The sequence below is a fragment of the Crocodylus siamensis genome, chromosome 1 (genome assembly GCF_052110815.1).
Source record: "Crocodylus siamensis isolate JL-2025a chromosome 1, ASM5211081v1, whole genome shotgun sequence".
Classification (NCBI taxonomy): Eukaryota; Metazoa; Chordata; order Crocodylia; family Crocodylidae; genus Crocodylus; species Crocodylus siamensis.
Genome location: NC_143395.1, coordinates 52,506,616 through 52,578,704, shown reverse-complemented (window position 1 = coordinate 52,578,704; position 72,089 = coordinate 52,506,616).

The window sequence follows — 72,089 nt, the reverse complement described above, 5'->3', positions numbered from 1 at the left end:
AAATAATAATGAATATATGAAATAAATCAATTTAAATTTTAAAAAATCAGGAATTTTTCCACTCTATAAAGTATTTTGAAAATACTTTGATTTTGTTCTAAGTAAGAATGAAAACAAATTTGATCCATTAAAATGGAAACTCTAATATTCAAGCCCTACTGGTATCATAGATTGCAATTGCTCAACTCAAGGGACTGGGAAGTGGCCTGATTTTTACTAAATGCTGATCACGTACTTTGGAAAAATTGTACTGTTACAAAACTCCATGAAATGGGCACCCTCCCTGCCTGCTCCCCTGCCTCAGCCCCCCTCCCCCCAAAATAAAAGAGACAGGATAATCTCTACCACAGATCATTGATGGGTTTTGAAATTACTTGAGAGTCCAATCTTGAGCCACAGATCTGTCCACAGAAGTTGGACAGGTCTGCCCATAGGGAAGAGTTTGCAGGCTGGGATTCCTCTCCTTTTCCTTCCTTGCACTCTCTCTTCCCTGCTTCCAGGCCAGGACACTTTAACTACAAAATGGGTTGCCGGTTGGCTGAGGCTGCAGTGATAGTGATAGACATTTACTGTCATCTCTTGATGTCAGCATCTGTTTTCTTGAGATATGCCTTAAACGTGTCTTTGTAGCATTCCATCTGGTCACCAAAAGATCTCAGGCTATTCCTAAGCTGGGAGTAAAGCACTTTTTTTGTGACTTTAGAGTCAAGTATCTGCACACAATGTTCAGTCCAGTGAAACTGGTGCTTGAGGATCGCTGACTCAATCCTGGTAACATTGGCTTCAGCCAGGATGCTGATGTTTGAGTGTTGATCTTCCCATTTGATGTGGATGATTTTCTGGAATTATGATTGGTGATACCTCTCCAGTCCTTGAGGTTCATAGATTCAGAGAATGTAGGCTGGAAGGGATCTTGGAAGATCATAGGGTCCAGCCCCCTGCACCAAGCAGTAAAGACAAATGGGGTCAAGTGACTCCAGCAAGGTGACCGCCCAGTCTCCTCTTGAAGATTTCTAGGATAAGCAATTGCACGACCTCTGGAGAGAGCTTATTCCACAGTCTGTATACCTTGGCTGTGAAAAAAATGTTACCTAATGTTGAGCCTGAAGCAGTCATCCAGGAGTTTGTGACCAATACTCCTGGTTTTCCCCAAGGTGATCTGGTGAACAGTTGTTCATCAGCCCTTGATGTATGCCCCTGATGTAGCAGTAAGATGCTACCAAGTCCCCTCTCATCCTTCTTTTCTTCAGGCTGAAGAGTCCCAGGTGTCTCAGCTTCACCTCATATGGCTTGCTCTGCAAGTTTCTGATCATATGGATGGCACTTCTCTGGACTCTTGAGCTTTTCCATGCCCTTCTTGAAGTGTAGCACCCAGAACTGGATGCAGTACTCCATCGGTGGTCTCACCAATGTTTAGTAGAGTGGAAGAATCACTTCCTTGGTTTTACTGAAGATGCATTGATTGATGCACACTGGAGTATTATTTGCCCTGATGGCTACAGCATCACACTGCTGACTCATGTTCATACTGTGGTCAGTTATTACGCCCAGGTTTTTTTTTATTCATAGTGCTGGTCAGATTGGTGTTGCCAAGCTTGTAAGCATGCAAATAATTGTTCATCCCTGGTGGAGCACTTTACATTTCTCAATGGTAAACTTCTTCTTGTTCCAATCTGCCCAACTTGCCAGCCTGTGTCTAGGTCCACTTGTATCCAAGCCTATCTTCAAGCATGATCGCACTTCCTCATATCTTGGTGTCATCTGCAAACTTAGCCAGTGAGCTCTTCACCCCCACATCCAAATCATTGATGAAGATGTTAAAAAACACTGGATCAACTACCAGCCCCTGAGGGACACCATTTTTTGCCAAGATGACACAGATCCATTCAGTACAACTCCCTGGGTCCTAACCTGTAGCCAGCTTCCTACCCACCTAACAGTTTTGCAGTTAATCCCACAATCTTCCAATTTTCTTATGAGAACATCATGGGATACTATACCATATTAAAAGCTTTTTGGAAGTCAAGGTATACAATGTCAACATCTTCTCTCTTATCCAGGTGGTGTGTTACCTGATTACAAAAAGAGATGAGGTTGGTAAGACAAGACCTGCCTGTGATGAAGCCATGCTGACTGTCATTGAGAATCCTACGTTCTGCAAGCCTATTGCGTATCAATTCCTTGATGAATTTTTCCAGGATTTTCCCTGGGATAGAAGTTAGATTAAGTGGCCTATAGTTACCCAGGTCCTCCCTCCTCCCCTGCTTGAAAATGGGCACAACATTGGCCCTCTTTCAGTCCTCAGGGACCTCTCTGGAGTGCCACAAGTTTTGGAAGAGCTTTGGCAGGGGTTCCACTATGACTTCGGTCAAATCACAATGGCAGGTCACCACATTTTACATTTATAGAAAATGGTAGGAATGATGACTGCACTAGGTGTCTTGGTGTCATTCCAGAGATTGTGATGAACAAAAACAAGATAACACAATTTTTCAAAGGATACACATGCGCCTCAGATCCTATGCTGAATCTCTTTACCAGTGTTCACTATCTGGTAGAGGTGGCTACCAAAGTAGGGAGAAGTGGTCAACTACCTCTGGGACCTTTCTGCAGGTGGTAATTTTTTGGGGGGGAGTGCGGGGTCACATTCATGGGGCAGGTTGATATAGCATTTTAGTCTTCCTGTTGCTGAGATACAGGGCCAAAGTTCAATAGACTTTTCTGAAAAGAGTCAACACAGTCTGGAGGTTTTACTCAGTGTGTGCAAGGATGGTGCAGTTATCAGCCTATTGAAGAAGGATGGTTGTTTTGAGTACTTTGGTCTTTTACCAGAACCATCCCAGATTTAAAAGCCCTCCATTCATTTAGTATTCAGTGTCAATATGGGAAGGAAGGTGGTCCTTAATAAGAATCAGAATGACTGTCAAAAAATGGAGAACAGAGTTGAGGCAATGATGCATCCTTTCATAGATTTCATAGATTTCATAGACATTAGGGCTGGAAGGGACCTTGGGAGATCATCGAGTCCAGCCCCCTGCCCAAAGGGCAGGAAGTCAGCTGGGGTCATAGGATCCCAGCAAGATAAGCATCCAATTTACTCTTGAAGGTGTTCAATGTAGGTGCTTGAACCACCTCCGCTGGCAGACTGTTCCAGACCTTGGGGGCTCGGACAGTAAAGAAATTCTTCCTTATGTCCAGCCTGAAACGGTCTTGCAGGAGTTTGTGACCGTTCGACCTCGTCATCCCATGGGGCGCTCTGGTGAACAGATGTTCCCCCAGATCCTGGTGGTCACTCCTGATAAACTTGTAGGTGGCCATCAGATCACCCCTGAGCCTACGCTTTTCCAGGCTAAAGAGTCCCATGGCTCTCAGCCTGTCATCGTAAGATCTGTTTTCCTGACCTCTGATCATGCGCGTGGCTCTCCTCTGGACTCTCTCAAGCTTCTCCACATCCTTTTTGAATTGTGGAGCCCAAAACTGGACGCAGTACTCCAGCTGCGGCCTCACCAAGGCCGAGTACAAGGGGAGAATGACATCCCAGGATTTGCTCAAGAAGCATCTATCGATGCACGCCAGCATTTTGGTCACTTTACTAGCCGCAGCATCGCATTGCAGGCTCATGTTCATCTTGTGGTCAATGATGACCCCCAAGTCTTTTTCTTCTGTAGTGCTAACCAACGTAGCACTGCCGAGCCTATAAGGGTGCTGCAGGTTTTTCCTCCCAAGGTGGAGAACCTTGCATTTTTTGGTGTTAAACACCATCAGGTTCTCGTCCGCCCATTTGCTGAGCTTGTCCAGGTCAGCCTGGATCACCCGCCTATCTTCTGGCATGGATGCTTTGCCCCAAAGTTTGGTGTCATCGGCGAACTTGGCTAGTCCACTCCTGACTCCAATGTCCGCATCGTTAATGAATATGTTGAACAGTATGGGTCCCAGGACAGAGCCTTGACGGACCCCACTGGTCACAGGGCACCATGATGAATGACTGCCATCAATCACAACCCTCTGGGTCCGACCACGAAGCCAATTTCCCAGCCAGCGGATCGTGGTGGAGCCAAAGCCACAACTGGGCAGTTTGGCCAAGAGGTGATCATGGGATACCAGATCAAAAGCTTTTTTGAAGTCAAGATATATGACATCAATCTCTTCTCCCTTGTCCAGGTGATAGGTCACCTGGTCATAGAAGGAAATGAGATTGGTCAAACAAGACCTACCCGCAACAAACCCATGCTGGCTATCCCTTAGGATGTTAGCCTGGGCCAGTCCCTCAAGGATGGCCTCCTTAATAAACTTTTCTAAGATCTTCCCCAGGATAGAAGTAAGGCTAATGGGCCTGTACCTAGCCGGATCCACTCTCCTCCCTTTCTTGAAGATCGGCACCACATTGGCCTTCTTCCAGTCTTCGGGCACTACACCAGAGCGCCAGGAGTTTTCAAAGATCCGTGCCAGGGGCTGGGCTATTACGCTTGCCAGCTCCTTGAGTACCCTGGGATGCAGGTTTTCAGGGCCAGCTGACTTGAAGGTATCCAGCTTCATGAGGTCAGCATTGATGGAGGGTAGGGGATCCCCCTCACCCAGATTTCCCTGTCCCATAGCAGGCATGGGCATGCCGTGTGACTGATGAAAGACTGACGCAAAGTACCTATTTAATAGGTTGGCTTTTTCCTGGGCGTCAGTTGTCAGTTGCCCCATCTGGTTTAGCAGGGGTCCAACATTGCCCTTGCTTTTCCTCTGGCTCCCCACATATCTGAAAAAGGACTTTTTGTTGTCCTTGATGCCTGAAGCTAGTTGGAGTTCAGTTGCAGCCTTGGCTTTCCTGGTTTGGTCCCTGCAGGACCGGACCAGCGCAGAGTAATCCTCCTTGGAGGTGAATCCCATCTTCCATCCTTTGTAGGCTTTCCTTTTTAGCCTTTTGCTTGATCCTAGTTCAGATGACAATTGGATCTGTCTCTGATCCACTACATAGAATGGCTACAGTAATCTGGCTGTGTAGAAGCCTCAGGACCTTGATGTCTCCCCTGCCCCCAGGGAGTGCACGTGGCAGTGGGGAACAAGCACTCCTGCTCTGCCCCCCTGGACAAGCCACCCTGTCCTGCTCCCAGCTGGGGCCCTTGGGCCACACATTGTGGCCCCAGGCCCCAAACTGCACCCAGATGGGCAGCAGCCACAGCCTGCCCTTGCCCCAGGTACAGATCTTGGGGGTGTGGGTCGCCCCTTCCCCTTGGGAGTGTGCACAGCAGTGGGGAACCAACCCTCCCCTGGACAAGCCACCTATGGCCCCATCCTGCTCCCCACTAGGGCCCTGCAGCTGTGCATTGCAGCCTCATGGCTCAAGCCACACCTGGCTGGGCAACAGCCCCAGCCCTGCCCAGCTCCCTCCCTACAGGGGCCTCAATTCCCCTCTCCCCCTCCCCTCCCACTTACTTGCTGGAGCTGCTCTGCAGGCTACCTGGGGCCATGTGCATGTCTATGCATTTGGCACCCCCTGTCTTTCTGCCTTCCTTCCACTCCCTCCCAGCTCCCTGCAGGCTGGAACTCTACCAGCATGCAAGGAGCTCATTGCAAAATGGTAAAATCCACCGATTTTTCTGGTAAAATGAAAAATCTGTGTTTGACTCCTGTAAAAGGCAAAATCCACAGTTTACTCCATTTTTCTGTGGAAAACAGAAAACCCAGATCCCTGTCCATCACCAGCCCTGTAGTTTTCAGCAGGAATGCCATCCAGTCCTTGTTCTCATTTTTCTTGATGGTATACCAGACTTTTTTGACAACAGGAGGCTTTTCAGGGTGTTACAGGATGGACTCAATTGTTGTATCCAGCATGGTGGACTTACAGTTCAAGCTTATCTCAAAATGCTCTTTCCATCTAGTTTGGATAGATTCATTGTTTTGGAGGACCACTGAGACATCCTGCAATCACAGGAAAGTAGGACTGTGGGATGTTGGGCCATAGATGGCTTTTGTTATCTGGAAAGTTATGCATGCCATATTTATCAGCAGAAAGTTTGATCCCCTTGGCTTTATCTTGCCATCACTGATTTTTCATTTCCCAGATTCTCCTTTCAGCTTCAGCTCTAAGAAACTGATATGCCTCCTTCATCTGCTGAGATAAGGTGTCATTGTGCCAAGAAGAATGTGTCCTTCTCTTCTTGTTGAGAGGGGCTTGGATCTTGGTGTTACTGTCATTGAACCAGTCTTGGTATTGATGGGTGATGTAGCTAATGGATTCAGCACAGGTCATATGGAATGGGTCTCAAAATTCTGTCCAGAGTTCTTCAATGTTACCTTCATTTGTGGACAGGGTGATGAGGAATGGAAAAGTACTGGGAGAAGTGTACATGTGTTGGGATAGGATGGGGGATGTGGGTGAAGGCCAAGTGGCAACAACAAGACAGCCTTCAGGATAAGCTTATCAGGAGACAGCTTGAGAAAATCATGCTTTGTTCAGCAAACACCAAGATGAGTCGCTGTCAGACTGCCAAGAGTATGTTATGGGGCAGCTTGACCTGTATGTGGCTTACTAGTATATAAAGGGGTCTGTGCCTTGCTCTCGCTGAGAATTAGTTGGTCCTTGCTTTTTTCCTGTGGCCCTGCAAAATAAAGCGCTTCTGATAGCGAAACACTGATCCTGTCTGAATTTCTACATCATCTTGGGGGTGCATCTGAGATGTGTCCTCACACAGACTGCCCCAAATAGGACCCTCATCTTGGCTCTTCGACTTCGTCGATTTGGGAAGACTATCCTCGACTCGGTTCTTCGGCTCACACACGCCGGACCATGATCTACCATCCGTCTGTTTGGGTCTGGAAAAATCCCTGGCCAGGATGAGTATCTTTCTGTTTCAGTGTCAGTAAGTCCTAGGCGTGACAATAGGTAGCGGGACATCTATGGTCCCACCGTGGGATCCCACCCACTTTATGTATCTAAAATATGGGCCCTGGTCAACTCAATAGTTACTTAAATGGAACCGGTGTACCGATGATGACCCCAAATTGTGTTGGCCCTTAGATGAGTCATGGGATCATCATATTCTCAAACATCTCTGAGAAAGCTTGGAAAGTAAGCACCCTGTTCAAATGGAAGCCTGGTACCTATGGGAAGATGAGTCTGAAAATCGCCATAAGTGCCCCCTCATGGCTTCCTATAAGGATAATGAAGAAAAATTTAAGAAACAAATTGATCACCTTCAGAATCAAGTTAGCCAGGGGCCACCCCTGTCTGCCCCTTGTTCACCATATCTGACTACCCTGTTTTGCCTCCGCCACCAAACAATCCAACCCGAGACAAATTGTTGAATCATTGGGTCCCGTTCCCACTTCTGCCGGCTGGTTTCGCAGCCTCAGGTGCTGCTGCACCCGCCACACCGGCCGCCCAACAACTCCATCGGCCCCTACCCCAGGCCCTTCATTTCCCATCACCACCATCACTATTGACTCTCCTACAGGGGACTGGTTTGAAATCATCATCCCCCTGGGCCCCCAAGAGGGGTGGACCATACATTCAGCTTCCCTAGACCAGTAAGACACCCCAGTCAAATTGACCCTCCGGAACCGAAATCATGCCATCACTGAGATAGACTGCCCAAGGTCCTTTATAAGGGAGACTCGCTGGGGCAGAAAGCCTATCGGCACACAGCATCCCCTCTGAGAATATCCTGTGCCAGGGGGGCAACCCGTGGTGGTCTATATCCCCTTCTCACCTTCAGAAATCGTCTCTTGGTTGACGACTTTCCCTAAACTCCATGACAACCCTACTGGGTTTGCTCAAAAACTCCAAACCCTCTTTGAGGTTTATAAGCTAACTCACAATGATATTCAGATGCTCCTCGGTGGTCTTCTTCCCGAAGACCAGAAAGACACCTTCCTTAAAGTGGCCAACTGGCCTCCTCAAGACCCTGGCAAGAACCATCTGCTGAACCTCTATAAACAAGTCCTTGAGGCTGTGCCCAAGGTCTCCCCACAAAAAAACAGACTGGTCCAAAATTTCCACCTGTAGGCAGAAGCCAGAAGAACATCCTGCCGACTCCTATTCTTGCCTAATCCAAGCTTTTAAGCCACATTCTGGCAGTCAGGACCCAGAAACTAGCCTTCCTGTCAAGATTATTCAGACCTTCATTTTAGGACTGTTACTTAGGATCTCCGAGTCCCTGTAAAACACTGTGATCAGGTGGGAAACTAAACCCCTCACTGAAGTTTTAGCTGCTGCCACTCATTTCTATACTAAAGCCCAACAGCAAAAATCCAAGGCTCAGGGCAAACTAATGGCTTTGCAAACCAAAGGCCTCCAGGGTGGTGCCAGACCATGGTGCCCTGCAGGACCGTTTCACTTAACCAGACCACCCGATCCCTCTGAAATTCCCAATGATGTCTGTCGCTACTGTAAGCAGAAAAGCCATTGGAAGAATGAGTGCCCGAATAAACCCTGGGGGTCCCCACTTTCGGCTAGTGCCCCTCCATTTCAGCCAGGCACCTACCGAGCTCCACTGCCCAGACCAGCTCCTCTCCAGTCCTTCGAGGATGAGAATCAATATTAGGACACCTGAGAAGACCCAGAGACTCTAGCCCCTTTACTTTCTACTTTTCCTGATGCTACAATACTTGTTACTGTGGGAAGACAAACTGTTCCCTTTCTTGTCGACACTGGTGCTTTTTGTCTATGCTTAGCTCTGATTTTGTTTCTAAGGTTCCCATTTCTGATAGAGTAATCAATGCTGTAGGTATTGGGGATCAACCCATTGACCACCCCGTTACACAGCCGCTCTCATTTACCTTGAGTCCCCTTACTGAGTGACATGCCTTTTTGCTGAGTACTTGTGCTTCTGTAAATCCCTTGGGGTGAAACCTCCTTTGCAAGTTGTGGGCAACAGTTCACTGCTCTCCAGATGGGATTTTCCTCACATTACCCCAGACTCAAATTCCTGCCTTGATGACACTAATGGAACAGGAACCCGAGTCCTATTCTTCCTCATTGCAACAGGAACTATTGGCTCAACTTCCTGAGTCCTTTTGACCCCACTCCACATCCGATGTGGGACTTCTCAAGGGTGCCATCCCAGTTTCTATCAAGGTTAAATCAGGAGTGTCTCCCTCATTTATCCCACAATACCCACTATCTGTCACTGCCTGCTGTTGCTCCTGTAATACAAGGTCTCCTAGAATACCCCAATCCTTCCAGTTCAAAAGAAGGAAAAATTCACACCTGAGAGGTTGCCTGTCTATAGTTTTGTAGAAGATTTGCATGCCATTAATAATTTTGTGGTTCCCTTGACAGCTGTGGTACCCAAACCCACCACTATATTTTCTCAAATACCTGCTTCTGCTTTTTATTTTGCTGTGATAGATCTCTGTAATGCCTTCTTTTCTATACCAGTTCACCTCGACTCTCAATACTTATTTGCTTTTACTTATCAAGGCCAGCAATATACCTTCACCTGTTTGCCTCAGGGTTTCTGTGACTCACCCACCATATATAGCCAATTTCTCAAGTATGACCTCGATTCAGCCCAGTTGCCTCATGATTCTGTGCTAGCTCAATATGTAGATGATTTGCTTCTTTGCTCTGATACCCTTCCTCATTACCAAGTTGACTTTGTTGCCCTCTTGGAACAACTTGCAGCACGGGGCCACAAAGCCTCCTGCTCTAAGCTCCAGTTCTGTCAGACTACTGTTACCTACCTGGGATACACTATTTCTCACAGTACCCATCACCTGTCTCCTGATCGCTTTTTTGCTGTTCTTTCTCTTCCTCACCCACAGACTAAACGCCAACTCCACGTTTTCTGAGGTGCTGCCAACTACTGCCAGCAGTGGATTTTCAATTATTCTGGACTTTCCAAACCTCTCACCCTTCTCACCTGTGATTCTTCCCGTGACCCGCTACCCTGGGAAAACATCCATGAATCTGCCTCCTGTCAGCTCAAGCAAGCCCTTTCTTCTTCCCCCGCCCTCGGTCTGTCTGACTATTCTAAGCCTTTCACTCTCTTCTGTCATGAACAGCAAGGCACTGCTTCTGGTGTCCTGACTAAGCCTTTTGGACCCTCCCCACACCACCCTGTTGCTTACTATAGTGCCTCCCTTGACCCAGTCAAGGGTTTCCCCCTTGTCTCCATGCCATTGCTACCACTGCTCTGCTGGTTTCTAAAACCGATAACCTTGTCCTTGTGCATCCCCTCACTGTTGCTGTCCCACACTCTGTCCTTACCCTCCTCCAACAAGGCAGAACTCAGCATTTGTCCCCTGGCTGTCTAACCCACTATAAGGTGGTTCTCCTAGCTGCAGACCACGTGACCCTTGTCTGCTGTGATCCCCTCAATCCTGCTTCTCTTCTCCCTTTGCCTTCAGTTGGTCAACCCCATGACTGCACTCAGCTCGTAGATTTTGTTTCTCTTCCCTGCACTGATCTTTATGACACCCCCCTGGCTAACCCTGACCTTGTTTCCTATGTTGATGGCTCCTGTTTTTGAGATAATCATGGTATTCTCCGAGCTGGCTATGCTGTCTGTTCTGATCATAGTGTTATTGAATCTGCTCCTCTTTTGGTTACTAGTGCTCAAGTTGCTGAACTCATTGCTCTCACTCGTGCCTGTCACCTTATCGCTGCACACTGTGATAATATCTACACAGACTCTTACTATACCTTTGGTGTCTGCCATTCCTTTGGACAAATCTGGAAACAGCAAGGTTTTCTAACTTCTGCTGGAACTCCCATCTCTCACCATCACCTTATTACTGCTCTCCTAGGTGTTATTCACCTTCCCTCCACCCTTGCTGTCCTATGTTGCAAAGCGCATACTTCTACTGATGATCCTGTGCCTCTGGGAAATGATAGTGCAGATGCCATGGCCAAGACCCCTGCCCTGTCAGAACTCTCAGCTCCGGTCCTTCAGGCCACTCTCAACCTTTCTTCTCCTGTCCTCCCTGTCCTCCCCTTTCTCCAGGATACTGCCCCAGGTGCTGAAAAGGATGCCTGGATCTTTGCGGGTTGCTCTCTCCACCCCGACTCCTTGTGGCAGTACCCGTCTGGTCACCTTGTTGCCCCCAGGGCCCTGCTGTCCCTTTTGGCTCAGATGCCTGTTCAGTGGCCCATTCTGCCAAAAGGGGGATGATAGCCGAAGTTGAATGCCATTAGTTTGCCACTAGTTTTTCCATTGTGTTTGCCCATTTTTGTTGCCAGTGTCCGCAGTGTCAGCAACACAACCCTGGCCGACCACCCTGCCAGTCACATGCATTCCACAGAGCTTTAGGCCTTTACCTCTTTTCCTACCTCCAGATGGACTTCATTGATTTGCCCAGGTCTGGGCCCTGGAAGTACGTGTTGGTCATTGTCTGCCTTTTCAGAGGCTGGCCTGAGGCATACCCTTGCTGATGGGCTGATACCCTCACTGTGGCCAAAAAACTTCATTTTAACCTGTTGCCCTGCTTCAGTCTACCCCTTTCCCTGGACTCAGACTGTGGCTCCCATTTTGTTGGCCAGGTGGTCCAACATATTTGCAAGGTCCTTTCCATCCAATACCAGCTCCACACCCCAAAACATCCTCAGAGTGAGGGTAAAGTGGAATGGGAAAACTTTGACATTAAGCTTTGCCTAGTGAAAACCTATGAACAAACTGGTCTGAAGTGGCCAGAGGCCCTCCCATTGGTACTTTTCCAAATCCAAAATTCCATTCAGAGGTCCTCAGGCCTGACCCCTTTTGAGATTGTTATGGTTGACCCATGAGGGGACTTGCCGCACCTCCACCCCAACATCTGAGTCATCTAACCTACTGCCAAGGACTCACCAAGGCCCTCAAGGTTATCTCATTGCTGGTTAAAGCCACAGCACAACATCAGTCTTTAGATGATGACTCTGTTGTCAGTCTGGTCCAACCAAGAGATTGGGTCCTGATTAAGGTCCACCAGAGGACGGATTGCCTGCAACCTCAGTGGAAGGGACCTTTCCAGGTCCTGCTAACCACCCCAAATGCTGTGAAAGTTGTCAACATTTCTGCCTGGGTCCATACCTCCCAATGCAAAAAGGTGACCACCCCAATGGAGTGGAAAGCTTCCCTCACCAGTGACACCTCCTTGAAGATCCAGAGGGCTCCTTGTGAGTGAAGATCAGACAATGAAATCTTGAAGAATAGCCTACACAGCTAGCCAAGTTTTACTTGAGGCTGTGAACTTTTGTTCTATGTGTTGAATTACCTTTAGTAATTTGGTATGAATCACACTGACCCTTGGGAAGTCACAGACAATTACATAGATTTAGAAACTCCCTAAGGGATAATGCTGTTTTGCATTCTTGTGGTCAGCATTTTGTTAATAGTAGTGTGCTGGAGGCTGAAATTTTAGTCAAGGGTAACCCCTCGGAGGTCCAAGGGACAGCAGCGTTTGGGACATCACTTGAGTAGGCTCTGAGATGTTGCCTTTTATTTTACTATGCTTCATGCCAGGAGGTTTAGTCAGAGGATAGGAGGAAAACAGTATAATATGCATGGGGCAGAGCATTGCTAGCTCAAGCAAACTCACGAACTGCTGGGTATGCATACATGGGCCCACACACCCAGCCCTAGGGAATCCAATAATTGGGGTGCCTATTTCCCTCAAAAGTTAGGGAAATAACTCAAAATCTAGTTTTCTTAGGTTTTTTTCTCATTCTAACAGAATGAAACAGTTAATCCCTGACTGGTGGAAAAGAACTTGGGACAGCTGGAAATTCTCTTGACTGGAACTCTGCTGGATGATACTTCTTTCCAGTGTACCAGCGGCCCCCTTACAATTTATAATGCCCTTGGCACCCCGCATGGGCTAATAATGAATGGGTCTGAGTTTTATGTGCTGCTTAATTCCGGTTCTTGTAATCAATCCATACCTCAGCACAGGTCAATAAGGAGCCAACGTGCCCCTTTCTACACTTTACAGGTCAATCAAAAGTGTTGAATGAGAAACATAACCTGTAGAAACCTGAGCACTGCAGCAGCCCCAGGATTGTTTTGGCTCTGCGGGAATGAAGCCCACAAGATCAAACCTTGGCATTGTGTTACTACTTGTACCCTGGGGAGAATTATGCCAGGATTTGAAACACCCTCAAACCTCTTCTGGCATGAAGCAACCAATCTCCCACCTGACTTGCTTAGATGCAAGCAGGCCATTGAAATCCCACTTGTTCGCCGTCCCTCCGGGTTCCATCAGTTTCCTAGGGCTTTTCTCCCTTGGTTAGGGGTGGCTGAATTGGAAAGAGCCATTATAAACATTTCTGAAGTTATGGAGGAGTTTTTCAATGCCAGTAATGATGCTTAGGGGCCCTTGAAGATGAAGTTTCTCAAATGGGACGAGTGATTGCAGAAAACTGTATGGCTTTAGATTATCTCTTAGCTGCCCAAGGTAGGTTCTGTGCTGTTATTAACCATACTTGCTGCACCTGGATTGATAATGTCAATGAGTGGAAAACGATCTTTGCACCATGACAAGACAGTTGCAGGTGATCCATGTGGTTGCAGAGGAGAAACCCTTCAATTGGTGGGGATGGCTACCAGATGTGGGGGGATGGCTTAAATCCCTGTTCAAATGGTTTATTCTGAGTTTATTATGGATTTTTTTCCATTTTCATTGTTATCCAAATGAGTTTGTGTTGCTTACATTGTTGTTTATCAAAAACTGCCCAGAGTGTTTCTAGACTCTCTAGGACTGAGTTGCAGATGATGGTGCTCAGGGAGGTGGCCTATGAGAATGAAAAGAAGATGTCAAGGGCCTTATGAATATAGAGATGTAAGCACAAGTGCTTAAAAGGGGGGAATGATGAGGAATGGAAAAGTACTGGGAGAAGTGTATATGTTTCGGGACAGGATGGGGGATGTGTGTGAAGGCCGAGTGGCAACAACAAGGTGGCCTTTAGGATAAGCTTATCAGGAGACAGCTTGAGAAAACCATGTTTGATTCAGCAAACAACAGGATGAGTCACTGTCAGACTGCCAAGAGTATGTTATGGGGCAGCTTGACCTGTAGGTGGCTTACTAGTATATAAAGGGGTCTGTGCCGTGCTCTCGCTGAGAATTAGCTGGCCCTTGCTTTTCTCCCATGGCCTCACAAAATAAAGCACTTCTGATAGCCAAACACTGATCCTGTCTGAATTTCTACATCAAGGGTAGAGAGGTTTTCATGGAGGCACTGCTGAAGAGCCTTACAAATCTTTGGGTCTTGAAGGGATTTGGAGTCGAGAGTCCTTTCCATTGCTTTTGGCTGTTTTTGGTTTTTCAGAGCAAGCTGGATGTTCATAATGGATCTGAGAAGATAGTGATCTCTCCAGCTGTCACTGTGTCCTCGCATGGCTCATTTGATAAAGACATCCATTCAATCATTGGCTCTAAAAGTAATGAAGTAAATGAAGCCAGTGCTTAGAGTGGAGGTGTATTCAGGTGGTCTTGTATTTTTGACTCTGTCTGAAGATGGTGCTCAAAATGACAAGGCCATGTTCTAAGCACTTTCTCAGGAGAAAGATGCTGTTAGAATTGGCTTTTCCTACTCCTTCCTTCCTAGAGTTCCAGGTCACAACCATCTCTCACACTGAAGTCACCAGAGAGAATGATCTTGTCCTCCTGTGAGTATTAGTCAGAACATGGTCAAGGTTGGAATAGAACTGCTCTTTGACATCCTGTCAGCATCAAACAATGTTGTTTATGCACTGATGACAGTAGTGTACTGTTTGTTGCTGAGCTTAAGACAGAGGGTCATCAGACATTTGTTAATGATCACAGAGATCTCCATAAATTGACTAATGGATGATTCTTGATAGCAAAGCCAATGTCATGAATGTGTTTCTCCCCCACTTCCAGAAGAAGGTGTAGCCTCCACCTTTTTCCTTCAGCTGACCTTCACCCAGTAGTTTTGTCTCACTCAGAGCTGCAATGTCACGTTATATCTCACTAGTTTACTGGACATGATGGCAGTTCTTCTTTCTGGTGGTTTGTACTCTTGGTGCATGCATCATGGTGCAATATTCCATGTTGTGAAGATCGTTGTCTTATGATTTTGACTACAGAGAGATTGATCCCATTATTCAACCATGAACAAATAAGCCAGCCTGGGTTTAGGGAACATTTTCTAGGCCCTTCCTTATATAGGGAGAACAGAGGGGATCCTGAATAGGACTGCTCAGTCATGGTAGAAGCTCCCAAATTTCACCCATGTCTCAACCCAGGTGTGAGGTGACCATTAGGCTACCACTGCCTGCATCTGCATTTATGATTGGAGACTCCTGGATACACTAGTCCTGTCTCCTTTACCACAGGTCTGCTGCCACAGGGCTTTTAGAATTTGGTAAAGGAGAGCATGTTGTTTGCTGTGGTAGAAGTTTGCTTATGATTCTGTTTAATCATAGAAGTCTGGTGCACAGAAACAGTTTTGGGCCCCCCACTACAGAAACAAATTAGACAATTTGGAGAGAGTCCAGTAGTGGGCAACAAAAATGGCCAGGGGGTGTGGCACATGGCTTATGAGGAGAGGCTGGGGGAACTGAGCTTACTCTGGAAAAGAGAATACTGAGGGGGAATTTAACAACAGCCTTCAATTAGCTGAAGGCCAGTTCCAAAGACGATGGAGCTAGACTGTTCTCAATTGTAGCAGATGACAAAAGAAGGAGCAGTAGTCTCAAGGTGCAGCAAGGGAAGTTTAAGTTAGGATATTAGGTTAGATATTTCCCACTGGGAGGGTAGGAATGTATTGGAACAGGTTACCCAGAGAGGTTGTGGAATCTCCATGCTTGGAGGTTTGTGAGACCTGGCTAGACAAAGCCCTCGCTGAGTTGATATAGTCGTGGATGGCCCTTAGTTGATCAGGGGGTTGGAGTAGATTACTTCCTGAGGTCCCTCCCAACCCCAATTTTCTATGATTCTATGAACTCAATGGTGTAATGCTGGAAGAAGACTTTATCAAGATGGAGGTCTCCTGCAATCTATTGTTCTCCCTTGCCACTCAGCCCATATCTCCACGTTGTCAAGAGCATGTGTTCTAAGCTCCTAATTTTCTTGAAAATAGTATGTCCTTTCTTAAATAGGACTCATAGGTTCCCTGACTCATGCTTTGTAATCTACTTTGGGCTGACAACAGGGTAGGACTCAGTTGAAAATGATAGCTCTGATGCTGCGATTATTTGTTAATTATTTCTTCAAGGACTATGATGTTAAAGAGCAAGCCTGTGCTCCTGGACTTCAGCACAAAGATTGTCACATTGCCTGAAATGAAGTCCACTGGGGATTTTTGTTCAAACAGTTCGTTAGTGTCTTTCAGGCCTTTTTAAAACTGAGCTAATGTTAGCCACATTAGCCTTTCCCCCACAAATGTCTCTCCTATAGACAAGGAAATAAAATCTGTGACACTGTCACTTATGCAGCTAAGCTAATACCTGGCCTCCTGTAGTTCAGTGTTTAGAAATAAAGCTTAAAGCTAAGAGTTTTTCTGTTATCATCTGTTTCCTACTGTCCCAAAGGTCTACCTAAATGCAGTACTCTGCTGAAAATGAAACCAAACATATTTTTAGCATCCTCCATAGTATTTAATCCCCAAAGATAAAGAAGTGTTAAAAGGTTTCTATTTGGTCTCTAATTGGTCTCTAATAAACCTTTTTCTCTTCAAATTGTTGTGTAGTCTATGTAAATTTTAAGTTTACATTAGAGGGGATACAACATAATTAACTTGCCATTGTACACAACAAAAAGCCTTTTCTTGCAATAAGGCCAAGTATCCAGAAGGCAGGTAAATCACTGAGGTTGCAATAGCTAGTACGTATCTGTGAAGATATGCTTGATTAGTGGGTTTGTCCTCCATTGTGCTGAATGCTACTCTTCACTGAACATGATGCTGAAGGAGTCTGCAGCTGGTAAGCTTCATGATACTAGTAGGAAATACCTTTGTATGGACTTCACAAATCCAGTTCAACCCCAGTGTAGTGCAATGGTACTCTGTTGTGCCTTAAATGCCTGTATCTCCATCACTGAAGGAGGCAGTTGGCCATCCAGGAACACATAGTTTATATTTCCAATTACATCTTTCCTAAGGACTATTTATTTTCTACAGGTTTTATTGATATTGCCTATAGATCCATAGGGGTATTTAAATATTATCAACAGAGAACCATCTAATTATTTTATTATTGTGTTACCAGCTTAAGAACACATATTTACAAATAATAAGAGCTAAAGGGACTATGGACTACTTCACTAATACGACTCAGACAACATTTTGGACTTTGTAAGGTATAAAACAGACTCTAAGTATTTTGCAGATGTGCATGTTTAGACATTCTTCAGAAGTGTGGGTTGCTCCATCCCAAAGTACTAAATCTACTGCTGTTTTGGAACTTATTCTAACCTTTTTCATCTTTTGTTCAGATCATTTCCAGTCAAAATGAGGTCAGTGTCCCAGTAGACTAAAAAAGAGCTGTTCATTCATATATACAATGCTGAGCTAATAGCAATGCACCCTGTAGCAAAGTACAATTAGGTTTTAATTGATAAATGGGGGATATATGAGTTATTTAGCAGTTAATTAGTGCTAAGATGTTAAACCAAGTAGAACCAAATAAGTAAAGGTATAAAAGGTAAAATAAGCAGTGTTTAAATGATATAGACACTAATTGCATTGACAAATCAATACCTAGAATGTATTAATAACCACATTTCAAAGGACCAAATACTAAATGCCTTACTGAGGTTTTATTCAGAACTTACTCACCAAGCTTTCAGCCATTTTCTTTTCTTGACAGCTCAGAATATATTACAGCATGGAGGAACTAAATATATAAGATCTCATTTTAATCCATTAGGAATATTCCTACACAGGGAAGAGAAAAACGGGTACTGAGACAGAGGAATAGATTTGTCTGAGTCCATTGTCAAGAACCGGAAAAAGAATGCAAGTCTTTCAAGATGCAGCCAGTTTATCTCATTGCATCTTAACCTTTTTGAAGATGAATAATTATAGTCTCTTATTAAAAACAATATGTAGGATGATTGATGACCCTCTAAGTGGGCACCTGAGGCTGGTTCCCTTCTTGTCTCCCCACTCCTGACCCTTTAGTTACACTATTGCCTAACTAATACCTAAATATTTACTTTACATTGCATATAACATATAAACACATATATTCCACATTTAAAATTGAAACTTTGCATAGCCAGGGCTTGACTGAAATAAATTTTAAGATTCTACACAACTGCATGGTCAGATGGCTGAACTGAAGTTCGTTTGTCTTACATGAGAGGAAGTAGTTCGTAGTGACAAAAAAGCTTCCAGCCCTCAAATTAGGACAGAGTAATTAGTATTTTTATCTGATCACTTGAGCAGTTACGTTATTACATGCAAGTGCAAGATGACTAAACCAATTTAAATGATTTTAAGCCTTCATTAAAAGCCATGTCAGCTATTACAATAATGTTGTATAAAGTACTCAATATTGCTAAGTTGAAAATCACATATACACCTGGAAAAGAGTTTCTTGAAGATAACAAGGTTATTTCTAGTGACTTCATTGCCTTTTGGATCAGGCAACTACTTTTTAAAGGTTTTGAGTTAAATTCTACCCAAGTCAATTGACATCTTGCAAATAACTTCAGTAAGGCCAAGATTTCATCCTTCCTGATTATTACCATAGATAGAAACATAGATATAATAAAATATCTCCTATATTTTTCTGTGACTATATGCAATTCGTTATCTGTGTTAAGTTCATGATAAAGTAAAACCTGCCTTGCTGTTCATATCCAACTGCATAATTTGTATGCTTGAAGATCAGAGTATTGTGCAGTCAATGCACTGTAAAATATTTGCAATAAAAAGAGATGAGCATACATAAATACACAAATCAGAATAGAGTTATACTCAGGATGGGAATTTTAAAAAAATCTATTCTCCATTTGCTCATTGCAATTTATTGGACTCACTCTATATGGTAGTACCCAGCAGAGTTTCTATGCTGTAGTTAAAGCTGACTTTGCTATTTCTACCATAACTATTATCATTTTTTATTGATTTTAGCCTTTCTATTTTATTCACCATACCCTAAAACTCATGTTCTGAGTCATTCAGCATCCATCCCCTAGTCCTCCTATGATTTCATTTAAAATCAACTTGCTACGGTTAGAATGATCCGGGATATTTATTATTATTAGTCAGGTTAGCATCTAGAGTATGCATAATGTTTTATAAGGTTAAACTTAGGCCCTTTCCCATAGATTTTATTATTTAAATTTCCAATCTTGGAGACCACATAAGAATGTGCCTAACTTTAAGCACATAAGTAGGTCCCCTAAAGTCAATGATTTTTTTCCATATGCCAAACTATATAAGGAAAAAAGACAAGAAGGAGCCTTATGAGAGATCGAGATGAGTAGCTATGATTTTGTTTATTTGTTTTGTTTTTGTATTGTGCTTTAGTTTTGTCCCAATTACTCAAGGTAGAGGATGCTCCAAAATTTCATTCTTGTAACGATTAAAAATCTTTCAATTTACAATTAAATGTGTTGCCATTTTCTATTCCAGTTTGTTCTAGTGTCAAGCTTGTCCTTTAAATAAATAGTTAATTTTCCTCTCTAATATTTGCATGGGAGTATATTTCTAGGCAACAAACATATCTCATCACAAGCAAAACAAGCTAAGATAGCCTCTCCATTTCCCTGATCTTCTTCTCTGAACCTGCTTTAGTTTTAATTAATCTTTCTTGACAAGTCTTAGACAATCAAAACTGTACACGTTATTCCTAAGCAGGTCTTGTTAGCACTTTCCCAATACATCTTGGTATCATAGCTGCCGTTTGCAGCTCTACCACACTGGTGGCTAATAGGCAGCCTGATTTTGACGGTGCAAACAGACCTTTCTTCTGTACTGTCACATCCCACTGATGAACTCTCAGATTATGTTTAATTCCACTTCAGATAAAATAATATTTGTTTCCATATCCTTGTTTCCACTTATACCTACCATGCTTTTGTTCTATAGTTCAGAGATTAAAATAAGGCCATCATTCTTAGTAGGTCACAAGAAAAAAATAGAAGGTGGCTACAGATGTCTAGAAGCCACATTGTAACTCATGGCACTTTACACAAAGTATTGGTTACGGCATACTATAGAAAAACTATATTGCTGCTGGGGGGGGGGCGTTTCTTTTGTTTTGCTTTTCTAATTATTAGGGTCTTGTGTATTTCCCTATTTATATTTTAATATCAGAGCTCAAAAAAGCAAGAATTAGGTAGAGTGCATCACAACGATTTAAAATAAAAATACATATTTGATAATTGCATGTCTATTTTGTTTTAAGGATCAAATTAAATCAACCAACTGTAGGGCATACAGAAGTTACATTGTGTTATTTTACTTATTCTTTCAAAATGTGTGAAAATAAGAGAATATTAAATTAAATGAAATGGTCAATTTTCATTTGGTAAAAAAAAAATACAAACTACCTTGAAGGAAATTATCCTCTAAACTCATTGACATATTTTGTTCCAGAGAACAAGACTATTTTTATATTAAACTATTAAATTGGATTAGAATTTTATAAGGATAAGACTATTGTCAGTTATATTAGGAAGAAAACACAATTTAGGATGTTTTCTTGTGCGTATATGAAGTGTCTATATGGTTGAAGATGTGTGTGTGTGTATATATGCAAAACAGCATTGACGTTCCAAGACAGTTTCAACTGAATTGAATCAGGACAGTAATACAAAACACTGAATTGAATCACTGTCCCTCCGAAATGATCAAATCTGAATCCGAATCAGAACAGAGCTATTTCACACAGCCCTAATATATGTAGTGATTTGATTTGATGTTTCAGATTACTGTCCTGATTCAGTTCAACCGAAAGTGTTTCAGAATGTCGACACTTTTTCAGAGATTCATCCATAGACTATAACCTATAAAATACCTATAACTTTGTAATTTTTTGCTGACTCAGATGAAAATTGCAGGGATGGTAGCCCTTTCTTTGTGAATGATCCGGGGGCCTATGACCCCTGGTAGGGTTGCAGGGTGGTGCCAGACTCTTCCTGGGGAACATGTTCCCCCAGATCTGTGCACAGGATAAGAGCAGGCTGTCATCCCTCCCCAAGAGCACTGAGATTGGAAGGGACCTCAGGGACAGATCATGGACACTGACCAGCTACAGATGTCAATATTGGAGCAGTCCTTCCCCTGCTCTTCCTTCTCCCTCTTTTAGTTTCTGTTTCCCTGCATGCCTGGCTCTGAAACTTTCTGAAATTTTCTGAAACATTTCTGATGCTTTCATTTTGTTTCAGAACTTTTTCTCAGTCTCCCATTCCAATTCAGATGTGGTGTTTTGGACACCAAAACACCCCAAAAATGAAATGGCTGCCAAAGTTTCACACAGCCCTAATATAAACATATATGTATGTAGGTATGTATGTAGGTATGTATATGTGTATATGTATGTTATGTTATGTTATGTTATGTTATATTATGTTATTAAAAGGAGAACATGAGGAACATTTATATTAGATATATAGTTGGTATAAACTCTCATGCTTCCAGGCATAAAACAATCAATACCTTACAGAGATTAAGGTGGGAAAAAAATCCCATAGGCATGTTATTTCTGAGTCATGGATAATGGAGTTTCTTAAATCTTCCTTTGAAGAATCTGGTGCTAGTCATTATCAGGGACACTAAAAGAACAGGACCATTGATTTGATCTGATATGGCAATTCCTATGTTACTACATCATGAGGATTCATAGATCATATACAATTCTCCTTTCATCTGCACAATATGAACAGCAATTCTTTGCAACTCATTAAATGATTGGAATGTATTGGTTATCATTGTACATTGGGGTTAAATAATGATGCACTTTGTTGTATATGCACACACAAAAAGTGTAAGGTGATATAAAATGTCAGCAGACTGCTGTTTGTTTGAATTTCATTTACTATACCATTCATTACTTACCCCACGTGTGATGCCCAAAACCAGAAGGGTTAACAAGCAAGTTATAACAAGAGAAATCTGCTTTTTGAAGATATCTGAAGTAGCTTATGAAGCAGTTTCCTGTCTGTCTGGAGATATATATATATATATATATATAAAACTGTTTTTTGAGATAGCATGAACTTTAGAAAGCAGAACTAAAAAATATAACCACAGATGTAGCTGATTTGTTAAATTTCACTTAGAGTCAGGAAAAAAAATTATGACCTAATCACAAAGTGTAGTTAACATAGTGGGTTGAACTTGGGTGGGGATATGTTAATCTCAAACTCTAAAATGATGTGATGTGATTTGCTTATTGGGTAAACCTGAGCTTGGGCAGTAACTTATTGTAATGATTTCTAACACCTTTTAACCCCATAGGATAACAGCTTTAGAGTAACATTATGAATGGCTATATAACTAAAAAAAATAGCATAAACAGGATATAAAAGAGCATGCACATTAAGTAACCCTTGAGAAGGATGGAACAGAAGGGTCATTTCTGTCCCATACTTTTATGGATCTCTCTTACTCCCTGTGAGAGCGAGGACCAGATCCTGACTGAGAGACCTCTCCCAGTTCTTCCTCCGAAAAACGCAGCTCGGGGACACCTGACTTTGCTGAATCAACTTGACGTGTATCTTCTAATTGAGGGACTATCAATAAGTTGCTAACCAAGTGGAAACTGTTGGTTAATTTCTTTATGTTATTATCACTGTCAATTTTAATTTGTGTTGTTATGTTGTCTGTTTATTAACTTAAACTTTTTACTAACTGTCATATATGCAAACTATATTTTTGTTGTTATAAGTAAAATGTATTCTTTTTTATAAGTAAAACTTGTTATTGTTTTCCTTCCCAACATCACCTCCTCGATCCCGAACCAAAAAGCCCAGTGGCTAATAAAGTTGCAGTGCTCAGTAAGTCCGCAATTAAATTGATATACTCACAGTGCCCAGCTAGCCTATGACACCCATGCTAATGCCCATGCATAAAATATTAGTAGCAATGTATTGCCACACTTATGCTAGCTCTCATCAGTACCCTGCTAGTGCCTCAAATAAATGTGGAAAGGATATGTTTCATGATCTTCCATTTATTGCTAATGTTCTGAAAAAAACTTCTCCCACAAGAAACCAATCGACTGAAATGTCCTATGTCTCATGTCATATGGTAGCCTTTTATAGAAATTTGTTTTTGGACATAGCAGAGAATAGGGTTAAAGCTATGAATCCAGATGCTGGGGCCAGCAACTGTGCTGGCCCCAGTAGCCTTACCTGGAGTCCTGGGAGCCGGGAAAGCTTCTCCAGCTGTCTAGGCTCCTGTTTTCGGTAGCACATGCTGCCACCATGTACACTGACCTGCTTTTTTTTCCACATATGATTTTTTTACCCCAATATCTCCTGGGGTAAAAAGAAACCCCTGTGTTAAAAGGTAGCAGCATGGGGAACACCTGAATTGTAGTATGTGGTGCTGCAGATGGGTCTGTGGTGCCACATACTTCATAGCCACACTCATCTGGACACAACCAGAGAAGTCCTGATTTCTGGTTAGGGTGGCCATCATAGACGACAGTCCAGTTACCTTAACCTCTATTGATATGAAATCAAACACCTTTATGTCCTTAAAGAGAAAAATAGAGAACATAAGTGTGTCAGGTTTCATATTGATAGAGGACAGAGTAACAGGAAAGCAGAATGTCCTCTTTTATGGCCACTCTATTTCTGGTCCTTGCTCCCTATACTGCATTATTCCTTAAATAATCCAAAAAAAAAAAAAATCCTGAGTGAAATAAGAAAGTTTGTGTCATTTCTGTCATGAAGGATGGTTAACTCAAGGAGGAAGAAAGAACAAATGGGAAATTATGAATCCAGATCTTCTTTTTGGGATACATATCATACTGCTAAAGTACTATTCAGAGACTTAATATTACAGAACAGAGTAATATTACTAAAAAAAATGTGACACACTTGTAACAGAACCTGAAACCAACTGGGCCTGTACTGCAAGCACAAGATTTGGGCTAAGTAGACTTTCTTAATATTAGCAGGTATTTCAGGGGACCTCCACTATGTTTTCAAAAAACTTGAACAGACCTGAAATAAGCTTGGTTCAATGTATTGCTTCTGGTGAGAAGCAAACTAGCTGATAGGTTTGTGAAAAGAATACTTTCCTAAAAAGTGAGATATGTGAGTTTGAATCCAGGATACCCAAGGTCACTCCTAGAACTGATGCATGGTAATTGTGCGATCCTGAGTAAAACATTTAACTGTTGTTAATTTCTTAATGACGTCCCTCCAAACAAGAGTGTTAAGTGTCTAGATTTATGTTTGTAAAGCACTCTGAGATTCTTTGGTGAAGATTTTATATCATTGCAAAATGGTGGTATATTACATTCTAAATTAAATGTCAAAGTAATTATTTCTTAATTACCTGCAAATGAAAAGCTCACATTATATATACTATAATGGACTTGATTCAATTCTGCTGACAGAATCCGTTTCAGGCTTCTGTTAGCAACATTCTGGAAAAAGAGGGCATCATGAAACAAGTCAGCTTCAACTCAGCCCTCTGCCCATAACCCCCCTAACTGATAGATTCCAGAAACTGGGTAGGTAAAAAGCATGGCCAGGGAACCAGGAAAATATGTTGATTCAGCAGATCTCCTGAGCTGTCTATATGATTTATGAATACTGCTTTGTAATACTGTTCCATCTTTAAGAACCAAAACTGTGGGCACAGGCTGTACTAGCACCTGCCAAAATAAATGAATTAGCCCTGTTTTTTTCATACAACTACCACTACAAACTGTACTCCCTATTATTATTCTTTATTGATCTATTGATTCCACTTTACTAGTCCACCTTGAAAGTTATCAAATTGCAGAAAGCCATTTTAGGTTATTGTACTCTGAAGAACTACAAAGTGGAGTAGTGTTTTCTTGACAACCTGCAGCTCTTGTGCTTCCCATTAATTCCCTTGATATTCGGTAAATAATATATGCTCCAAAAGTTCTATTTCAGAAGTTGAATGTAGAGTTTCCTGGTACCTAATTTGGCCTTGGGGCTTCAGTATGAAATGTGGATAAACCTTTCAGATACATCACATGCATTTTGTGGCATCTCAAAAGCCCTTGAGGCACCACAAAGCTCATATGCGTGCTTGCCTGGATACACCCAAGGGTGTGTTTCTCTGTCTTCCTGAAAAATACTCCCACTATTAGGACATGGATTAGGTATTGCCAGTAATACCCTCCTGTCTTATTCTGGTCCATTGGGAAAAAGGAAAGATGTGAAGGAGAACAAGCCAGTGAAGGGAGAACAAGAACAGTGCCCTAAAAAGGAGGAGATCATGGCTTCTGGACCTGTCTTATGCTGTCACTGGTAGAAACTATCCTATTTCTGCACCTCCATTTTATCCAATAACTTCTAAATACAAGTTGGAAACTAAGTCATCGTGGCAGTAGAGGTGCATATAGACACTAAAAAGTAGAATCAGATTCGGCCATTTGTGAGTTTGCCCAAATCTAAGTATTGCTGCTACCTATGCTTTCTCTGTGGACAAATAAAAGAGTTCAGTCTTCAGGCTTCTCAATCTACTGATTTAGATGAGTACTAAATACATGTAAAAGAGAAAGAAATGATCTGTAGAGAGATAGGAGTAATGGCCCGAAATATTGCTGCTATTTTTTCTTCTATTTTTTACAGTGTATTTAAGATTGTCCTTGTCTAACATTTGCACTCCATATGCTGATGCAGCATCATCTCTGCTTTTCCTTTTGTTCACTTGGCTACTCTGTTATTTATGTCCTGCAAATGGTGTAATTAAACTTGGCATTACTGAAAAAGTAGTTAGTAATAAGTCATTCATATTCATTTAGAGAGCAAGCACATAGTTATTTAATTATTATTATGCAGACTTCATGCAATATTTCATTTGCTCTGTGAATATTTTACATGTTTAAGGTTCAGAGTAAATAAACTTTCTTTGACTATTTATTTACATATAAGCCCATTTCAGATAAGATGCCATGCATTTTTTTAAACTATGAAGCTGAAAATACTCAATAATCTACATATGAAAGCAAAACAATAATAATGCATTCTGGAAGAAATGCAGTGTAAATGCATGCCTTGCTCTGCTGGGATGAATCAGGATTGTTCCATTGTGTCGTAAAGAGGAATGCAAATCACAGCAACTGTATAGGTATAACAAGTAAATGCATAGCAATCCAATGGTTTTATTTAAGTGCATCTACAAAACAACTGCACTTCAATATACTTATGCTGCAGAACTTTCACTCTAAATACTCTGAATAGGTTACATGATACAGTGAAATAGAGTAAGCCCACAATCAATGTATGATGAAAGTGTTATCTGAGAATGGTTGATGTGTCTGTGATCAGATGGGGCCCATTAGGATATGCAAACATATCTGTCAGGAATTGCAGGGTCACTGATATAATAGATTTGGGGCCCTGGTGCATTCCCTTGATTTTTTTTTTTTAGATCTTTTGTTAATAAATTGAAAATGCCAAAACATTATTGTTAATTAAGATCTGAAGTAAAAAATCAAGACAGTGAGGAAAAGAACACCTTTTTGATGTTTGACTGAAAAGACTGTGTGGAATGGCAAGACCAGATGCTGTATATTAAGCACACACCACATTAAATCAGCTATTCTCTTTGTTTTGACACTTTTTTCCCCTTAGTCCTTTTGGTACTGCTTGTCAAAAGCTTCCTGACACAAAGGTTTTCAAATAAATATATCTTTCAAGGTTTCTCTTCTGGCAAGTTACTTAGGATAATATTTTCATAGACAGAATGGCTTCAGATTAATTCCACATTACCCTTCTCCTATTGATAGGCCAGAAAAGTTTTCATTATTTATTCTTTTCATTTTAAAAGCCTGTCTATCAAGACATGTATCCTTCCTTGGAATAACTGAAAACTGCAAACATTGGTAATTAAGATTCTAAACACACTTTCTTCCTGGCTTGTTTGATTTAATATCTTGAGATTCTTCTTTATTTACCAGGAATTTCTTCTATATTTCAGCTCACTAATTGTCAGGTCTTGCTAGGCTGGCAGCGCTTCCCTTTGATTGAAGGATAATATTCACTAGAAAGAAACAAACCAGGCAAGAAAAAGCTGGGCCGTGCTGCAGCAGGCATTGTTTAATTTGGCTCTCTGGGGCTGGCTGCAAATCCTCCTTGTTCTGTGCTGTTCTAAAGATTACTAGTCTGGAAACAAGCAAGTGAAGAAAGGAAATTTCATGTCTGGTTATTTAGCTTTTTACACAAAGGATGACATGCACTTTTCTGAGCATCTGCCTTTGCTTGATTAGGTAGCTGTTAAGACTATGGCTTTATCTAAGCTTCTTTGATCTGATGGCTTCATAATATTGATTATATTAAAACACACCTGTGGGGACCATACATGCATTCATATGAGCAGGAACAAAGAGCAAAACAAAATTTCAGGGCTGTACATTAAACTTGAAGGTGAAACAAAATTAGCAAATAATCTTTTATTATCAAAATTTATGCACCCAGCTTTCACTCAAAGGCTGGAAAAGAAATCATTCAAGTACTGAGAACCTTGAGAAACTATTTAAGCTTTCATCCTAGGCTTTTTGTGAGTGATTTCAAGATTCATTAGCTGGGACTCAAACAATGCATTACCTCATCATGATGTGTTACAGGCTTTTTGACAGGTTTAGCTTATCTTTCTCCATTACAGTGTTGTTTCCCTTGGCTAGAAATATTTAAATGGACTTATCAAGGGGCTCAGTAATAAGGAACTGATCCTCCTGCCCCAACTCATGCAGGTTTGCTGATATCTGAGAAGCAAATGCTTCCATGGGGGTAGGAGGGGTGGGGGTTAATTTCTTTAATCTTTGGCTGGATTTTGAGATACAAAGCAGCATAAACAAATATTCTGTAAGATTTGTTTGGCATCACTCAAAGTCTTTTAGTTACCACAACCGTGTTATTTGAATATGGAAAAGTTAAAGTCTATTCTCTGTTATTTGATCCTCAAGCTATTATTGATTCTGTGGGATTTAAACTCCTATTTCAATTTTTTTTTCTGTAATCAGTATATTACTTATTAGCTCTGCTCACCCTTCCTTTAGTTGTTCAGAACAAAAACATTTCTGAACAGATCCATTGGATAAAATAAGAAATAACATTATTCTTTTTCTAGCTTTTCATTCAAATCCCATTTCTAACCCACTATTTGAAAAAAGGTAATATAATTCACACATGTATGTTCCTGGCTTTGCACAAAATGCAAATGGAAATAATATGAGAGAAATGATCTGTGCTGTTTTACCAAATTATTCCAAATGAACAACTACTGCTAAGAAAATACACCTAATGCAGAAACACAATATATGAGCAGCAGTGATTTTTAAGAAGCCAGTAGAGATAGGTAATTCTGTCTTTCTTTAAATGAAAGAAATGCAAAACAGAGAATTCTGGAGAATAAAAATTTTAATCATAATAGTTTTTTAAATGAGCATTTAGTATCATTAATATCCTTGGGATCCTGGTATGAGTGCCATGGCTTATTCACAGAAATAAGTATAATGCAAATATAGTTTCCTATACGGACCTTATTATTTAATGTCTGATATCTGGAAAATGGATGTGCATGCTATGCCAGTCAATGTGTCTCAGCTCTGTCCTAGGGATTCCAATTCTTTTCACTCAGAAATCATTAATAAATAGAAACTAATTATTAATTTGTCAAAAATATCATCCCTATAAATGACACTTTAATTCATTTACCTGATAATTTAAATAAGTCCTTAAACTATTGAAAATAAATAATTTGCACTCTTTCACTTGGACTTGAAATCATTTGACAAACGTAGGCCTAGGTGCACACTCCTCCAGGACTGTGCAGACAGAAAAAAAAAAGAAACATGCTTCCTTGATCCAAAGCAATCAGCAGATGGAAGAAAATATAGCTCTCACTCAAATAACTAAGAAACACCAGTTTCCTGAACAAGATGTAAGTGCTCCCAATATTCTCCATAAAAATGCAGGGTGAAATCCTGACTTCACTGAAGCTTCCTGTTTTGTGACATAGAATTACTACAAAGCATTGGGTGCCCTTGAGAAATGGCTTGCCCTTCTGCAAGAAGTGGTAGAAAATGGGAAAAGAAAAATGAAGATTTCCTGACAATTATATACATAGCATAGTGTTGCGGCAATATGCAAGAGATTGAAAAAATTCTAGAAATCAAGGTTGCCCTGAGGGATGTCAGTAATGACCATGACAGCTTCAAGATTCTGAAAAAGAGGTTGAGAGAACTGGTAGAAGCTGCAGTCCAGGTTGCAAGAACTCGAGCCCATTTCCAACAACTAATTGGAAGAACTCATTGGAAGAACAACTCATTGGAAGAACAACTAATTAGGAAAACAACTAAATGGGAAATATTGGGAGCTCTTACATCTAGTTCAGGAAGCTAGTGGTTCTTACAAGTTCTTCTGCCTTCAGGCTCTGAAATGGCTCCTTTTTGCTTGACCTAATTGTCAGGTCAATCAGGCCATGATCCCCCTTATTAGTGGGAAAATAGACAATAGCCTGCTGGAACCACTGGTGCCCATTTCAGAAGAAGTCTATGAGAAGTTTCTAGAGCCTTTCAATCAAGGTCATGGGCAGGTCCATAACTTGTGGCTACCCAAGTAGCAGCTGCCAGGTTATTGATGACCAGGACCCACCCACAGTAGAAAAAGCTGGATGGACACCAGTGTCACCATTGCATTTATGCTATAACTTGCTCAATGATGCCTTTCCAGTTTTTTGCTAGGTAGACTAGATGGTCTAGGAACACTCCAAGGGCGTTGAAGCCATTGCAGCACCAAGGCAGGACTCCAGGCAGGTCTGGAGGCCAACCATTGTTCCAGGTGCACAGCAGAAATGTATTACTTTTGACCTAGTTGATAAGGTCTGAGGAAGACTGCCCACTGACAGTCAGAGGATGGTCAAAAAACAGTCAGATCATTAGCATACACTATCACCTTAACTGAGGGGATAGCAGCTGGAGTTGCAGCTGATGAGAGGGCCATGATTGTCAGGCACCACCACAGTGTGTAGAACAGTGGGATGAAAGCTAACGTTTAAGCCTAAGAGTTCTGAGGCTGCCAGCAGGCCCCACAGCAGGAACACATTGTCTGTTTCTGGTCATGGCTTTGGTCAGGATTTCATAAGCAGTACACAGGAGCAATATTGGCCACCATTTCTTAATGTCAATGAGATCCCTTTTATTGGCTAGCAGCAGCTGGCCAGTAGTTGATAAGCTGACCTTCAAGGATCTCCTGAAAGACGCACAGAAGGTCTGAGCCAAGGGGGGGGGGCGGGGAAAGTCTTTCAGAGTTCAATGGGTAGTCCATCAAGGTCTACAATCTTTCTCATGGTGAAGCCCTCAAGGGTAGTAGTCAGCTCTACCAATGATCGCCTCTGATTAAGCTTTTTAGGCTCAGATATGGTAAATTTGGGAAAGTCTTAATGCAGATGCTGAATGGCTCTGGATAGGCAGGCTTGGCTACAGAATGCTCCGTGTAGAAGCTATTGGCATACTTTCTTATCTTGGAAGGGTCCATGAGCACCTGGTCTGATGGGGTTTTCATGTGGTATAACAGGGGAGCTCTCATTCCTGTTACTTACATTAGGGAGGAATGAGATAGGCTGCCGACAAAATGCTAGAGAACCCCTGTTAAGCAGAACGTGTGTAGCTTAGCATCATTAAATAGGCTGAAGGATCCAGACGGCTGACAGCAGAATGCTGGACTACCAACCAAGACAAGAAGCAGAACCTGGGCCCTGTTACCAGAAGAACAGGTCAAGTGACTGGAAAGGGGAGGAGAAAGGGGCATATAAGCCTAAGCCTAGAGCTTGTCATTCACTCTAGCCCAGATCCACGTGAGTGCAGGAGTTTTTCAGGGATCTGTATACAGAGATAGATAAATTATATATTTTGTTTCAGTTTTGGATTTATCTTAACTGTGAGATTCAGGATTGCTTAAAGGGAGGTGGGGGCTAATATATTAGTGGTATTTCATTTTAATCATGGAAAAATGTGGACTGGAGGCTACTTTTTTTAACCAAAAATTGGGGATTTTTTTGAACCAGAGAAAACCAGGATCCCTGCTGATCACCTCATATTGTATGTCCTTTCACCTTTCTACTGAAGCCTTGCCCAGGCCTGGTGAGCCTCTTTCCAAATGAGAAGGCACTTACAATTTCCAACGCTGTTGCAGCAGCCCTTGATCAATAACCTGGCTTTGCAGCAAGAGGTGCCAAGCCTCACTTTGAGAAGCCTCTTGGCTTCCTTTAGTCCAGACACACACCATCAAGCTGCTTCACCATCTGGCTGTTAGAAAAAGCCCTGGCCAACTGGATAGGCCTTCATTCAGCCTCTGCTTTGCTTCTCTTGGCTGAAAAACCTGTGGATGTGCTTGCTTCTCTAGTGAACTATCTTTATACATGATGAGCCCTCCCTGATGGGACCTCACTACAAAGTACTGCCCACAGATATTTCACCAGCCGTGGACAGTACTCTGTTGTCCCTCCCCATGCCTAGTGAGAAAACTGGTGGGATATGCTTTGAGATCCTGTCTGGGATCTCACTCACCCCCACTATTTACATGTGGACAAACAAAGTGCATCACGCCTGTGTCCATCATGCCCCACTATGAGAAGCTGGGCTGCATCCTTGGTCCAACAGCCACAGAGTCATCCTGCTATTCTTTCACTACCAGGGAGGAATAGAGTTTGTGACAACCAGTCAAGTGACCCAGCCAGAGTCCCCAGAGGCAAGGACCCCTCTAGGCCTGAAGTACTACCATCACCCAGCCATGCCAGGACCAATGCGTAAGGAACTGGAAGCCTCTCTCTGCCTGCCCTTCTTCTTTCTTTTCCCCTGGGCTGCTCTTCCTTGTGTCCTAAATGCACCCCAAGCCCATCTCCACCACCTCCTCCCTCCTCTCCTGACCTCCACTCCTCTGCCATGCAGTGCCCCCCTTCCCAGAAGGGGCAGAGCAGCCTCACCTGCTTGCCAACCAGCTGAATGGAGTTGGTCCCATCCATAAGGGCAGGGGGGAAGTGGGTCCATTGCCAGGCTCACATGCCTACTGGGCTGCAGCTCCACACATGCTGGAGCCAGTGGCTTATAGTCCAGGGCTCATGGAATGATGCATCTATCCTGGTAGAGGTAGAAGCTGAGTACCACAGGCTGAGGTCACTGTGGCACTTGTTCATGGGACAAGTGGGGTCCCATAGAGGCCATGGACAAGGGGAAGGGGGGCCCTTTAGGCAGCAGGCCACTCAGACAGGGAGTGGAAGTGACAGGCAGACCCTAGGGTGGCCACAGTCCTTGTCAAGGTGCCAGCCCCACATTGCCCCAAGAATAAGGCTACTCTTTGGGGACCCTCCCCAAGGCATTTTTACCCCATGCTATGTTGCTGTAGCTGAAGATGGACTTCCATTTTCCCTCTCTACAGACAGCCCATCTGCCAGGGGATGTGCCACCACCCAGCACCTGAGAGCCATGTACCCACTGTCATGAACTCCAGGGGCCATCTATGCTAGGATTGTTGCACATGGTAGGACTGCATCCAGAAGGAGCTGATCTAGGCAGAGTGGGTCTGCCTCCAGAGGCCCAGGCCTTCCTTCAGCAGGTCCTAGCCAAGCTCCAGCATTGCTGCTATGACCAGGCCCTAGCCCAGGAGGAGTTCTTGGCTAGAAGGATGGCCCTAAAGGAGCTAGTGGTGGCAATCATGGAGGAGCAGTAATTGTTCCAGGGAAACTATGAGGAATTGTGGCAACTATGGGCCTCCATTGATGCTGCCAGCCAGGAAGAGTGCAAGGTTATGTAACAGCTCCTGGCTGCCATCTCTGTCACAGTTCCCCAGTCCATTTCAGCCCCAGCACAGGTGCCTAGGCCCCCTGACCAGCCTATACTGTACCACCAGAGACAGAACCAGAAGACTTTTTTGGCTGCTAGCTTAGCTGACACTCCAGCAGTTCCCATGGGCCCACCACAATGAAGGGGTGCTGCTTCTACCAATCCTCTTCCCAGTCCTGGGCCTAGCTTTTGCATCTTCCCCTGAGGAGAAGTGACCAACCTTTTCACTAGAGTAGCTGGGGTGTGGCCATGTTGGTGTGGGCCCCACAGGCAGGGTAGCCACACACAGGGCTGAGGCCAGGCTTAGGAGTGCAGAAGCTAATTTCCTCCTCCCTGTGTCTCCTCCCCTGCTGTTTTCCCCACCCTTAAGGACCTTTTCTCCTCCCCCTGGTGTGCATGTAAATTGTTTCTGTGTTTTCTGTTTTTGAAAGGGTTTGTGCACAGGGGGGCATGGGTGAATGGTGGTGGGATGATGGAGGGTTTATGTAGGGTATTCTGGGAATGTTGCATTGTTGGTGTTGGGGAAGTTTTGGGCAGAGGGAAGGGGAATAAAGCTGCTTTTGTTTTCATTGCAGCCACACTACCTATGTTGTGGCCATGGCAGTAGGTGAGGATGGAGGCTCCTGGACAGGCAGCCTGGTGCACGTGGCAAGAAGGCCAGTGCCCTACTCAGGGGGATTGGTATGCAGGTGGGTTGTGATAGCCTTATGTACTCTGGCTCCCTAGTGCCACTGTTGGAAGGGATGGTCCTCACCTGCGGCACTGTTTGTGGATGTTGGGCCCTGCTACAGTTATCATTGGATGCACCATGAGACACAGTGAGCCTCCTTCATTCACTGGGGCTCAAAGATCTCTCCCCAGGACTCAAATACATTATGCAGGATACACACCATGATGATGTGCTGCAGGTATGTGCTGCAGCATGGACTCCAGGCAGATGGCGTAGCTGCACCAGGACCCATTTAGCTGGCCAAATGCTTGCTCAATGATGCACCGGCAGTTGGTGAAGGTCTTATTGTAGTATTACTAAGCATTCAAGGGTCCATGGAAGGGGTGCATCAGCCAGGGGAGGAACGGATATGCAACATCCACTATGATCACCAATGGGATGGTAAGGTCTCCGATGGCCTGGATCCCTGGGGTGAATGTGTGTGCTTCCATCAGTCTTGGGAATGAAGAATGGTGCTGCTTTGTAGCCATCACCCAGAGGTAAAGATAGTTCTGCTGGAGTGACTATAACACAGCCCAGGTGGCTGTGTGGTCCCCATCCAGGTTCAGCACACACACAACCGTGGGGCCGCAGGTCTGAGGAGGCAGATGTCGCAGGTGGCAGCAAATCTCATTCAGGTGTCAGCCCTCACTGCCAGGCTGCTGCAGTGGGTACAGGGTGTGGGGGGAACTCTAGGTTAGGGTTGCTGTGGCAGTCCAATTAGCACAGGAGGTGAGTGTCCCCAGATATCAACTGGCTGGGGCTGAGAAGCTCCTGTCTATTTATATTTTCCAGAGATCAGGGGCCTTAAGGCCCACCTAGTTAACTACTAGCCCACACTGTATGGGGCCAGAGTTTGAAAGATGCAACTGATAATTAGGGAGGGAAGGTTGGTGGACAACTAAGGAAGAAAAGAGTAGGAGTGATGTGGGGTTGAAAGGTCCAAAATGTGAAAATAAGTTCACCACAGGGGGACACCAACCAGAGCCCCCTGAGCCGCACCCACCAGTCCTCAAAAGCATACAAAGAGCCGGTGGATGCTGCCCACTGGTGCTCTGCCCAGAAACGTGCAGAGACAAGGGAGAGGAAAGTGGACGTGCATTCTCCGGGAACCTTCTCAACCAGAGCTTCCTTCCTGGTGAAGTACAGGGTTCACTTTGCCAGGGCCAGGAGGAGATTGAACAGGAGGTCCCAGGAGTTGGTTGGGTTGTGGATGGGGTGACCAAAGACAAAAAGGTGAGGGGTGAAATTCAACCAGAACCTCAAGAGGAGGCTTTGGAGGTGGAAGTGGAAGGGATGCATCCTGGTGCACTCAAGGGTCATTTGCACGAGGCTCTCCCTCTGCCTGCAGAAGAGGCAAGAAGCTGGGGTGTCCATGAAGCTCACCACATACACACCTGTTGTGATGGCTCCATAGCGGAGTCACCAGCTGAGGTCCCCAGTGGCTTGTGGGATGAGGGTGGAGTACAGACTCAGCCACTCGGGTGCCCCAGAAGCTCCCTCACCAAGCAAGTCCCACCACTTTGTGTCTGGGTGGGACGTGAGGGCAGCATGATGGACAGTGTTGTGCATGAGCATGTAGAAGTGGTGGAGATGGATGGTGGAAAAGCCGATTGGCCTGGTGTCCTCCAGCCAGCTTAGGTGGTAGAGTGGGGAGTGTCATGAAACTGGGCAAGGCAGCAGCCCTGCAACAAACTCCGGTCGGCTATAGGACACAGGCAGGGTCGGGGACACCACTGCACAGGACCTGGTCAACAAAGTCAAGGACTTTGAGAGGTAGGGCAGATTTCACTTCCTGGACCAGACGGCAGGTTCCACGTGTCATGGGTACACCCATGTTCTGGGCCAGTGCAGGAGGTCCACCCACTTACACCTATCGTAGTCCAGGAGGTTTCCAATATGGGTGACAGCAACCAGGATGAACCTCCGTCACAACGGGGGTGCATCTGCTGTCAGCATCTCCAGTTGGGGGTTCCAGAGGAAGGGCTTGATGAGCAGATTGGCACCGTGGGTGACTGTTGCGGGGGACCTGGAGGTAGAGACCAGCTTCCAGGCCTGGAAGAAGTCCTGGTAGAAATCTTACAAACCTCACAGGTCCTTCACAGGGAAAATCCCCACAGGCTGAGCTTCCAGTTATATTGAAGTCCCTGGAAGTGGTCGAGGAAAGTGTGCCACAGGTGGCCCAATGCTATGTTGCCACCAACACCATACAGCAGTCAGTGCAGGGTCTCAATGTGGAATGTGAAGACTTGGCTGTGCAAACAGATCAGGCCCTGGCCACCATCCTGCAAGGGGAGGCTCAGGACCTCTGCAGTGATCCAGTGCCATCCCATAAAGAAAAACTCCAATGTCCATCTCTAGAATACCACCAGGACCTCAGGGAGCACAGGGTCTGTAAGTGGTGCCAGAGCATGGACAGGACCAGCTGGTTCAGCACCAGCACTCTCCCATGCAGGGAGAAACATCTCAAGAGACTTTCCCATACCTGGAGCCTCTCCACCACCCTTCCCTCCAGCTGGTGCCAGTTCTCCAGTGAGGAGGGGTTTGTGGGGGACAGGTAGACACCCAAGCACAGCAGAGAGCTTGCGCTTCAGCAGATCCCATGGAGCACAGGTGGGAATGATCCCACCTGCCACTAATCACCCACCACCAGGCCAAAGCTCTTGACCCAGTTGACTTGGGCAGAGGAGACCACTGAGTCCAATGCCTGGCAGGCCTCCACCTGTGCCAGATCACCTGAGAACTGGACCATAAGGAGTACATTGTCAGCATATGCTGACAGGACCAGCTGCACTGCTGACTCCTGGAGAATCAACCCCTCCACCTACTTCCACAGGAGAATGAGGAAGAGGTCCACTTTGTCAAATGCCTTCTCCTCGTCCAGGGACAGTAGGGTGAAAGACAGGCCCTCCCAGCATGCTAGCTCCAGGAGATCCTGAACCAGGTACGTGTTGTCCAAAGTGAAACATCGGGGTACTGTTTATGTCTAGTCAAGATGTATCACATCTGTTAGTGTGGACCGCAGGCACAGTGAGATGGCCTTCACTACCATCTTGTCATCTGTGCAGAGAAGCGACATGGGACACCAGTTCCTTAGGTTGTGGGGATCTCCCTTCTTTGGCAGTAGAGGCAGCACAGCCCCCAGCATGAGAGGATGAGTTCCCCACTTCTCTTGCATTTGGCCCAGACTGCGGCAAGGTCTGGGCTGAGGATGTCCCATAAGGCCTGGTAGAACTCCACAGTCAGCCCATTGATGTCCTGCACCTTGTTGCCAGGTATTAGGTGGAGGGTGGCCAAAAACTTGTCCACAGTGAGAGCATCTTCCAGCTGGGCCCAGTTGCCAGATTCCCTTCCACAGGATCTGACAGACTTTGGCATCGGTTGGATCTAAGGAGAAGAGCTCTACATAGAAGGCCCATGCATGCTGGTGTATCTCACGTGGATCCTTGAGGGGGTTGCCATCACCCAAAAAAGGCAGGTGATGTACTTCTTGGCCCCCCACCTCTTCTCCAGGACATAGAAGAAGTGGGAGCTGTGGTTCATCTCCCAAAAGAGCTGAATGTGCGAGCAAACAAATGCACTGCGGGTGTGGTGGTCATCCAGAGCACGAAGCTGTTCCCGCCTCTCCGGACACTTTCCACAAAGGGACGGGTTGCTTGGATCGGTGGCCAGGCACCTCTCCAACTCTCATACTTCCTGCTCAAGCTGCTCCTGGACCGACTCCCTCTGCCAGGTGTGCCCCCAAGTGTAGCTGCAGCAAAAAAAGCTGGATAAGCGTTTTCCCCACATCCCACCATCTCCTAGCTGAGGGGAAACCTGCCCATTGCTCCCAACAGGCCAGCCAGAACTCCCAGAAGGCATCTCTGAAGCCCACATCCTCCAGCAGACTGGCACTGGAACGCTACATGGACTGGGCCCAGATAAGGTGATGATCACTGAAAGGAGCTGGCCAGATGACAGAGAAGTGGGCCTGAGCAAAGTACAGCAAAGACCTATAAACCCAGTCCAAGCAGGAGTGTCATGCCTGCTCCTCCCCAACCCTCACTTAAGTGAAGGCAGGGGTGTCAGTTGGGTGACAGAAACACCAGATGGTCACCAGGGAGTAGTCCATCTGGATCACTCCAAGGACACCCACGGTGGCCTGGTTCTGCTTCCTGTCTTACTTGTGCATCTAGGGTGATGTTAAAGTCCCTGCCAAGGACCAAGCACTCGCAAGGGTTGAAGGTGCCGATGTATGTGGCCACCTGGCAAAAGAAATCTACCAACTGTGGGTCCCTTGCAGGGGTGTACATAGTTTCATAGTAGCTAGGGTCAGGAGGGGCCTGAAGACATCATGTAGCCTGACCCCCTGCCACATGCAGGAATGAATGCTGGCCTCACAAGACCCCAGACAGGTGATCATCCAACTTCCTTTTGAATTTGCCCAAGGTAGGGGTGAGGACCACTTCCCTAGGAAATTGGTTCCAGATTATGGCCACCCTGACTGTAAAATATTTCCCCCTAACCTAAACCTATTCTCTAACCTAAACCTATTCTCCATCAGCTTATTACCATTGTTCCTCATTACCTCGGGTGGTGCTGGGGAGAATAGGGCTCTACCTATTTGCTGTTGATCCCCCCTGATGAGTTTGTAGGCAGCCACCGGGTCCCCCCTCAGCCTCCTCTTGCTGAGGCTGAACAGGTTCAGGTCCCTCAATCTCTCCTCATAGGGCCTGTCCTGCTGCCTTCTCACCAAATGGGTGGCTCTCCTCTGAACCCTCTCCAGGCTGGCCACATCCCTCTTGAAGTGTGGCACCCAGTACTGGACACAGTACTCCAACTGCAGCCTGACCAAAGTCACATATAGGGGGAGTATCACCTCTCTGAACTGGCTTGAGATGCATCTTTGGATGCATGACAGGGTATGGCTGGCCTTGCTGGCTGCGGTGTGGCATTAGCAGCTTATGTTCGTCTTGGAGTCAATCATGACTCCAAGTTCCATTTCTGCCTCTGTGCTTTCAACAGGGGAACTCTCCAGCCTATATGTATGCTGTGGATTCCTTCTCCCAAGGTGTAGCACCCTGCTTTTATCTATGTTGAACCCCAACTTATTCTCATCTGCCCACTTTTGTAGCCTGTCTAAATCTAGTTGCAGCGCCTCTCTCCCTTCAGGTGTGTCCACCTCACCCCACATCTTAATGTCATCAGAAAACTTGGGCAATGTGCTTTTTAAAAAATGTCCAGCCCTTCCAGAAGATCCTTAACTACACCTGCACTAACCCAACGCCTGACAGAGTTATCCCCAAGATTGTCCCTGTTGAAGAAAACAGAGGCAAAGAAACTGTTAAAAATATTGGATGTCTCATCTGGCGTAGCCACAAGGTTACCATTTGAGTCTTGCAGGGGCTCTACATTGCCTGGTGCCCTCTTCTTGCTCCCAATGTACTTGAAAAGTGACTTTTTGTTGTCCTTAATCCTGGACACTAGCCTGAGTTCCATCTCTGCCTTGTCCTTCCTAATAGACTTCCTACACTCACAGGACAAGGAGGATTACTCCTCCTAAGTGATAGCCCCCCCCCCTTCCACTGCTTGTACACCACCCAAAAGTCCTCAATGCCCTTGCTGAACCATGGGTGTTCTGGGCACTCTTACCCCACTTGCTTCTCTCAGGGACTGTTATCCTTTGGGCCTGGGGGATCACCCCCTTAAGATATGACCATCCCCCATGGACTCCCATCTTTTCTACCTTCTGGGCCTTCAGTGCCTCCCCTGCTAACGTCTGAAGCTCATTGAAGTTGGCCCCTCTGAAGTCAAGGGCTTTAGTCTTGCTATATATATGCATTCCCTTCCCCAATTATTTCTGGCTTTTCTTTCTCTCCCTCTTTATTCCCTATAGACAATCATAAGTGAGATCAGACTTAAGATAAGATTTAATATTTTTATTTTGGTAGCAGCAGTCCAAGTTTAGCTGTACCTTGCTGGCAGACCAGCAGGTGTTGTCATGGTTAAGAAATGCAAGTAGCTTATCCCTGGGGACTGCTGGGACCGGGAGAACTGAAAGATCCATGAAGCCTGCTGGTTCTTGGGTGTCCTCTTCTTGGTCCTGGGGCTCAGAAGGCTCCTTAGACACCATCTGAACCTCCTGGTCTGCTAAAACCCCAGACTCTGGTTGGGATTGGGAGAGTTCTGCAGCCCTCTGGGACAGGGGTATGGTTAAGGGTAAGGGTAGGGTTGGGGCTCCTTCACAAGATGGTGGAATAGTGTTGGAGCCTTGGGAAGGTCTGTGCAGGGTCCCCAATGAGATTGGCCCATTGATTAGGGGACCCCACTGGTATGGGACTATGGGGCAGACTGGAGGTGAGGTTTTCCTGGGAGAGGGAGAGAAGAGACCCACCAGGCACCAAGGTGGTCCTGGGAAAAGATACCTCCTCCCTCAGGACTAACTGCGATGAGCCCCAGGGCCTCTGTATCCCCCAGATGAGGCTCTGCCACCAGGTCTTCCTTTGGGTAGGCCTCAGCCTTGGCACCCATGGTTTCAGGGGGTAGACCCTTGTAAGGAGAATGAAGGGCTTAGTCCTGAAAAGGAGCCCATAGATTTCATAGACATTAGGACTGGAAGGGACCTCGGGAGATCATCGAGTCCAGGAGTATCTATCAGCCCCAAACCTCCTCCCATTTGATCTTTCCTGGGGGTTGGGTTTCAGGCACAGCTGGGGAGGCCCCCGGAGGCTGCACCACTCCTTCCCCCTGTGTGTTGGTCTTGTGGAGGACTCCTGTCCCACTCCCATCAGAAGAATCTAGCTGTGCCTGGTCTTCCTCTTGCTTTTACACCCAGAAGGGACCTGCACCCATTGAGCCATGGGGTGCTCCTCAGGTGGACAAGCTTGAGCAAGAGAAGTTGAGGGTTGGGGGGCAGCCACAATGGGGGTCTGACTAGGGGAAGGGGGGCCCTGCTCCCTCTCTCCCCTCAGTTGCTGCTGCCCTCTCTAGGACTCCACTAAACTTGGTTGGGGGGCAGGGTCATTTGAGCTCACAGGGAAGCTCGTAGTTGTGGCTGGGTGCCAGATGGGCCTGAGAGGGTGGGACACTGGTGGTAGGGGCACCCCTTTTTTCAGTGGGACCTGCAGATGCTTTCTTCACCTGGCCCATGGGGGACTCATGATGCAAGTGCCCCAGTGCATGGCACCAGAAGCATCGCAGGTCCCCCAGTGTATAGAAAATCCTCACTGATAAGGAATTGTCAGGCACCCCTCAGCCTTCAGCCATGCTCCCCTCACCAGCTAGATCATGACCTGGTGATGGAAAGCACACACATGGCAGAGGCCAGGGTCTCAGCACCCCAGTGAGAGGGTCACCACTGGGGAGATAACTCTCCCGAGGGTTTGGAGCTGGGGGAGCAGGGTCCAACTGGGGATATAGGGAGGCCTATATAGGAGGATCACCCTTGTCCCCAGCTCTTCTAGAGGCTTAAGGAGGGTGTATTCACCTTCCACCATGAGCCCCTTCTCCACCACCTTTTGTGCAGCAGCTTCCAAGGCAAGGAAAAAGACCCCCTTGCCATGAAAGCAGAAGGCTGCCACGATTTTGGTGGCCCCCACTACCCAAGTCAGGGCCTGCACCCAGGTCTCAAAGTGAAGGTTGTCCCACTTGGGCAGCTGGCACTTCACCCTATGACTCTGGCTGAGTGCCAGAAAGGGGTCCCCACTGCCGAAGCTTGAAAGGCCAGCTGTGGAGGGCCCAGACCCCCCAGATTCAGGTCTCCCCACATTTGCTTGTGCATAGCTGTAGTTCCCCCCCATGAGGGCCATGGCTAGGGCCAGGCACAGGCTGAGTGGGCGTGCTGGCTGGTGTAGTGCATCTGGTCCCCTCATGTACTGGTGGCCTAGGCTTCGGGGAGAGCTCTTGCCTTTCCCACCCCCAGCTGTGGAGGAGCCCAAACAGGAGCCCTTCCCACTGCCCTTCTCCTTTGTCCCCAATGATGGGAGAGGGGGCTTGGGAACACCTCAGAGGAGTGGCCAGGGGAGACCCCCTGGCCCTGTTGGCTCCCTACCAGTCTCACCTGCCCCTGAAGTGAAGGTTGAAGGCTTCTCTACCCCTGAAGGAGGTTGTTTGCATTCTGCCTCTGGGGTGGAGGCTGCAGGGGCATGCATCTCCTTGGGGGCTTGGCTGGGACCCACCCCCATAGTGGGGGCTGAAGGAAGTTTTGTGGGGGCATCTCCTCCCACCCCCAGAATATTCCTTCCCTGCCATTGTTTCACATGAGGGCAGTGAAGACAATAAAGAAAAACAAAATATCCCATGGGGCTGGTGAATCTAGCAGGGGCAGTCTGGGGTAGTGGGGGAGAAGGGTGATAGGGAGGAAGTGGGCTGAAGCTCATTGAGCTATGGTCCCACAGAAAAAGAACTGGGAGGTCTATGCTTTGAGAATGTAGGGTGAGGGGGGAAATGCACACATATAAGGGATGGAGAAACTTGAGGTGGCTTATTCAGCCACACAACAAACAACAGGTGAGGGAGAGAGAACCACATAACTTACCACACAATGGCAAAAAAAAAACAAAACACACATACACACAGGGAAGGCTGCTGAGGCAGATGTAAAAGATGGCTGGAGTGGCTTCCTCTGTTTAGAAGCCCCTCAGGCCCCCAGCCAGGCACTTAGCAGCAAAGCAGTAGGCAGGAAGACAAAACAGGATCAGATGCAGTGAGATAGCTGTGTGGGAGGGTACAAGCAGTCAGTCATTTAGGAAGTAATTCAATACAGGTATGGTGTCAGGTGGTGCATCAGGGAATCTCCCTGTCTCCTGAGAGGGAGCAGCAGGAGAAACAATGTCAGCAGCAACAACAGCAGTGATGGTAGGAGCCATCCAGTTCAGCCACTCTGGTGAAAGTGGAGGTGAAGGTGGGCGTGGCCTGCCAAGGCAGCTGGGGCAGGCAAGGTACCTTTAGGCTCTGGCAGTGATGGTGGAGGAGCAGCTCACAGGCAGCACAGGCTCCCTCCCCGGGCTTTCCTCTGACAGTGGCTTGTTAGCGGGCTGGGTAGCAGGCCAACACAGGGATGCAGAAGCTGGGGTGTGGTGCAGTGCAGTGGGCCCCTCCCTGAGGTGGGGCAGTAGCATGCAGCAGAGGACCCCCCCTTGGGCAGGGCAGCAGCAGCCCAAGGCAGGAAGGGGTGCAGTCAACTTACTCCAAAGTTGTGATACCAAGCCAGCAGCAAATAGTAGCCAGAGGCAAGGAAAGGGCCTCGCCATTTTCTCCCCAGAAACTCCTGAGACCAGCAACAGCAGCCTGGGACAAGAAGGGGCATGGCCAGCTTCCTTCCAGAAGCTCCTGAAGGCAAGTAGTTCTCAGCTGCTCACCAGGGCACCTTTTTATACTCCCCTTGCCTAGCTGAAGTACTAGGTGGAGCTGGGCAAGAGCAATACGCCCAAAGTGGCACAATTTGTCCTACAGAAAAGTGCATGTTCAGACACATGCACTGCAGCACAAATCACTGACAGACATTGTGCTGCTGTTTTATTTGCCACTGCAAGAGCATGCCTCTACATATGTGGATGTGTCCAAAGAGGTTCTTTATCAAATTTATTCATTTTTTTAAATCAGCTACTAGGTCTGCCATGGGAAGGGAGGCTGCTGTGATGCATTGTAATTCCAATGTATCCGAGCAGACTCAACTAATTCAGTCTTGTGAACTGTGGCAATTATCATGCTACAGCTCTCACCCACATCTTCTGTATCAGCAACCCCACACTTCAAAATGGTAGTGGGGGTGCTTTATCTAAACCATTTTGAAGTGCAGGGATACTGATACACAAGATACCCAGGGCACTTTAATTAGAGTGACTTTCAGAGCCTAAAAAAAGATCCCTGTGAATGCCTGAACCATCATCTTGGTGACCCAACCATCATCCTGCATTGACCCTCCCTGGCTCAAAATTTGGAAGACAAAGACTGCTGCAGAAATCAGTCAACCCACTAGGGTTTAGGAACTGGAGGAGCAGGTGGAGGTACTCCAGGCAGAAGTGAGCAGGTTGAGGGGCATCAGGGCAACTGAGTAGGAGATTGATGGGTACTTCCTTTCTCTGCAGAGCCAGACACCAGACAGAGGAGTGGACTGCAGAAGCTCCAAAGCTCATATGGAAGGATGGACAACAATCACCTCCAGGGCCAGGCCACCTTCAGGGCCAGGAGGTCAAGGGGAAAGGGATTTGGTGGTAGGGGTCTGCTACAGACCCCCACACCAAGGGAAAGAACTAGATTTGGAACTCCAGAGGAAGCTCTCCGAGACCATAAAGAGTAGGAAAGCGGTAGTCATGGAGGACCTAAACTACCCTGACATATGCTGGGAGACACAGACAGGAAATTCCCACTGTTCACACAGGTTTCAATCCTGTGTGCAGGACCTCCACCTGATGCAGGAGGTACATGGTCCCACTAGGGGGAATGCCTTACTGGACCTGGTACTGGCAAGGGGGGATGACATGATAGGGGACCTACAGAACAGTAGTCACCTGGGGGACAGTGACCACCAAATAATAGAATTCACCATAAGGCATAGAGTGGGAAAGGTAACTAGTAGGGTGGAAGTGATAGACTTTAAGAAGGCTGACTTCAGCGAGCTCAGACATTTAGTCAATGATGCAGTTCAGGGTAAGAGATTTGGTGAGATGGGAGCCCAGAAAGGGTGGCTGTGCCTTAAGGAAGTGATCCTTTGGGCACAGAGGGAGACAATCCTGATGCGGGGGGAAAAGGGCCAAGAGGCTTCCTTGGCTAACTATAGAAATCCGGACCAGCCTAAGGGCAAAAAGGGGAGCATAAGGTTTACTTAGACTTCAGGAAGGCCTTCAATACGGTATCCCACCCCATAATGGTGAACAAATTAAGAGGCTGTGACTTGGATGATTACACAGTCCAGTGGGTGGCAAATTGGCTACAGGGTTGTACCCAGAGAGTAGTGGTGGACGGGTCAGTAAAGACTTAGAAGGATGTGGGCAGTGGGGTCCCACAGGGCTCGGTCCTTGGACTGATACTCTTCAATGTCTTCATTAGTGACTTGGACGAGGGAGTGAATTATACCCTGTCCAAGTTTGCGGATGATACAAAACTGTGGGGAGAAGCGGACACACTGGAGGGCAGGGAACAACTACAGACAGACTTGGACAGGTTGGATAAATGGGCAGAAAAGAATAGAATGTGATTTAACAAAGAGAAATGCAAAGTGCTGCACTTAGGGAGGAAAAATGTCCAGCATACCTACTGCCTAGGAAATGACCTGCTCAGCAGCATGGAAGCAGAAAGGGATCTCTGAGTCCTGGTGGACTCCAAGATGAACATGAGTCATCGGTGTGACAAAGTCATCAGCAAAGCTAACTGAACTTTATCATGCATCAGCAGATACATGACAAACAGAACCAAGGAGGTGATACTTCCCCTCTATTGGGCACTGGTCAGACCGCAGTTGGAATACTGCATCCATTTTGGGCACCACACTTTAAGAGAGATGTGGATAACCTAGAGAGGGTCCAGAGAAGGGCCACTTGCATGGTTAAGGGCTTGCAGGCCAAGCCCTACAAGGAGAGATTAGGGCACCTAGACCTCTTCAGCCTCTGCAAGAGAAGATTGAGAAGTGACCATCCAGCGCAAGTTGGCAAAGGCCTACAGCAGGCAGCAGCCCTAGATTTCAGGAAGGCGGACTTCAATGAGCTAAGGAGAATAGTCGGGGAAGAACTGAGGTCCCGGAGGGGAGGGGAGTCAGGTGTCCAACAAGAGTGGTTACTCCTTAAGGAGACAATCCTCCAAGCCCAAAGGGAAGTAATCCCAACATGGATCAAAGGGAGCAGGAGGGTGCAAAAGCCCCCATGGCTCACAAAAAGCATCCAGAAATATCTTCTAACTAAAAGGGAGGAGTACACCTAATGGAAGGGAGGGGCCATCACCAGGGAGGACTATACTGCAGTTCCTTGGGCATGCAGGGGGACAATCAGGAAGGCCAAGGTGGACATGAAACTGGGACTAGCTACCCAGATCAAGGACAACAAAAAGTCCTTTTTTTAAATACATAAGGGGCAAAAAGAAGGTAGCGGGTAATGTGGGGCCCCTGAAAGACACACTGGAAAATTTGGTCATCACACCAGATGACAAAGCTAACCTATTTAATGACTTCTTAGCTTCCATTTTCCTCAGCAGGGACCGGATGAGCCCTTCTACTGGGCCCTCCTCAGGCCCCAGGGGACGCACACCTAGGCCATGGGTCACTGAGGATCTAATCAGGGAACTTCTGGAGAGATCGGATGTATTTAAATCAGCTGGTCCAGATGATCTCCACCCCAGAGTGCTGAGGGAATTAACTGAGGTCATTGCGGGACCCCGGCACAGCTTTATGAGCACTCGTGGTGCTTTGGTGTGGTGCCAGAGGACTGGAAGAGGCCCAACATGGTTCCCATCTTCATAAAAGGGAGGAAGGAGGACCCGGGAAACTATAGGCCTATACCTTGATCCTGGGTAAGCTTTTTGAGAGAATTATTCTGGCACATGTCCACGCGGGGCCAAGAGGGGAGATTATGCTTAGGGAAAACCAACACAGGTTCTTTAGAGCCAGGTCCTGTCAGACCAACCTGGTGGCTTTCTACGACCAGGTCACCAAATCCTTAGATGCAGGGGTATCAGTGGACATAGGCCTTCCGAAAGTCCAGGAAGACTTTGACACTGTCTCTCACCCCATTCTCATTAAGAAACTGGGGGACTGTGGTGTCAACAACGAAACAATCAAATGGGTCGCCAACTGGCTGGAAGGCCACACCCAGAGAGTGGTGGTGGATGGGTCATTTTTGACCTGGAGGGATGTGGGCAGTGGGGTTCCGCAGGGCTCGGTCCGTGGGCCTGCAATGTTCAACATCTTCATCAGTGACTTGGACAAGGGGGTAAAAAGCACCCTGTTCAAATTTGCTGATGACACTATGATGTTCGGGGATGTGGGTACACCAGAAGGGAGGAATAGGCTGCAATCGGACCTAAACAGGTTACAGGGGTGGATGGATGAGAATAAGATGGGATTTAACACAGACAACTGCAAGGTGCTGCACCTAGAGAGGAAGAACCAGCACCATACCTACAGGCTGGGGAACTCCCTTCTCATTAGTGCAGAGGCAGAAAAGGATCTTGGAGTCATCATTGATGCCAAGATGAACATGGGCCGGCAGTGTGGGGAGGCAGTCAGGAAGGCCAACCGTACCTTGTCATGCATCCACAGATGCATCTGAAGCTGGTTCAAGGAGGTGATACTCCTCCTCTATGCGGCACTGGTCAGCCTGCAGCTGGAGTATTGCATTGGGTTCTGGGCACCGCACTTCAAGAGGGATGTGGACAACATGGAGAGGGTCTAGAGGAGGACCACTCACATGATCGGGGGCAGCAGTGCAGGCTCTAAAAAGAAAGGCTATGGGACCTGAACTTGTTCAGCCTCAAGAAGAGAAGGCTGTGGGGGGATCTAGTGGCCTGTTACAAAAAGTCAGAGGGGACCAGCAGGCAGTGGGGGAGTCCCTGTTCCCCTGAACACCACCAGTAGTGACTAGAAATAATGGTCATAAGCTGGCAGAGGGTAAATTCAGATTAGACATCAGGAGGCGCTACTTCACTGTCAGGGTGGCTAGGATCTGGAACAAACTTCCAAGCGAAGTGGTGCTGGCTCCTACCCTGGAGTTCTATATGACAAGGCTTGACAATCACCTAGCTGGGGTCGTTTTATCCCAGTACTCTTTTCTGCCATGGCAGGGTGTCAGACTTGATGATCTGCTCAGGTCCCTTCTGACCCTACTAACTATGAAACTATGAAACTATCACCTTGTGGCTGCCTATAAATTCATCATGGGGGTGCAAAAGGGAATTAGTGAGGTTCTACTCACCAAGGCATCCCTGGGAGTTGCAAGAAATAATGGCCATAAGCTATCAGAGAGCAGATTTAGACTGGACATTAGGAAGAACTTCTTCACAGTTAGAGTGGCCAAAATCTGGAATGGGCTTCCAAGGGAGGTGGTGCTCTCCCCTACTGTGGGGGTCTTCAAGAGGAGGTTAGATAGGCATCTGGCTGGGGTCTTCTGAACCCAGAACACTTTCCTACCTATGCAGGGGGTTGGACTCAATATTCTATTGAGGTCCCTTCCAACCCTAACATCTATGAGTCTATGACTCTTGCCTGGGCATGCCCCTGCCACTAGGGTCATAGGTAGTCTGCCCCATAAAAAGGGGTAGGGAAGACAGACCCAGTGGGATGCCCTCTTCATCTGGACCAGCACTATGCCACACCACTTATCCACTCAGAGGCTCTGCCTGTGACCCCCCTTCTGGACAACACCTTGCTGGAGAAGACACCAACTGGCCATCAAGGATCAAGTCACAGCCCAGGATAGGTAGCTATCACCTACCTTCCTTCCCCAAGCAAAGGAGTTGGACTCTGTTTTTCTTCCTTACCTGGACTCCAACCCTTCCACTGAGTCTCTCTCCTGCTACCATTGTGAGTGCCTCTGTGTGTGTGTGTGTATCTTGTTACCAGACTTGCCCATCAATCTGGAGTGTGTTAATTTATTAGGGATATGTTTCTACAGTCTTTGTAATTCTATCAGTGTATTGCCTGTGTTACTTGTGTTTCTATACGGAGCTGTATATCTCCCTCCTGCAAGCCCTCACCCCCAATGGAGCTATCTTGCAGGACTCAGTTTCAGTGGGGCTGGGTTCCTCTGGTCACCAAATCAGCCATACACACGCAGATTAACATGACACGCCTGACTCGGCCAGGTTGATCAGCATGGACAGGCTAACACCCTCATATGCCAATAATCAGGTCATCAGAGCAACAATAAACTGAAGTCCAACACAGGCACAAAATAAACAGAATACCTCTGAATCTGGCTGGGTGTCCAGCTGACACCCTCATGGGCCAGCGTTCAGTTCATTAGGGCACGTCTGAGCCAAACTGGGTCAATCAGCCTGTACAAGCTGATCCCCTTATGTGTTTCAAACTCAGCATGTCCCAATCTTTAGCCTCCTGATGAGCAGACCCCACAGTATTTCTGGGCTTCACAGGGATTTTTAGCTTAGGTAAAAGCGTTGCTGCAGACCAAGTGGGGAAGGAGAAGTAGAGAAGGAAAAATATACACAGTTACTACCAGTTTGACTATAAAAGTTATTTATTGCTAAGTATATGAAATATATAATGGTACAAGTAGTAATAGACATGCAAAGGAAAACAAAACACAAACAATTACAATACTACCCTGGTTTCACTAAGTATTTGAGGAAACTTAGCTCAAGCTTAACTAATACAATTCAGGTTCAGAAAACTATGCCTAGAGAGAGAAGAGAGAGAGTGAAAGCCTAGGATCTCACCAATCCAAAGCACTTGGGTTCCAGTGCTGACAGGTAAAGTTCTTAGCACAGTTCTTGAAGGGAGATGATCTGTTTCTTCCAGCTTCTCGAGAAGAACAGCGGATGGTGTCAGAGAGATTTCTCCTCTTGACGCACACTTTGCTGCTTTTTTTACAGATTTTGTCCCCTCAGTTCAGCTTCTTCAAAGCATTTTTTTAATAGTGTAAGTAATTGTCTTTACTATTGAGAAGGGGTTATCTGGTTTGGAACATCTCAAGAAACTGATTAACAATCAAGAAAAATATAAGTTTTTAAGGAGTAACTAGACACTTAGGAGCCAGCTTGAAATTCTTATGGATAGCAGATATACTGGATGGGATACCTCATTGTTTCTTCTGAAACAATAGATAGCTTGCAACATCAGGGTTTTGGGTTTTTACTTGTTGTGAACAAGCCTCGCTTTAGCATGACTTTTCCAGATTTTACTATAGTCTTTTAACAGACTTGAGGAGATTATTGTTCATAAACTTTTGTGAGGACTTCCACCCGTCATCCCAGGAAAAGCATGACAGCATTTGTGGTCAGGGCTCCAACAGGCTACATGCTGTGATGAACCCTTAACTGTTGTTCAAATGTTGCCCATACCCCTTCTGACTCGGTCTCTTACCTCAGCATACTCTAACCCGGCAATTGAGTTTTACTCAATCAAGTTTAAATAGTCCTCCCATACTGGGACCGGGGAATGTACAGCTCGAGATGCCTATTAAACTTTTACTTCTGCTTACAGGTGTAGGTGTGTGTGTGTGTGTGGGGGGGGGGAAGTCCTTTGTCAATCCAGATTGCAGTTGGTCTGATAAATGCTGAGCTGGGTGTGTGTAAATGTGGATTGATTAGCATTTGGAGCACAGATTCCCCTTCACGAAGTGCTCTCCTGCTTCTCTGATCCCAGAATTCACTGTGGTCTTTGCTTCATGCTATCTGTTCTCCATCTCCCATGTAAATGAATTGCCTTCTGGGGTCCATCTCGGATGCGAATGAGACCTAGGGCAGTTGTTTCACTCTTGTCATCCTTAACTGGAGGGCTTTAGGTGCGTCTCCCACTGCATCTTCATTGTCTTTCATAATCAGTTTTTGTTTAGGTGGGGGGGGGAATTTTTTGTGATTCAGACAGGCTGTGTCCTGTGTCAGGATTCCCCAGCAACATGGAGCTGAGAGGTAACAGTCTGTGTAGGAACCAATAACTTCATGGGGCTGTATGGTCTGTTTCCTGACTGTTTCCTCCTTGGCACCAATTATCTGCCTCCTGATCTCCCAGCTTTCACTCTCTCTCTTTCCTGGCTGTCTCCTCCTTCCCACCAGGCTTTTTCCCTTGCTTCCACCCCAGCACCAGTGACCTTGGGTAATCCTGGTGTGACTTGACCTTAAGTAACCACAAGCCTCAGTTTCTCAGCCCAGCTTTTCTCTAATCTACCAGTTCTAATCCCAGTCCCAGTAATTTTCACTCCCTAAACTTTCTCTCTCTCACCTTAACCTTCCCTCCAGGTATCCCAAATACCCCAAGCACACACATATATACACTGTACCATCCAAGTTAGGAACTCACCTGTGTGTATGTGTAGGTGGGTGGTATGTGTGTGAACTGGTAAATATATATATTCACCAAATTAGTGATCCATGTGTGGGTATTGACAACTGAGTGTTGTCTAATTTTTGGTGTGGATATGTGCTTGAATTGGTGATAGGTATGCATGTGCCTAGGCTGGTATTCTTCGATGTGTATGTGCCTGAGTTGGTAGTATGTGTGTGTGTATTCATTTAATTGATTTTGGAGTGTGTGCATGTGCAGTTGTACACCATGCCCTCCTGTCTAACAGCATGATATTGAGATTCTGATAGTTGGCCTGAGCCCACAGAACAACAAAATAGTTTTTATACCAGATTTTAAAGTAAAAAAGTATTGTGTAAATCTAAATTCTGTTTTATTATCCTCAAAGTACTGCAACCTGTATTTGTGTTTGAGGTGCTCTGGTGCTACTGAAGTAGTGTTTTTGATACTAAAAGGGAGATTCAACTTTGTGACCTAAACTTAGCAGCTTGCTTCCCCAAAAGAGTTTCAAAGGTGGCATATATAACTGTAAAGGAGGGAGGACTCTGGGCTTCTTAAACAGTTTCTGTCATTGAACTGAAGGCCTGGTAGCTGGAGATGAAATAGATGGAAATGAAAATGGTTCCCAGATGAAAGGAGAAAAAGAGGCCTGGTAATGTAAAAGCTTGTGAGGCTTCATGGACCTTATTTCATATGAGGTGTAAGCCTTCAAGTTTTGAACTGTTTCATGGTTATTCACAGATATTTGATACCATTTTTGTCATATGAAAGAACAGAACAGATATTTGATAAACTGTTATGTATGGATGGATGCATTTATTTATTTATTTATTTTTGTGAGTGCTCCTTAAATTGTGTTTGGCAAGCACAGACAAGCAGAGAGACTAGCCTTGACCTCAAGAATTGACAGTTTAGATCAAGCATGACAGCCAGTGAGGGTCATAAACAGACAAAGAATGGGGGAGAGAGACAACTCTGACAGTCATAAGACCACAGTTTCTTATAGAGGTCTTTATGTCTTGATAGTTTTATTGCCTTATTTTTTTTTTTGTTCTGACTATTAGTGATCTTGAAAAATTGTCAGGGTCAACTACTATCAGGAACACAAGTGGACTGGATCCTTTTGGCTGTGAAGGAATTGTAAGCACTACAGGGCAAGGTTCTATGTGACAATTGAGTGCTTCTTGGCATTCAAGCCTTATACAGAGTGGCATTGAAATATATAATTATACAGTCCTTGTTAAAAGGAAAATATTTCTAAAGGACAGGAGCAGTTACTACCAGATTTCATCTTTTAAACTTTTAAAGCAAAAATTGCAACCTCTCTGCTGATTGTTATTGATGTCTCTTCCAATTTTAACATTTCTATGAAACTGGGGCTATGGTTTTCACATGAGCAAGCCTTAATGCTGCTCTTAAATACTTACAAACGCAAAAGAAAATAAATAAAGACAGGAAGAGTGTGAAGTAATCATGTCATTGGCCAGCAAAGTATTCAGGTTTGGCTTTACCCTTTGACTACTACATACATTACAATTTTATTTAAAACAAAGCAAAAAGACTATTTTCATGGTTTACTCATTTTATTCAAACCATTCAGTAATTTTAAAGACCTAAGATTTCTAAATCATTTGGTCTCTTCAGGTAAAATAAGTCAGTTAAATTTGTACATAGCAGGTCATTACTTTTGGGATTCTCCCCTGTACATACTTCAATTTCCCTATATGGCTTTAATATCTATCACTACATTATATAGGTAATTAAGGTTTATGTTGTAAACGCTCCCAAGATTTGCTATATAGTTTGCTGCCACTCAGGCAAATAGCAGCCTCCTCAGAGACTCATTGCTGGTGTGAGAGAATATTTTAATCTCCAAAATTTAAAGCCTAGAAGACAGGCTTCTGTCAGACCCAACTTTATCCCAAGGGTCCTGTAACTCCCATTTTTCATGTTTGATAATGAAGGAAGTGGTAGGCTAAGCCAAGCCAAATGAGTTTTTAGAAACTGCATACCAATATTGGCTCAAAACTCATAGAGCACTGAGTCATTACAAGTGTTCATGCATGTCTCTCTTCTTGTAGAAGGGAAATTGTAAACATGCTTTGTGAATTTTACTTTTAAATTTTCTAAACAGCAGAAAGTGAGTAATTAACTTTGCTGGAATCATACACTGTCTTTAGAAACTTGATCATGTGGTGGGGAAGGAAAGGGTAGAAATAGCAAAAAAGAAAAACCATGGTGTCTCACTTTGCCAATTTATGCAGTCATGTGTTAAATAATTCCCAAAACTGGCTTCCATTTCTTTTCAAGAGTGAGATGTAATAAGACTAGTTACTTCAAAGTTTTGCTTTGATATCAAACCTTGGGGCAAAGCATCCACACCAGAAAACAGGCGGGTGATCCAGGCTGACCTGGCCAGGCTCAGCAAATGGGCGAATAAGAACCTGATGGTGTCTAGCACTGAAAAATGCAAGGTTCTCCACCTTGGGGGGAAAAACCTGCAGCACCCTTGTAGGCTCGGCAGTGCTACGCTGGCTAGCACTAGGGAAGAAAAAGACTTGGGGGTCATCATTGACCACAAGATGAACATGAGCCTGCGATGTGATTATGCAGCTAGTAAAGCGACCAAAACGCTGGCTTTCATCCATAGATGTTTCTCAAGCAAATCCCAGGATGTCCTTCTCTCCTTGTACTTGGCCTTGGTGAGGCCGCAGCTGGAGTACTGCATCCAGTTTTGGGCTCCACAATTCAAAAAGGATATGGAGAAGCTTGAGAGAGTCCAGAGGAGAGCCACGCACATGATCAGGTCAGAAAAGCAGACCTTATGATGACAGGCTGAGAGCCATGGGGCTCTTTAGCCTGGAAGAGCACAGGCTCAGGGGTGATCTGGTGGTCACCTATAAGTTTATCAAGGGTGACCACCAGTATCTGGGGGAACTTTTGTTCACCAGAGCGCCCCAAGGGATGACAAGGTCAAATGGTCATAAACTACTACAAGACCATTTCAGGCTGGACATAAGGAAGAATTTCTTTACTGTCCGAGCCCCCAAGGTCTGGAACAGCCTCCCATCAGAGGTGGTTCAAGCACCTACACCGAACACCTTCAAGAGCAAATTGGATGCTTATCTTGCTGGGATCCTATAACCCCAGCTGACTTTCTGCCTCTGGGGCAGGGGGCTGGACCCGATGAACTTCCGAGGTCCCTTCCAGCCATAATATCTATGAAATCTATGACACTCCACCCTATAAAATATTGTATATGAAATGTACTGCCAACATGTGAATATGACATGTTCTTTAGTAATTGTTATATTTTTAAGGTAAGTCCTTTATGTTCCCAGAGAATAATTATCTTGTCTTAAACAGTGAATTAAACTGAAGTACTTGAGAGTGAAGTGACCATAGAAATGGTTTTAGAGTTAAGCTTTTTTCTGTCTGTCTACTTCAGGTGGATTCTGGTGTCAAACTATCCTGTCTCTCTATAATCACAGTTTCTCAAGCTACATAACAATTTAGGATAGTGCTCCTATCACCACTTAAACCACTACTCAAGCAGTGATGCTCTCCAAAAATATCTGAGACTAACCTGTCAGTTCAAGAGGCAAGGAGAAATATAATTTCAGAACTACAGCTGCATATTCCTCTTGCCCACTTTTAAGTTCTCTTTTAAAAGGCATCATTAGATATTTTTTTCATCATCATTATTATCAATGTCTGAGTAGATTTTGTATGCGAGCTGGTAAATTTTCAAGACAATTTTGTAAAGCTAAGGTTCTGTATAAATGAAGCACACTCCTTTTCACTATTGTCTTTCTCTCCTAAAAACTATTTGACATTAGGTAAATTTAATTGAAAAGGGGGGAAGGGAAGTTGATTTTGATACATTCAAATAACTCACTTGCAGAGAGTAACAACTGAAGGCTACTGAACTTTACCTGCACCTTCTCTTTCTTCTTCTGCCAGCTGCTGGTGACATCTGCTCTAATTATCTTGGCCCCCAGCATATAGCCACACTTCTTCCCCTGTCATCTCTGTATCTATTGCTATTTTTATGTTCTGTTTTCTTTAACCTTATTCTTGTCTCCTGTTCACAATATTTCCTATAAACTAACTGAGGCACTGACTTTTAGATAAAGGAAAGTGACTATGAATTAATTGCCCCTGTATACAAGTGACTGCAACTTCAGTGTGCTGCTAATGGATTTCTCTTAACAGAGATAAAAATTATACCATTGTCAGAAATACCTGCTGATTTAGGAAGATAAAATGCATTGATTTCTTCCAATAATCTAACCTGATACATCTTTTAATTTAGAGTATGGTTAATCCATGTGCACTGCTACCACTGTGATTAAAAATTATAAAAAGCCTTTTTTATATGACATATGGCAACCATATACAACCTACTGAGGAAATAAAAATCAATCAAATGTTGGAGGTGGGGTTTAGGAGCTCCACCTAGGGAAAAATATTGTACTTTAATTTTGACTTCGACTCCAGTGCGTCTACTCCCAATGAGTAAAATAAAGCACACACATAAGTCATTATTAATCACGAACTGATTTATAGTAATCATTTGTAAGTGCTAGGCAGAGCATAAACAGAAAAGAATGTACAGTTCCTACCCTTAGGAAGTAGCATAAGTAGTATGGTTGCAATCAACAGGGCTCCTTTCTTTGGGGAGCATTATTGGGTCAAAAATACAATTCATGTTTCAAGAGGAGAAGGATTCTAAAGCTAACAGTATTTTTTCCAGATGTATATGTGTGTGTGTGCATATAAAATTTCTGAAGGAGAGATAAAGAAAAATGTTTCATCTTAAGAAAGACACTAAAATAAAAATGCAGAAAGTATACTTTAGAGAGCCAAAAAAAAATTCATTTAAAAATTTAACTTCTAATCAAATTTTAATATTTCCACTGCATTGATTTTAAGAGTCACTAAAAATCTAAACTTCAGTATAAAACCCATAATACAATCTAACTGACCTTTGTTCATTCTTCATTTGAAAAGCTTCAGCTCCTGCAGGGAGGAGTAATTATGACAGACACCTTTGCTATAGTAGCAGGATTACAAAATGATAAGGTTTGAACTATGTCACGTACAAAATGGTAGAGGAGGCATATATTTTACAGCTACTTGATATTTTGCAAAAATGCTTAAACTTAAAAAAAAGTGTAGTACATCTTTAAAAGAATATTGACAGTGAGTGTTGATTTTTGAGCTTATACTTGAATTGGCTAGCTTGTGTTTGGTAGGTTTGGGTTATAGGTACTGGCTGGACAGAATAGAAATCCTTGACAGTGGGCGTGTCCTCATGTGACACTATGTTAATGTAGCAACAAGTTATGGTGATGTAGTGTCCATGGGCAAAACCCATAATGCTGCAGCTACATCGCTGTAGTGACATGATTCTCCATTATACGATGTTGCTATGGTAACATAGTGCCTTAAAATAACCATGTGCAGCACGTATGGCACAGTACCAACTATTACTGCAGCATCTTTCAGTACTTCCAAAAGGAAGTACTAAATGACAGCACAGTAACAATGGTGCCATAGCATCATGTGTAGATGCACCCACTATTCAAGGAAGCAATGCCTGAATCTGTGATTTGAAGGGATCCAGAAAATCATAACTGGATAAATATTACAATTAAGTCTGTGCTAACTGGAATTATAGTAACCAGCATTTCTATTAACGAATTTCTGGCTGACTGTCCAGACGTGGGAGGCTGGGGGGGAAGAGTCAACTTGCACGTGGCAGCCACCACCATGACCCTCCACTTTGCTCTCCTGCCACTCCATGTTTGGCTGACACCAGGCCCTCCCCCCCACCCCTGGTTCGCGTCTTTCCGAAAACCCTTCCTCAGGTAACCAGGATCTTTATATAACTGGCATATCACATTCCCCACTCATGCTTGTTAACATAGTTTTACTTTTTGGTACTGTACCCAGTGATATTTTTGATCCACGCTGCCTGTGTTTACCACATGTAAGCTCAACTAAGGCATAATGGAGCATCCATCTTGGCCTGTTTCTATCAGTTGTAGGAAGAAGTGCAAGGGAAAAGTCTTGTTTTGTTTTGTTTTTTTCTTCTGTACCCTCCCTTGTCCAGCAATAGAGCTGACCCTGGCTCCTAATTCTTTCCAGAAATAGCGATGATTGATAATCTTGGAATAACATATTTCTGTTAACATGCTTCAATCGTCATCTTTAAACACAGAGGCTAATGAGGAAAGTCTATTTTCATGAAGCTGTTTCAATTATTCCTTAATGGCTTAATCCTAAGTAACTTGTCTTAGCCAGAGAAGAAGAACAATTAGTATCTGGTGCTAATTTCTTTTTTCGATAAGCCGGTGTCTTTTGTAAAGTGAAAGTAACAAATCTTTATTTAGTAGTTTATCTTTATTTCTAAATGGATAAGCTTAAAGAGGAAATTCTGCTTTATTGGTCTATTCAATCAATGTTTCTAAACCATTTTTGCTATTTCGTTGAATTGTTTAGACTGCACCTTATTTCAAGCAAGAAAAAAAGCTAAATTGCTCTATTATAGTTTGCTTGTTTTTTGTTTTGTTTACACAATCCTAATACATTCTGCTACTACCATCACAGCAGTATTTTAGTGAGAATCTTGTTCTACCTGTATATTGTGAATTCATGGACTCATTCCTTAGGAAAATTGGTAGGTTATTGTATGATGTGCCAAAGGTTTTCATTTGCATATGTACCAATAGCTAAGTAGGAACAGAAAGGACATCACATAGTCATCTGGTCCATCCCCCTGCTGATGGCAGAAGCATCCATGACTAAACCATCCCAGCCAGACTATTTAACCTACCCTTGAAATCTTCCAAGGATGGAGATTCCACATCTCTAGGTAACCTTTTCAATGCTTGACCATCCTCAGAATCAGAAAATTCCTTCTAATATCCAACCACAGTTTCCCTTGCTGAAAGCTTGAGTATATTGCTACTAGTCCTGATCCCTACAGCCACAAAGAAAGCCCATCTCCTTCTGTCCTGTAACCACCCTTCAGGTATTAGAAGACTGTTATCAAATCTTCCTAATCCCAGTATTCTCTTCTCCAAACTAAATAAATGTAACTCATTCGCCCTTTTTCATACATCTTTCCTACCAGGCTCCTAATAATTGTTACTGTTCTATGCTGGAACCTTTCCAAACTGTCCATTTTGTCCAAAATCAGACACAGTACTTTACAGTACAGAGGTGAGGCCTTTCCAGTGCTGAATTGAGTGGATCACATCCTTTGATTTGAAAGTTACAAAGGATTCCTTTGTAACAGTGATTCCTTTTAATACAATCCAATATTCTGTTGTATTTTTTTTCCCAATAAGAGCATGTTGTTGGCTCATGTTCAGTTGATAATCTACTGTAACCCCCAGGTCCTTCTCTGCAATACAGTAAAAGTTCTGTTAACCAGCATCTTAAAAGGCTGCATGCTTAAGTAACTGGATTCGAGGGCTGGACTCGATCTGGGGGCTAGACTCGATGATTTTCTGAGGTCCCTTCCAACCCTAATGTCTATGAAATCTATGAACCGGCATGACGGCTTGTAAGATAAAGTGAAACCAGAAGTGCCCACTGTGGCACTTCCCGTTTCTCTGAGCCCCCGTGGCCCAGCACAAACCCAGGGGCATCAGAGGCTGTGCAGGGCCCACCTCCCTGTCCCACAGGGCTGGCACGGCCCGTGGGAGGGGTGGTGATATGGTGGGAGGGGAGGTGACGCCACGGGGGGTGCAGCAGGATGCCTCAGATGTGGCAGGAGAAGCAGCGGCCTGGATCACTCAATTAACTGGCATATTTTGTTATCCAGCATCCCCCATTCCTGGGGGATGTCAGATAACAGAACTTTTACTGTACCTAAATTAACCTAATGAGTCATTCCCCAGTTTTTACTTATGAATACAATTATTTCATCCCAAGTGCAAGACTTTCTCATCTGATTGATTTCTCCAGTCTAACCAGGTCATTTTTGATCCTAGACCTACTCTCCAACTTGATGTCATCCACAAATTTGCTAGGCATGCATTCTATCCCATCATCCAAATTATTAATAAAGATATTAAACAATACTATACCCAGGACAGGTAAACATATACATTAGAATAAGAATATGTTTTGATATGTGAGCTTACTTTTAACATAAGTTTATGCTATAAGTTTTGCTAAATGAAGATACATACATATATGTGTGTATATGCCTGTATATTTATTTATTTACTCATTTCTATATAGTGTGTGGAATTCTGTTTTCCCTTCTGTGCCCAGATGGCATTAGTTTTCTAGCTATTTGGCCATTTTTGGCTTGTCTCTGTACTATTGACATGTAAGTATGCATGCATGGACTGAGCACACTTAATAGGCTATGTACAGGCAGAGATGCAAGTAGCGAGGTTTATGCCCTGGACAAACCCTACTGGAGAAATGGGAAAAGATAGGGGAGTGGTGACTAAGCACTGAAGGGGAGAACATGCTGAAAGGAAGGGGAAGGAGAGGGAAGAGAAAGAGGTAGGGAAGGCAAGGAGTCTTAGCTGTTCCATGGACTTAACAAAGGTTTTGGCAGATGCTGCTATGGCATACGGTGTGGTGTAAAGTGGCTGCTGCCTCCCTTGAAGCCTTCATACTGGCATCTCCATGAGTTGCGCTACTACATATTGGATCTACACATAGTCAATTAAGCATTCCCTGTTTTAAACCCAATACCTGAGAGGTTAGAGCACTTGTCTGTGAAGTGAAAGACCTGAATTCTAAGCCCTTCCTTTCCTAGATGTGGTTTGTAACTGCATGTCTCTTACTTCTCAGCAATGCTCTATTCACTAAACCAGAGGTTAGGATTTATCCAAGTGCTTTTTCATGGTCTAAGCAAGGACTTGTCCAATTTAAAGGAGCATTCATCTCACTAAGCCACACACTCTCTGGCTAGATTGAAACCAGTTTAAAAAAGGAAGGTTGTAGAGGGCCCTAGAAAATACCTAAGGGTGGTATTACAGGTTAACTTTAAATCATCATAAAGCCACTTAAAATGGGAGTATTCAGCCATTAAAGGGTGTTAACCCATGCTAATTACTCTTTAAATATTTTAAAGTTATGCTACTTCAGGTGAAGATTATCCTTGATCTGTTTTACACAGGTCATTCCAGGGTATTATATTAGTCTTTTTCCAGGGAGATAAAACACCCTAATTTGCAATCTTTCAGCATCCCAGAATGCACTGCTCCCAGGCCTTCCATCTCCTTTGATCTAGGGGCAATGTTTCAACCCTCCTGAACTCTATTGCTCAGGGATTAGTGCTGGCTCGAAGTCAACACCCTTCCTGCCGTCAGGAAATGCAAACCCAGAACATCCTGACCATTCTGAGCACCCAGGTGCAGCTCAACAGTGTGGTCTTTGTTCCAGCTCCTATGCAAACAGCAACAACAATCTTTCTACCTACCTCCCTGAACAAAATGAGCCACAGAATGGAAACCATTTTCATCTGGGTCTTAACTCAGCCCCTGTAGGGCACAAATGTGGTCTTATTAAATTTCATCAGATTGATCTGGGACCATTTCTTAATTGTATTCAGGTCATTCTGGATCCTAGTCTTACACTCCAGAGTGTCTGCAACTCCACCAAACTTAGTGTCATCCACAGATTTTCTAATAATACACTCAATTCCATCATCCAAATCAGTAATCTGCCTTTAAACAGTACTGAACACAGGACAGGCTTCCAAGGAATCCCATTTGATACCCCTACTCAGTAAGACACCAAGCCATTGATGACTACTCATTGAACATGATAATTCATACAGGTACACTTTCAATTGGCCTGTATTTCCTTAACTTGCTAATGAGAAAGTTGTGGAAAGCACTGTCAAAAGCTTTACTAAAGTCAAGGTTTACCATGTCCACTAGGGATGTGTGAAATGTCTCTGTTTCATTTTGAAGCTGTTTTGATGTGTTTTGAGCTTAAAACAGTGAAATCAAAATGAAATAAAAAGCTTTGAAACAGCATTGAAATGAAATGAAGGCACTCAAAATGTTTTGAGTTTTGAAGAAGCCCAGTGGCAGGAGGCAGGGGAGAGCCAGCACTGCAATCCAAGTGGCTCTGCAGCCCCATGGAGCTCAGCCTGGTGGTGGGAGGTGGAGCATAGCCCTGGCTGTCCTTGCCTCCCAAAGCCAGGCTGAGTTCCTTGGGGATGCGGAGCTGATTTGGAGCGCAACTTGGCAGTAAGAGGTGGGTGGAGCCAGGGCTTCACTCTGCCTCCTGCCATCAGGTTGTGCTCCATGGCACTCCACAGCCCCACAGAGCACAGCCCAGCAGCAGGAGGTGGGCAGAGCCAGGGCTGTGCTTAGCCTCCTGCCACTGGGCTGAGCTCCATGGAGCCCAGTGCTGGGCGTGGGGTGCACCCAGCACCAGTCTCAGGTGGCAGAATCAGCCTCCTGTCATCCAGTGCACATCCAGGGGCCCACATCCCTGGGAGGAGTCTGGCACAGCCGCACAGACCTCCCAGGAGTGCAGGCCCCTGCTGCTGCTGATGTTGCTGCTGCTCATGCTGCTCCCTGGGGGCCAGCAACATCATCAGTCTACCCTGGCGCTTGGTGCAGGCTGTGTCCAGCATCATTCCCAGGCAGCATTAGCAGCCTCCTCTCATCCAGCACAGATCCAGGGGCTCACAACCCTAGGAAGAGTCTGTCACAGCCCCACAGCCCTCCCAGGAGAATGGGCCCGCAGATCTTCATGCCAGATGACAGGAGGCTGCTGCTGCCATCAAGTGTCACAAGGTTTGCTTTTTGCACTTAGAAGTACAGTTTCTAAGAAAACTCTATACTTATCTCCTTGAAACTTGGAAGAATGTCCTTAGAAGGGGCTACCATCCCTGCAATTTTCACCTGAATCAGGCAAGAAATGACAAAGTTTTAGGCATTTTCATGATTCCCTATTATAGCCTATGGGAGAAACGTTGAAATGCGTCAAAATAGCAATCAGTTTTGATTAAATGAAATGGGACAGTTCTTCAAAACTGACACAAAACAACTAAATGAAACACTGTCCCTTTGAAACAGTGAAACAGATGTTGAAATGATGGTGTTTCACTCAGCCCTAATTTCCACTGCTATCTCTTCATCTACAGAGCCTGTCACCTTAGCATACAAGGAAATGAGTTTGGTCAGGCGTGACTTGCTCTTGGTGAATCCATGTTGGCTGGTCTTGATCACTTTGTTCTCCTCCAGGTGATTTGTAATGCATTCTTTGAGAACCTGCTCCCTGATTTTTTTAAGTGTAGAGGTCGGAAATTCTTCCCTTTCTTAAATATAGGCACTATAGTTTCATAGTTTCTAGGGTCGGAAGGGACCTGAGTAGATCATCTAGTTCAACCTCCTGCCATGGGAGGAAAGAGTATTGGGGTCAAACAACCCCAGCAAGGTGTTAATCTAGCCTCCTCTTAAAGACCCCCCAGGGTAGGAGCCAGCACCACTTCTCTTGGAAGTTGGTTCCAGATCCTAGCCACCCTGACTGTGAAGTAGTGCCTCCAGATACCTAGCCTAAATCTACCCTCTGCCAGCTTGTGACCGTTATTCCTGTTCACTCCTGGCAGTGCTGGGGGGAACAGGAACTTCCCCAGTGCCTACTGTTCCCCCCTGACTAGTTTGTAACAGGCCACTAGATCCCCTCTCAGCCTTCTCTTGTGGAGGCTGAACAGGTTCAGGTCCTGTAGCCTTTCCTCATAAGGCCTTTCCTGCTGCCCCCGATCATGCGAGTGGACCTCCTCTGGACCCTCTCCATGTTGTCCATGTCCCTCTTGAAGTGCGGCACCAGAACTGGTACGCAGTACTCCAGCTGCAGCCTAACCGGTGCTGCATAGAGGGGGAGGATCACCTCCTTAGACCTGCTTGAGATGCATCTGTGGATGCATGACAAGGTACAGTTGGCCTTCCTGACTGCATCCCCACACTGCCAGCCCATGTTCATCTTGTATAGTCAATGATGGCTCCAAGATCCTTTTCTGCCTCTGTACTGACAAGAAGGGAGTTCCCCAGCCTGTAGGTATGGTGCCAGTTGTTCCTCCACAGGTGCACTTGTCGGTGGTGAATCCCATCCTATTCTCATATGCCCACCCCTGTAACCTGTCTAGGTCTGATTGCAGCCTATTCCTCCCTTCTAGCATGTCCAAATCCCCCCACATCTTAGTGGCATCAGCAAATTTGAACAGGGTGCTTTTTACCTCTTCATCCAAGTCACTGACGAAGATGTTGAACAGTGCGGGCCTGAGAACTGAGCCCTGCGGAACCTTACTGCCCACATCCCTCCAAGCTGAAAATGACCCATCCACTACCACTCTCTGGGTGTGGCCCTCCAGCCAGTTGGTGACCCAATTGACTGTGTGGGTGTCAACACCACAGTCCCCCAGTTTCTTAATAAGAACAGGGTGAGAGACAGTGTCAAAGGCCTTCGGAAAGTCCAGGAAGACTGCTACCCCTGCATCTAATGATTTGGTGATCTGATCATAGAAGGCCACCAGGTTGGTCAGACAGGACCTGCCTCTAATGAACCCATGTTGTTTGCCCCTAAGCATGATCTTTCCTGCTGGCCCCTCGTGGCTATGGGCCAGAATAATTTTCTCAAAAAGCTTGTCCAGGATCAAGGTAAGACTAACTGGCCTATAGTTTTCTGGGTCCTCCTTCTTCCCCTTTTTGAAGATGGGAATCACGTTGGCCCTCTTCCAGTCCTCTGACACCACACCAGAGCACCATGAGTGTTCATAAAGCCATGCCAGGGGTCCTGCAATGACCTCAGCCAATTCCTTTTGTACTCCAGGGTGGAGATCATCTGGACCAGCTGACTCGAATACATCCAGTCCCTGGAGGCACTGGTAAAGGGGCGACAGGTGCGTGACCAACCCAGGGACACTGGTAAAGGGGGGCCAGTGGCGTGATAGGTCCAGGAGGTTCGGAGACAGGCACCGGGGCAGGACGAGCCCCAGGGGCGCCAGAGAGAGGCACCTGGGCAGGACGAGCCCAAGGGGGGCCAGAGAGGGCGCCGGAGGGCAAGGACAGAGCAACGCCCAGGAACAGCTGCGAGGCTTGGGGCGTGCTAAAGGGGAGATAGGAGGCACACACTGCCCATAAGGCTGGGGTGAAAGCACCCCATTTGGAACGGAGGTAATACCAGCACGATGTCATAGGTGCAAGTAGGCAGCCTCCCATACTGAACCTAAGATCAAAGACATGGTGGGCGAGTCGAGGGTGCTGGACTGCTTAATTGACATGGCGGGGGGTGCTAGCGAGTACATGGCCACTCGCAGGCCCCACTCTGTGACACTCCCTTCTGTGGGGGACCAAGATTTGTCATCCAGATTTGGGGCTTGGGAGGTGTGCTCCCTGCACAGACCTCTAATACTGGACATCATAGAGTCTGCAAAAGTTTATTCGTACTTTGGACCACTCTTTTTTCTTAGGGTCTTGTTACTTATTATGCTATGAGCTGTACAAACACAAAGCAGTGTTAGTGCTACCTTGGAAGTTGAAGCAGTCACACCCTTAGTTTAAGAACCTTCTCTTCCTGTCCCTTACCTGCACAACTGTGACTTGTCACTAGAGGCCTGATAAGCCAGAACAGGCTTCTTTCACTGTTCTACAGGTGGGGGTGTGAGAGATTCTGGGCTACTCGAGAACTGGAAAAGCCACCCAAAACGACTATGTAACGAGTCCCTTAGGAAAAAAAAATCTCTGTGTGTATGAGATAAATGCATGAAGAAGTTAATGCTGTTTAGCAGAAGGTTTACAGCATCTAACAACCTGTGAACTCTGCAACTCTAGCACACTATGCCACACTGAAATTTTCTCAATTTAAAATTGAATAGCAAGATTTCACGTTCTATCTGACAAACCCAATCCAGATTTCCTAGCTGAAGTATTATTTTTCACATTTTCAAACTAATTATGTAAAATATCTCAGAAATATGAGTTTTGAAAGGGCAAACACATTATTCTTGTATAAATGACTACTTCTTATGAAATACTGTATCCAAGGACAGTTTGGTCTAGAAATGTTTTAAAAATTATTATTATTATTATTGAACTGTTCTAAATTAAGAAAGGTTAAGAATAATGTTCTTATATATATTAGGTAGTGTATTATCATTTTGAAAGTCTTTTAAAACATAATTAACAGCAGAAAAACATTAACATTAGATTCATTCTGGTGGCAAGTAAGGAGGAAAGAGGGAGGAGAGCATGGCTGGCCATGGAAGAGGTGACCTTAGCATTTGTATGTGGCATATGAGTCAAAGGAAATCTCACTCATACTCATAGAGACACATGTAAATCAGGAATATAGATAAGGAATAGGGTCATCCCTTCTTGATCTTAGGAAGCTCGCCATTCATTTTGACACCACTGGAATTTCTCAAAAAGCTAGAATGGAACCAGTGTTATCAGCCAATCTGCTGCTATATATAGCCTTAGATACATCCTCAGTATAGAACACCAGAAAGACACCAAAAAGTGTCCTATGCACTGAAACACAGGGCACCAACAGAACTGATGTTTGTCACACAATCAGCCCCTTGAAAGTGCTCTACTGCCATGTCCTGACAAAAGTGCATGGCTTCAGAATGCTTAAAAACTGCCCAATCATGCAGTAAATTAACCCTCATTTAATGAGTATTCAGATGAAGGTGCTCTAAAGCAGAGTGCCTTCATTAACTTCAGCGGGTCCCTGTTTACAAGCAGGGTTGGATTGATGCAGTCCAGTCCATCTCCCAGTTCTGTCTTCAGGATGGTAAGGGGAATGGGGGAGTGAAGGGACCTCTGGTCTGCATTTGCACAGCTCCAATCCACAGGCAATCCGGAGGACTGGAAGAGGGCCAATGTGGTCCCTATCTTCAAAAAGGGAAAAAAAGAGGACCCGGGAAATTACAGGCCAGTTAGTCTGACCTCAATCCCGGGTAAGCTCTTTGAAAAAATTATCCTGGCACACATCCAGGAGGGCCTTGCGGGGGAATGCATGCTCAGGGGCAACCAACATGGGTTTATCAGTGGCAGGTCTTGTCAGACCAACCTGGTGGCCTTTTACGATCAGGTCACCAAATCATTAGACGCAGGGGTTGCTGTGGATGTAGTCTTTTTGGACTTCCGGAAGGCTTTCGACACTGTCTCTCACCCTGTCCTCATCAAAAAGCTGGGAGACTGTGGTGTCAATGCCCACACGGTCAAATGGGTCGCCAACTGGTTGGAGGGCCGCACCCAGAGGGTGGTAGTGGATGGGTTCTTCTCGACCTGGAAGGATGTGGGCAGTGGGGTTCCGCAGGGCTCGGTCCTCGGGCCTGCACTGTTCAACATCTTCATCAGTGACTTGGATGAGGGGGTAGAAAGCACCCTGTTCAAGTTTGCTGATGACACTAAGATGTGGGGGGATGTGGGTGCACTAGAAGGGTGCAATAGGCTACAAGCTGACCTTGACAGGTTGCAACGGTGGGCGGATGAGAATAGGATGGGGTTTAACACTGATAAGTGCAAGGTGTTGCACATGGGGAGGAAGAACCGGCACCACACTTACAGGTTGGGGAACTCTCCTCTTGCCAGCACGGAGACGGAAAAGGATCTTGGAGTCGTCATTGACTCCACGATGAACATGGGCCGGCAGTGTGGGGAGGCAGTCAAGAAGGCCAATCGTACCCTATCATGCATCCACAGATGCATCTCGAGCAGGTCCAGGGAGGTGATCCTCCCCCTCTATGCGGCACTGGTCAGGCCGCAGCTGGAGTACTGCGTCCAGTTCTGGGCGCCACACTTCAAGAGGGACGTGGACAATATGGAAAGAGTTCAGAGGAGGGCCACTCGTATGATCAGGGGTCAGCAGGGCAGGCCTTATGAGGATAGGCTACGGGACCTGAACCTGTTTAGCCTCCACAAGAGAAGGCTAAGGGGGGACCTTGTGGCCTGCTACAAACTGGTCAGGGGGGATCAGCAGGTATTGGGGGAGTCCCTGTTCCCCCGTGCGCTGCCAGGAGTGACCAGGAATAACGGTCACAAACTGGCGGAGGGTAAGTTTAGATTAGATATTAGGAGGCGCTACTTCACAGTCAGGGTGGCTAGGGCCTGGAACCAGCTTCCAGGGGAAGTGGTGCAGGCTCCTAGCCTGGGGATTTTTAAAAGGAAGTTAGATGAGCACCTTGCCGGGGTCATCTGACCCCGGTGCTCTTTCCTGCTAAGGCAGGGGGTCGGACTAGATGATCTACCTAGGTCCCTTCCGACTCTAGCTACTATGAAACTATGAAACTATGGATTGGAGCTTCCTCTCCCCCTTCCTCCCACTCTTCTCCAGAACAGACTGGGCAAACCCCAGATAGAGCTCCCTTTCCACCCTTCTCCCCCTCCTATCCTGAAGACAGCACCAGAGCTGGGAAGATGTTAAGGGAGAGATTCTGAAGACATGTAGCCTCTCTTCACTGGATCAGTTCCAAAGTGAATCTCAATCCCCTTCCTCCTCCTGACCAAACTGAACATTCAATGGGTCAGCAGGGTTGCTGTAACTCGTGGTGCTTTCTGTGAAGTGCTGTGAGTTACTATGTGGAACTGCATGTCTATCAACACCCACAAAATAGTGATCAATTCACTTTATGATAATACTATATGTTCTTTCATAGTATATGACTCCAAAGAAGATATGCACCTTGGTTTAGGAAAGCAAAATGAAGAAATAAAGGATTTTTTTTTTGTTTTGTTTTTTGTTTTTTACAGAGTTAAGGCTGAATGGAGCAGGGACTGTCTCATCTTCTATTTACTCACCCTCCTGCTCAGGCAAAAGCTACAGGTTTAGCTCTTTCACAGCTGAATTAACTGCTTTTACCTGATCAGTAAAGGGGAAGTCAGTGATCAGAAAATGAGGTTCTGACCCTGCTGAAATTCAACTGTGAAAGAGTTAAAACTTCATGATGACTGCCCCTCTGTCCATGACATAACTGCTGGAGAGATAAGGGTTAATGCAGATATCTTACAGTACCCCCTCTCCTGCCCCCTCCAACACATTCTTAATTCTGGGCAGAAAATCATCTTCCATGTGTAAAACAACATCCTTATTCACTCAGATTTGAAAACTTATTTCCTGTATTTCCAAGTTTTTAGAAAAACACAGCTGACATTCCATGTTGTACCTGGAAATAGTTTCCATCAAAAATTCTCCCTCAGTGGAGAGATAATCCAGGATTTTAAATCGATCATGTGGTCTACCTAAAAGCTCACTGCTGAACTGAGATAACAAATAGAGTGCAGGGGGACAGGGTCAAATGTGAGATATGTGTGGAACCTTAATTATAAGTCTGTATTTGTGGGTGTTTGGTAATTATTATTAATATCTTTATCATCATAACTCTATCTTAATACTTTTAGCCGAGGGATTGAACAGTGTTCATTATATTTGTTGGCACTAGCATAGATAATCACTCAGGAAATAAATTAATGTTAAGTCAACAGACCATATAGTCATTTTTCATATTCAGATTTTTATGTCATGTAATATACAAAAGAAATTTATATTCTACATTTTAAGTTGCAAACTGCAAATTTAGGCCATGTCTATACTACCTCTTTGCTAAGGTTGGAACCACAGATGAAGATAAAGATCCTCAACCACTTCTCCTGTTCTGCCAGTACCTGAGCCCAGCAAGACAGATGGCTTGACAGTGGTGCTGTTACACATGGCTCTAAGATGGCCACTCTGTGTAATCTGCACATTCAGGTGAGTGGGTGCTATTTGTTTATTTTTTACAATCCCAGGCTTCATGAGTAGATGTATAGTTACAGCTTTACTTCAATGAAAAAATAATGGAAATGTGAAAAATGGATTGGATCTTTACAAAAGATTAAGCTTTGGGTATGTGGTAGATCTAACTCGGCTAAACTTCAGTCAAGCACATCATACCGTGCCACATGAGAAACTAATAGTGAAAAGTCTAGGAAAGTAGCTGACTAAAAGGGAGATGAACATGGTATGGGATAGAAAGGGAGTTATTTCACTTATACTCTCAAAAATCTTCCTGGGGATTGATTCTATTTTAATATTTTAATTGATGTCCATGGAGCAAATGTTATACAGGAGCATTAAGTAGGAAGAAATGAATGACACTGAATACAAAAATAATAGAAATGGAATGAAATTGGTAAATTCATGAAATTAGGGACTAATAAGAAATTTTGGTATAAACAGGCAACTCATCAGTCAGAAGCACTGGAAGTAGAGAAAGTCCTGGGTATAATAGTTAATTACAGTAAGCGACCAGAAGTGATGTTACCATGAAATATTTCTACTAGAAAAAGAAAAATATGGAAACATTAATTCCATTTCACAAAGACTTAGTTAGACTTAGTTAGAACTGCATACAATTTCATTCTCACAGGTTCAAGAAAAATAAATATTTCAAATTTGAAGTTGTTAAGAAAAGGCTACAGGATGGGCCTATATTACAAAAGCATATTAAAACATCTTGACTTGATCAGCTTAACCAAATGAAGGCTGAGAGTGAACATGACTGTCTCCATTAATACATCAGAGAGGTAAATACCAAAGAGAAAGAAGAGATATATTTTTAAGCTAAAAAATACTTGTGGAACACAAAAAAAAAATGGGTACAACTTAACCATGAATATGTTTAGGCTAAAAATTAGAAAAGGTTTCCAACCGTCAGAGTAATGAGATTCAAAATCAGTCTCCCACTCAGAATGGTAAAGAATAACAACCAAACAAGTCTTTAGATGAAGCTTGATAAGTTTCAGAATGAGATGATATGACACGGTTACCCAGTGAACCAGGAGACTGGACTGAATGTATAACCAAGTAAGTCCTTTACAGTCATATATTTCCAAGAAAGTAGACTCTTTTTCAGTTTTATTATTTCTATTCGTTTTAATTTTTGTTTCTACAATGCTTTATTTTTAATGCAAGCAACTGTGATAATATTTTAAAGCCCTTTGTTATATTTTCTTTTTTATCATTTGTTTATCTGTATTCTCTATGGTATTTGCTGTCTGCTACAGATGATAGTAACAGTAATATTTTCAGCTTTTTAATAATGATTATAAATTACTAAATGAACAATTTAGTTTAATTGATTTTTGGAAACTTACTTAAGGAGTAGGCAGAAACCAGTTCCCAGCAGCGATTTTTTTTCCCCTTCAGAACAGGATGTAAAATTATTCTTAGAAATAAAGAGTTGAAAAGGTGGTCTTAATAAAAATAAGAGACTGATGATTTTAAGCAAAATAAAATCAGCTAGATAGAGGTAAAATGATAAAAGAAAACAGGATTTTTCCTCCTTAACAATGCAAATATGAGCATCTTCACCATTTTTATATGTGCTCTGGGAGTAGGGGGGAGGTGGGAGCTTTAATTAGAGTAGTTCTAAGAGTCGCTCTAATTAAAGCGCACAAAGCATCTTGTGCATTAGTGTCCCTGCACTTCAAAATGGTGCAACATGATCCTTAGGTCCTTTTCACTATTTTACCCTTAGTTTTTAGAAGCACAAATTGGTCCTTTACCTCCATCAACCTATGCAGTACCGTGGCATAGTCTGGGTTAAGCAGAAACGTTTTGGAATATCTGAGGAGGCAAGTATTACTTTTAATGCATCCAAAAATATGCATAGCTTTTAACAGTACTGTTTAGCACTTCCCAAGAATGGGATGTCATTTTGAATAATATATCACTACAAGTGAAACAATTTGTGGTACCTGAGATTACCACCCCACTGTGTTCAAGCCAGTAGATATTCTAAATCTATTCAATATATTCTAAAAATTATTACAATGTTTGCATGCTGGTTGTATGTTCTATCACTACTCACCAGATGTAACAAACTATTTTCCTGCTGCTGCTAGCACTATTCAATACAACTTTTTATGAGAGTTAGCCAAGCAATCAAAGAACCATTTGTTTTTTAACACTCACTGAATTCGATAGAAAGGCTTGTTTTCAATGGTCTGTTTATTAGGTCATTTCCACACTTAAAAAAAATAACATGACACCAAAACAATTGCAGCAATAGCAGTTGAAATGCTCATTTACAGGCAATCAGTCCCATCCTGAAATATGTGCCTGTCAAATCCAAATATGGTTTGTTCCTTTGACATTACTGCACTTGTAATTTAGAAAATTGGTGGCCACAGGACTGATGCTTTTTTAACAACAGAGTAAATTCAGGGTTTGTCACTACTTAGGAAATTAGTGAAATAGCAATTCTGGAATAATTATTCAAAAATAGTTATTTCAGAATAAGATTGATATAGCCATTATCCCAGATTAGCTATTTAGGTAAACAGCATGGGGACAGTTTCTGCCCAGTGTGGGCAGGGAGCTAGGCCAGTACCTACAGTCCCTTCATTTTAGGGTCTATTTTAGAATCCTATTAATGAAACTGTAGGGAGAGAAAGGGGTGGTGACACTGGTAATAGACTCAGGTATTGACTTTATGGGGAGGAAGATGAGGACCACAAGAATAGCTGCTGCTACATTGTTTTTCTGATCCTGTCCCATAGCTTGTTGCTGCCCAGAGTGCAAAACTACCCTGCTAAACCTCAGCTATATCATATCACTGAGCCATCCCTCTGTCTTGTTCTTCTGGTTCCACTTATTTTCCCTTTACAGCTGCCCAGTGGGCTAAGCATCAGACTGAGTTAGTTGTTGATAATAAAGATGCTTCCCCTGTTTTTCCCTGTGTAATCTCTCTAGGAGAAGAATCCTACAAATACACAAAACTGGTATCAAGGATAGGATCCCAGTGAGTAGAAATGCCTCTAGTGCTTCAATCAAAAGAACAAAAAAACTTGCAGTGATCCATGCTGCAAGTGACAAGAAGCCAGCGCCCTTTTCCTGCCACATGTTGTCCTGTGCAGTTGCTCTGTAATATGGTACACTGGGGTACATTGAAGAATTTGATATGACCACTCCATTCACCCAGAACTTTTAAACTAACTGGAAGCTAAAAAGATTAATGATGATAACCAGAAATAGACTGTCATTGATTTAGACTTTGGAGATGATTTGCTCACTTCTATTCCCAGCTAAACCCTCTAACAAGTTATACCATGAGATCCTCCAATTGTTAAAAATCACTACAACAACTCTGTCCAAAACCATACACCAGTTCCACTTCAACCATCAAAATCAGCTGCCAGGAGAAGGAATTGCTGCACAGTTACATAGCAGATTTTGCTGATGTTCTGAAACTGTAATTTCTGCACGAGTCTTGTGTTCTTTCTGCAGTGATAACAGCCTACCCAGATGCTCAGACGAGAATTGCAGGGTAAGCATAACAACATGGAAACCAAACCGAGAGTAAGTACCAAAAAATTTGAAGTTACACAGCTATATAAGTGCCACTTAAGTGAGTGAAGGTGAAATATGGTTTAGCCAGTATAGTATGGACAGACAAATAAGCAACCTCGGAGTAAAGGGAACGAGGAATCACCACCACTTTGGTACTATTCACCATTCTTCACTACTCTCTGGCAATTGCCTGTATGCAGGGGTGGATCCACAAGTTGGCAGTGCAA